The sequence below is a fragment of the Cryptomeria japonica genome, chromosome 5 (genome assembly GCF_030272615.1).
Source record: "Cryptomeria japonica chromosome 5, Sugi_1.0, whole genome shotgun sequence".
NCBI lineage: Eukaryota > Viridiplantae > Streptophyta > Pinopsida > Cupressales > Cupressaceae > Cryptomeria > Cryptomeria japonica.
In genome coordinates this window covers 625,405,186-625,477,274 of record NC_081409.1, presented here as the reverse complement: position 1 = coordinate 625,477,274, position 72,089 = coordinate 625,405,186, and the positions used below count along the sequence as shown (strand labels likewise).

Genomic DNA, 72,089 nt, shown 5'->3' with positions numbered 1-72,089 from the left:
AGGGAAGGTATCTATCTCAATGGGTTCATCATTCTCCCAATCAATAAGTTTGAGATGCACCAAAGGTAAAGCATCGTCGGATTGTTGCATGTCAAGGGCATTGAAGGTCATAATGGAGATATCAAAGTCTTCAATGACATTTACCCAAAATCAATATATTGTGATTCTAAATCAAGTGGTTTGTACTCTGACATTTGTCCTTCATATGAGCAAACTACATTGAAGTCAACATCTTTTGCATAACATGAACCTTCAAAGGAATGTTTGGAATGATATGAATCTCATTCCCACTCATTGGAATCTATTTCACTAGAAGTTAGTAATCAAAAAATTTGTTCATATCATAAAGATTGTGAATAGCTTCTTCTCGCTTTTTTGCAAGTTCCTCTTGTCTTCTTTTCTCTGCTTCTTTTTGCTACCTATGAGCCACTTCTTCTTCTCGTTGATTACGAATGGCATCTTCTTGTTGTTTGCGGATAGCTTGCTCTTATTTCTTACGTGTGGCTTCTTCTTCGACTCTCTTAATGGCAAGTTCTTCTTATTGTTGTTCATATTCCTCTTCTTCTTGTAGGCGGGTTTCTTCTTCCAATTGTGGATCTGCATTGCTCTGCCCAAAACCTACTCCTAATTTATCCTTAGGATGTTGAGAAGGAGGTTGTATCGGTTCTGGGATACCTTCTTTTCTTTTTCCTATGAGACCACTACCACCATATCTCATTTTCCTCATGATATCATATCCTTTTCCATATTGCTCTATTGGGATACTGACATTATTAACTTCTAGTTAAGATTCTGCTTCATTTTTTAACATATTTGTCATTAGTTTCCACGGCTAGGATACCTGCTTTGACAAATGATCCATCAAGGATTTTAAGTGGCTTTGAGACAAGTGATTCTTTCGAATTTTTCAACTTCCCATATGATTTTGGAGAGAGTGGTAAATCTGGTAAAGAATATTCTCCTACGCCTTTGTCTTTCAGCTGCACCTTTTTCTCAAAACTTGACAAGATTGAGGTAAACATCTTCTCTTTGGGTGGTGTAGTAGAAGAAGTTGCTTCTCTGTTACATGGAACAATGACCTCTTGGACTAGTTTTAGGTTATTGCAATATTGAAACGGATTTGAGTCTACTAAAATGATGATCCCTTATCCATTATAGGGGAACTTGAGACACTGGTGATAAGTTGAAGGAAGAGCTTGCATGTCGTGGATCCATGGTCTACCTAGGAGTATATTGTAAAATAAATTTATGTCCAATACTTGACATATGATATCTTTTTGCATGGGTCCTACTCTGATTGGCAACACTACAATTCCTTTGGAGGAATGCTCTTCTCCATCATAAGCTTTAATTGTGATCTTTTTGAAAGGATCAACTGCATCTTTAGAATAGCCCAAGGCACAGACCAAGCTTAATGAGAAAATATTTAGGCCAACTCCTCCATCTATTAGGACATGTTTAACATGTGTTTTATGAATGAGAACTTCGATATGCAAAGGAGAGTTATGTGAATGTTGTAAATATGTGTCACTATCTTCAATGAAGGATACACAATGAGGCGTTGTTAGGTGTCCCACCATGGTTTGGAATTGGTAAACACCTAAATCTTTGGGGATGGTAGTATCTACTAGGGCTCTTTCTAATATTTCTTTATGCATGGGTAATATTTTCAAAAGTTCTAGTATTGATATTTGCATCGGGGTCTTTTGCAATTGGTTCACTGTGTTTTATTGATTAGAAGTGGATGTTGTGTTAGTTGTGGGACTCGATAAAGTGACCTTAGCTTTACCTCATGTGATGGTGTGTACTAGTTCTAGTTGTGATTTTTCTTTGACCGCATTATCATAGGTGTGAGCATAATTCACTTTCTCTTTGTCTTTGTTATTTGGTGATGTTGAGGTTTCCCCTTTTTCACAATTTGGTAATGGAGTTTTGAACATCATGTGTGATTCGTTTGTTGTGTGTCCATCTACAATTATAACCTCGTTATCTATCAAGCCTTGAATGACATGTTTCAATTGTTGGCAATCATTTGTTTGGTGTCCTTTACTCTGATAATAATTTTAGTAATGATTGTCATTCCACCAAGTAGGTTTAACTTTTAGTTCAAAATATCTTACTTCCAGTAGGGTAATTAATTTGTTTGCAATGAGTTTCTTCAATGTTGATTCGAGTGGTTCACCAATAGGTGTGAATTTTCTATGAAAGTTGGTGGAGGGTAATATTGGTTTGTTATTATCCCAATTGGTTGTTGAGGTATGACTTGATAGATTGAATATAGGTTGCTTTGGTTTCACATTGTTAGCATCCACTATTCCATCATTGACAATGTTTCTATTCCTATTCCAAAACTTGAATTTGTCTGTGTTATTATTGTTTGAGGAGTTATTTCCTTCTCTCGAAAGTTTCAATACTCCTTTCTTGACCAGTGCTTCCTCAATTTTGATCCCATTTTCAACCATCTTCTCAAAACTTGGGGGACATTGCAATTTAAGTGCATACCTCATTTCATCATTTAGGTTGTCAATGAAAATGTCCATCTTTTCATTATCTGGTATCGGATGAGGATATCTTTCAAACAATCTTCTCCATCTTTGTAAAAATATCATGAAGGGTTATCCATTCTTTTGTTTCATGTTACACGGGTCTAGCATGGTGATCTCATGTTGAATGTTGTATGAGTATTGTGATATGAATTTACTCACCAATTCTTCAAAAGTTCTGATGCTAGGTATGAGTTTAAAGAACCATTCCATGACTTGTCCACTTAAACTCTTTGGGAATAGTCTCATTAGATAAGTGTCTTTGTGTGTGAGTTCCATACTAATTGTGCAAAATTCCCTGACATGGTCTTGCAGATCAGTTCTACCATTATATTTTTATATTTACAGATTTCTCAATTTGGAGGGAATGGTATCATATTTAGATTTATGTCAAACGGATAAGGGAAGATGTCCTGTAGTGAGTATCTCTTTGTAGCTCCCCTTTGCATGTCTTGAAGTCACATCTGAAGTGCTTGAATTTGTTGAGTAAGAGCCAAAAGGGGTTTGTCAATGTTATTCCTTGCTTCGCTATCTCGATTGTTTTGATTTCTTTCGTTATAAGTCTCACTAGCATCATTTCAAGTTTCACTCATTCTTTCACTTTGTCTCAGTCTTGCAATATCAAAATCATGAGGTAATTTGGCATCTTTACATGCTAACATGAGCAAATACTTCTCTTTATCCATTTCAAGGACTTTTTCTATGAATTTACTAAACTTTGGATCTTGTTGAGCTTGTTTGATGGTTTCTTCCATTATTTCTTCATCATCATCATTTTGGCTATGAGATCCATATTGATGAAAGAAAGGATTCTCTTCCACCATCGTTGATTTTTGTTTTTGTTTCTATTGTTTCAATTTCTTCTTTTGATTTCTAGTCAAAACTAGCATACAAGTGATTGAAAAGGTTTAAGCTTTGATCTTTGTTTGAAGTGATAGTTTGGATGATTCAACTAAGTCAAATAGGAGAGGTCCTATTGATATGACTAAGTTGATCAGACTTTAGAGCCCTTGTTTCTTGATTGAGAATGATAAAACTAGATAAATGAAACTGTGCTCAAAATCAAATAACGAAGATAGATAACTAAGCACTTATGATGTTTGATCTAAGCTTTCAGAACGAAGACACTTGTGAAACCTTTTTTTACTAGTGCTAGAATGATTTGACAGTGATGCAGAAACAATATATTCTGAAATGGGTTTCCAAAACTATGATTAAATCTCTAAAAAAACAAATGAATTCACTCTCTATCCTAAGTTCCAAATTATCAAAGCACTAAAACAAAGACCCAAAGTGCTAAATTGTTTACCCAAAATGCTATTCTGGACTCTCAGAATGCTAGGCTACCCCCAATGAAATGCTAATCTTATCCAGTAAACACTAAACTGAGTCTTTTAGATGTTATATCTCAATGATATTTTATGTTGAAATGATGCACCGATCTATCTTAAGCACTAACCTAGTTTGGTGAAATGCTATATTGAGCTACCAGAGCACTAAATTATTTGTTCAGAGGGCTAACTTGTATACCCAAAGCACTGAAATGTCTCTCTGGTGCACTAAAGTTTGTCTTCAATGTGCTAATATTAGGTATTAAAGTGTTAAATTGTAAAACTAGAATGTTTTTTTGAGACACTAAAATGCTACTCTACTCTGTGAAGTCTAATTTTTACAGTTTGACAGTGATGTTTAATTTTGGTTGAGTCTGAGTGTGTTCCAATGGATGATATGTTTGATATGTGATCTGAAAACATAGAAGACAAAATTTTCAAACAATTGTCTTTGTTTTGTCCTAGGATCTAAACATCAAGTGTATGTTTGGGGCTCAAACAAAGCCCAAATTTCCACAGGTTTTGCATAAGAAAACACTTCAGATAGATCTATCCTAAGGATTTGGATACAATGCGATAACTCAGTCGACAAACTAGAATATCTGTAGTGCAAGTGTAAACACCCTATGAGGGGATGTCCACTTTATTCATTGTCAAGAGGTGGTAGATAGGTGCCTCCTAGACTGGAAGGATAACATAATCACCCTCTCCTCGGAACACTACAAGTAGTCTATACAAAGCCAAGGATTTCTGCCTCTCCTCCAAGGAGCCAAATGGTGAGTGTCTTAGGGGAAAAACCTAATATCCCCTTGCACTGAAATTATCGCACCAAGGATAAAAAGGATGGCTTATAACTAACAAGGAACTAGTACAAGCATTTGTTTGGTACGTTGGGGTATAAACTCAATGAAGAGGTCTCCCAACCTTGAAAACCAAGGTTCAATATACCCGAAGGTACGAAGGAGAGCTATTCCCAAGCACTGTCATTGATTTTGATTTTCACCAAAATCACTTTTATTTTATAGTGGGTTAGATGAACTTGGCTTTAACCATTCCCACTTAGGTCATTCCCCTCTCACCCGACCTTATGGGCTACTCGGGAGGCCAGGCTCGCTAAAGATTATTGTACTACTTGAAAAAGAAAATGTGATGAGTCTGGCTTTCTGATCACCCAATGAAGGGAAGAGCATACTTGCCTACCATCGAAGACACACAAGACATATTTTTAATTAAGCTCCTAGTTAAACTATGTGCCTAAATAAAACAAAAGGTAATGCAATAATCCCTGTTGCTGCAAACAACATTAGTAGTTTATGATTTGGTCTTTGGATGTGAAAGGTTTTATAACTCTGGTCTTTGATAGCGTGAACAGTGCCTGCAAAAAAAAATAACAAAAAATAGTCTCTGGATATTATTATTTTTTAAACAAAACTGAAAATGCTAAAATGATTCATTAGAGCGCTATTCTGCGAAATGAAAAATGCTATTCTACAGAATTCAAATGCTAATTCCTAGAATGAAAACGCTAATTTAAAAACCCAAAATGTTATTTTAGGTGGCAGCTGCACTAAAATAACTCCTTTATGTGCTACTCTACAGGTCAATAACGTTGAGATTCCTCCTCAAAGTGCTAGACTGGTTCTCCCTACGTACCTGTCAAAGACAAATCTGCAATAAATTGTTAAAATTTGGGGCTAGGGCCCCACAGTGGGTGCCAAAAATTGATGTGTAAAATTAATGTAAATTCATTAAAATCAATTACACAAGCATCTAATTAAGCATTACATGGAAGAGTAAAAACACAAATAAAACAATTAAAACACTCCCTCAAATCGCATCATTGTTGTCTATTCTTGAGGACCTTGCATGTTCATATGATGGCTCTTAAATGCATGGTATTTGCAAAATGACAGCTCAAGAAATGAGAATGATATGATTCAATGCTAAGATCTACAATGATGAACAATGCAATTCTAAACTATCATGCAAAATGCAATCGAAGCCATATTTTAAATGCCACATGATACTATACTAAGCTAATTAAGATGCAAAAGCTAATTATGCTAAAGCTTATCCTAAGATTGTTGAAAATGCTCAAAGTGCTAAGAATGCTAAAGATGCCAAAGGGGGGGCTCTCATGTTTGAAACGAGGACCATTTATAGATATTTCAAGGTCAAGGCTAAGGCGGCATGAATCAACAATCATGATTCGATCTGGAGATATCAATGGTTCAGAATGAAGAAATTGGGGAAGAGGTTGAAGGTGAAGACACATGTCATTGCTGGAAAAACAAGTGTCAAAGGATTTTCACCAAGTACCCACAAAGAGGCAAGTGACAAGGATAGGAAGGACAAGTGGAAAAGGTGCCATGTGTCCTCAAGGAAGAATGCAAAACCCATAGGAAGTTAGGATGATATATTTAGAGAGGATAGGGTTGGTTAACCCATGGTTAGGCTAGGGGGTTGGTTAGAAGAAGATTAGGTTAGGAGGTGGTTAGGAGTTAGGATACATGTGTCCAATTTGAATAAAAAATTTAAATTTCATGAGGAGGGAATAATTAAATAAACAAATTCATTAAATTCATTTATTTAATTGGGAAATAGAAGAAATATAATTAAGGTGGGATGAATTAAGAAAAATAACTATATAAACGAATTATTCAATTTATTTATATAGTAGAAGAATTAAATACTTTAATTAATTAAATAACTTTGTATTTAATTAATTATCTCTTAATCAAATTTTTAGTGTATATAAGTAGAAACTTGAGAAACATGAGTGAAGTGGAGATGACGTGAGATGGAAACAGAGAAATGGACTCCATGTGGAAATGGAGTCTTTATTATGTAATGGTAGCTCTTTCTAAGCTTGTGGTGGGTCTGGAGGACCACTGATAGTGGTTGCAAGAGAAGCGACAATTTTGAATTCATCAAATTGTTGCATTTAACTCTGCTATAGTGAGTGGCTTGTGATAGAGGCAGAGATAGTGCCCATTGACTAAGAGTTTAAATTTTTCATTATCAATAGTAGCTAGTTTGACTACGCCATTTGAATACACCTCAGTAATTTCATAAGGCCCGAGCCATCTAGTATGCAGTTTGCTAAGATTATCCTTACATCTGGAGTCATACAACAAGGCCCAAAATCCTGCATGAAATTTCTTTGACATGATATACTGATCATGCCACTTGGTTCATTGTTGTTGAATAAAAAATCTATGATGTAGAGCTAATTGTCTTAGTTAATCCAATGCATTGAGCTATAGTATCCTTTCTTGTTGTGTTGTTGATAAATCCAATCATAGGTCCAATAAAGTCCTGAGGGTCTTGTGCTCAAATTCTATAGGCATGGCTATTGCTTTTTCATAAACAAGTTCAAAAGGAATGAACCCAATAGTTGTTTTCCAAGAAGTTTTATAGACCCAAATAGCTTCCTGCAAGCAGTTTGCCTAATCTTTCTTATGAATTGCCATTGTTTTTGTCAGAATAGATTCAACTTCCCTCTTGGTGACCTCAACTTGCCCATTGGCTTGTGGGTGGTAAGGTATATACTTCTTGTGATGAATATTATACTCTTCCACCAATGTTGTTATCAAATTAGATGTGAACTATGCACCTTGATCTATAACAATTTCTCTAGGGACTCCATACCTGGTGAAAATTTCTTCATATAGAAATTTTGCAACTTCATTATCTCTTGCATGCTTCATGGCTCTTACTTCTACCCACTTTATAATATAGTTAGTGCACACCAATATATATGATTTTCCATTTGAAGGTGGATTAGTTGGGCCTATAAAATCAATTCCCCATTTATCAAAATGTGTAACAACAACTTGTGGATGCAAGGGCATTTCATCAGACCTAGTTGGTTGGCCCATTCTCTGACATTTGTCACATTTTCTAGTGTACTTTACCATATTTTTATAAAGAGTAGGCCAATAATAGCCTGTATTAAGAATTTTCATGGCAGACATGAAGAATATCATAGGTCTTGTCTTCTTTGATCCATCTCGTCATGACATTATCTGGTCATGTGTAAAACAAACATCCAATGACCCAAGTGAATGGGAAAAAATTTTCTATGAGGATCGTCTTTTCATTAGGTGAGAAATGTGAAGGTACTTTGCTAGTAACGAGATAATTTGCTATATCAACATACCAGGAAGTATGGACACTAATAGCAAATATATGTTCATTTGGGAAGGTATCATAAATAGCAGGTTCTTGAGGTTGATTTTGGAGCTTGGATAAGAAATCGACTACACATATGCTTTATCTGGTCTATCTATGATAGTGATATCAAATTCTTGCATGAGAAGGAGCCATCTAGCAAGCCTACCTAAAACAACTGGCTTATTCATGAGGTATTGGATTAATGTGTGGTCTATATAAATATATACTTAATACCCAGTAATGTAGTGTCTAAATTTGTTGAGAGCATAAATCACAACTAATATTTCTTTTTTTGTGATAGTATAATTCAATCATGCACATTAGAGGTTATTATTGATGTAGTAAATTGCATTTTCAATGCTACCATCCTTTTGTGCCAAGACTACTCCAATTGTATAATCAGAGGCATTAGTATAGATATAAAAATGGAAGGTTCCACTTAGACCCTTAAAGAATTGTTGCTTGGGTGAAAACAACCTTGAGATCTTGAAATGCCTTCTCACATGTTGGTGTCCATTGAAAATCCATATCTTTGAGTAGCAAGCCATTTAGGGGACTTGCTATGGTACTTAAATTCTTGACAAATCTTCTATAATAACCAACATGGCCTAGAAAACTGTGTACATCCTTCTACTTGGTGTTGGAAGATTTTTTATTACCTCAATCTTACCAGGATCCACTTGAATGCCTTGGGCTGAGATGTAGTGTCCTAAGACTACTCCCTCCTACATCATGAGAAAACATTTCTCACTGTTCAATGAGAGATTATGGTCTTGACATCTTTGTAAAACTTTGGATAGGTTATCAAGTGCTTCTCGGAAGTCATCTCCATAAGTAGTGAAGTCATCCATGTAGATCTCCATGCAATTATTTGAAATATATGAGAAGATGCTCACAACTGTTATTTGGAAAGTTGTTGGAGTGTTACACAATCCAAATAGAAGAACAAAGGATGCATAGGTTCCCCATGGGCAGGTAAATATGGTCTTGTCTTGATATTTTAGTGCTATTTGAATATGATTGTAGCCACTAAAACCATCAAGAAATGAAAAAAACTTTTTACTTGCTAGAAAGTCTAGAACTTGATCAATGAAGGGTAGTGGAAAGTGATCCTTCTTTGTAGCCTTATTTAATTCCTTGTAATCTACACAAACCCTTTATTTCCCCCCCTTCTTTGGAATAATTACCAAGGGTGATACCCATTCACTATCTGGGGTGGGGTAGATAAAACTTGCATCTAACAACTTTTGCAACTCAGTCCTTACGATCTCCCTAAGTGCAGGTTTTACTCTTTGTTGTGCCTACCTAATTGGCTTAGTATTCTCATGAATGTATATTCTATGGGTACAAAGCTCGAGATCCAAACCTACAATATCAGTATAGTCCCAAGCAAATGCATTTTTGTTTTCCTACAACAATTTCTCCAAAGAATTCCCTTGTTTTACAGAAAGATTGCAATTAATAATGAGTTTCTTCTCAGGGGCTACTTCTATCTACTTAGTGACCTCCTTCATAGATACCTCATTGATACCTGGTAGCTTTATCTCATGGGGTAATAATGTATGCAACATTGCAGGTGTGATCAAGTCAGATTTAGGCAATAACATATGTAGCAGACATGGAAAATTGTTTGAAGTGTTTCCTTTTGTATTATCTAACCCACATTCATTATTTAACACTTGTGTCAAAATTTGATTGTCATCCTGTAGTTATAAAAGAGGACTTCTTTCAAGCATCATTAGTTTCACCACAGAACTAACATATTCCTCTTTCTCATCACCTAGATCAGGCGAAATGAATTTATCTTATTCTTCATGTGGTTGAGTCAGTGTGTAGAGAGTTAATCTCTTAGCACTATCTCCATTGGAGATAGTCATATCTCTTGATTTGCATCCTATATAAGCATTTATTGTGGCCAACTGTGGCCTCCCCAAGATTATGGGATAACCCCCCTAAGGTGACTTTAGGGGACAAAATCATGAAATTAGCTAGATATTCCCAGGAGTCAAGAGTCACTACAATGTCTTTCATTATCCCATCTGGCTTGACAGTTGAACTATCTCCCAATTGAAGTGCAACGAGTGTAGGCCTCATGTTGGTCAGATTAAGATACTGCATGATATCTTTAGTCATGACATTGATGGCAACTCCTAAATCAATAAGGGTATTCTAAACTGGGACTCCATTTATTATAACTACAACTACTAGACTACTAGGGTATGAGTATGATAATATGATGAAACTATAAGATTCGGTCAACTACTGTGAGGGGGGGTGAATCAATAGTTTGAAAATCAACCGAATTTTCACCAAACTTATTTTCAACTTAGAATCAACTCACAAAGTTTATCGATTTAGTCACTTTAACAAATCTGAAGCTACTTTGTTAAACCTTACCAGTTGACGTAATACTTCAGTGATATAATGCAACAGATCTAAAACTTAAATATCCTTTGATCAAAAACTTTAAGTCACTTCACTAATACTATTAATAACATATTTCAAATCATTTACAATCATTTAAATATATCTATGTAGATTTACCAATAATTTATATCAACCATACCAAAAATGTATCCATAAAATCATTCACCACTTGACACAATGATTTTTCACATGGAAACCCAAATAGGAAAAACCATGGTGGGGATGAATACCCACAAGTATTCTTTGAACTCTTCTAAAGTTCGCCCTATTAGGAGCCAAGCATGTTAGATCTTATAAAAATATGTTCAGTTAGGAACAGATCAGGTTAAGGACCACTTGGTTAAGGGATTGACTACAAATACCCTATTAAAGGTAACCTCAGTGGAGGATAATCCAAGCTAATGGATCACTTGGTTAGAGGATTTCAACAACAATCTTGTTAAAGCTTACCCTCTGAGCGGATTTCAAAACCGTTGTAATGGCTAGAGAACAACAGGTTCTTTGACCAATCTGGAAATAACACTTCCTTGATAAATCAGATCCTTTACCACTACTATCTGCCTTCACATTCTGCAGACACACCTTCTGGTTTGGCAACAATCACTTCCACACTTTACCAGATTTGCCAACCACTCATTCAATCAATTCATCGACCTTATAATCAAATACATTAGGCCGGTAACACAACACAAACACTAAAATTCTCATAGAGATTACAAACACATCGGTTCAATCTTGACCGTTATATTACATTGCAAAAACTTTATATTCTTCTAGGAATCTACAACCACTCTTGGATCATCGCACTTTGAATCTTGTAACACAACACATGTTTGTCACTTCATACTATGAATTTGATCATTCCCAAGATAAACGGTTATCTTTACGTGTAAAATCCTTCTAGAAACTCATCACATGCAACACGCTTTTGTGGCATCTTCATCACCGATCATAAATCATCACAATCGATCTCCAAGATTCATCAGTTAGGGTTCTACTTCTCAACTGGATAGGGTTACCAGTTGATCTTTACTGAGACTCAAAAAGTAATATGTACTTCACACTAACATTTACGATCATGAATATGAAACAAATAATCACTTGTAACTGCATTACTTGAATTTTTGTCGATCTCACATATCTCATAAACTCATCATGAAATATACCAGTTTGATCATAACCATTCCTGCTTCTTCATTACCAGTTGCCTGTATTTCTTCATTACTGGTTTCTATTGACATCAATGACAACACTTCCTAATATACTTCTTCAATGCAATCTTCATTCAATGCCATCATTCTCTCTCTTTGGCATTGATGGCAACACAAATATCAATACCAATTGATTGTCATGATTGAGAGTAAAACATATACTATCCAACAAATGATTCAAGTATAGGAATCCTGGTTTACATTTTTTAACATATACTATCCTTCAACTGTATCTTCATATCTTCAGCTGGTAACTGGTATGCAATTTGTCTTTGCAATCTGTCTTCTCTCCTTAACATATAAGGCTATCAATCATATACTTTTCCTTTGTGTCCCTCAATCATATACTTTTCCCCCCCTTTGATAGCAATGACAAAGTGAAGGTAAACCATTATGTTTCTTATCCATGCTTCATCGATTTGCAATTAGTTTCTCCCCCTTTGGAGTAGCTCCATTCTTCACCAATCCTCCTTCAAGATTTTCAATAGGCTATGGGATTGATGTCTTCCATATCTACTTAATTGACTTCATATAGGGGTACAACCCCTAATTCACCTCTAAGATATGCAAATGTAGCCTTAGGTAGAGGTTTAGTAAAAATATTTGCTAGTTGTTCTTTAGTGGAAACATGCTCCAGTGATACATCTTTTCTTTGAAATTTCTCTCTTAGGAAATGATACTTCAGCTATATATGATTTATCCTAGTATGCAACACCGGGTTCTTAGATATATTTATAGCACTTGTGTTATCACAGAAAATTCTTACCGGTTATGATATCTTCAGCTTGAAACCTTCCAATATGTGTTTCATCCAAATTGCTTGGGTAAAATTCTTGTAAGTTGCAACATGCTCAGCTTTTGTTGTTGATTGAGAGATACAACTTTGTTTCTTGCTGCTCCATGACACTAATCTGTCTCCCAGAAAAAATGCTCCTCCGGTTGTACTTTTCCTGTCATCAACATTGCCTACCCAATCTGCATCAGTCTAGACCTTTAAGTCAAAGTTTCCTGCATATGGATACCATAATCCATAATCTATTGTGCCTTTCAAGTATCTGAAAATTCTTTTGGTTGCAACCATGTGTGACTCCTTCAGATTTTTCTGAAATCTAGCAACCAATCCTACTACATGAGCAATGTCCGGTATGTTGTAGATAACATAATGTAGCTTACCTATCATGGATCTGTATTCTTTTTAATCAACTGGTGCAAAATCATCTTCCTTTGACAATTTATAGGTTGTAACCATTGGTGTTCCAACTGGTTTACAATCTCCCATTCCAAAAGTTTTCAACACTTCCTTCACATACTTGGATTGTGTGATAAAAATTCCTTCCTTCATCTATTGGATTTGCAAACCTATTAATTTTTTTACCTCACCTACTAGTGACATCTCAAATTCATTCTTCATTTCATTAGCAAAATCATGACACATATCATCATTACCTCCAAAAATGATATCATCAACAAATACCTCACTTACCAGTATTTTATCTCCTTCTGTTTTGAGATATATGTTACTATCTTCACTGGTTCTTTGAAAACCTATCTTTACTAAGTGAGAGTGCAATCTTTCATACCATGCTCTTGGTGCTTGTTTCAATCCATATAGTGCCTTATGTAGCTTGCACACCATATCCTTTTTTTTAGTTAATGCATAACCATTTGGTTGTTCTATGTAGACTTCTTCTTCCAATATTCCATTTAAGAATGTTGATTTAATATCCATCCGATATACCTTAAATCCTTTGTATGCTACAAATACAAGTAGAATCCTTACTCCTTCCAATCTTGCTACTGGTGCAAATGTCTCACCATAATCTTCACCTTCCTCTTGTGCATATCCTTTGCATACCAGTCTGGCTTTATTCCTAACCACTACTCCATCTTCATTCAATTTGTTTCTAAATACCCATTTTGTGCCTATTACATTCTTGTTTTCCAGTCTGGGTACCAGTGACCATGTATTATTCTTCTCTATCTGATCAAGTTCTTCTTCCATTGCCTTGATCCAGTCTTCATCTACAAAGGCTTCTTTTGTTGTTCTAGGATTAATTGTGGAGATCATACAAGAGTTTTCTCTTAGCCTTCTTCTAGGTAACACACCTGCATTCTTGTCTCCAATAATCTGATTGGGGCTATGATTGAGACTGACATACCTTGGAATATCATGATCTTGGTTTTCAGGTTCTTCTTCTTCACTTTCTTCCTCTGTTGATGGACCTTCCTACTTTGGTTGACCCAGGGATTCTTTGTTTAGTCCTCCAACTTCTGGCTTTACTGGTTCCAATTCCAGAAATAGTGTGTTTGGTTCTTCTTCTTCTTTCTCTTTGCTGGTTTTTTCAGATTTTTCAGGAAATTCATCTACTCAGACATTGACACTTTCAATGATCTTCTTAGTCTGATTATTATAGCACTTATAAGCTTTTCTCTTGGTGGAGTAACCAAGAAATATGTCTTCATCACTTTTGGCATCAAACTTTCCAATATAATAACTTCTTTTAATAAAACATTCGCTGCCAAAAAAATTGAAGTAACTGACATTTGGTGATCTACCATACTATTATTCATAGGGTGTTTTTTCATTACCTCTTTTGACCAGTATCTAGTTCATTGTATAAATAATTGTGTTGACATCTTCTCTTCAAAATGTCTTAGCTACACCTCCTTGGATTGACACACTCCTAGCAATTTCAACCACTATTTGGTTGTTCCTTTCTGCAATACCGTTTTATTGTGGTGTCCTTGGTGCAGATACCTACCCCTTGATCCCATTATTTTCACTATATCTAGTGAATTCCTCTAAAGTAAATTCACCACCTTGATCAGTCCTTAAACATTTTGGCTTCCCTCCACTTTCATTCTCAACCAAGGCTTTGGATGCTTTAAATTTGATGAATGCTTATGTCTTGTCTTTCAAGAATGTGATCCACATCATCCTTGAGCAGTCATTGGTAAATATCATGAAGTACCGATCTCCTTGAATACTCCTAGTCTTCATTGGTCCACATAGGTCAATATAAACTAAATCTAGCAAATGTTCAGCTGAGAAAGATTTTCTCTTGAAGGTTGAGGATGTCATTTTTCCTAACTAACATTCCTTGCACAAAGTATTCACCGGTTTGTCTAACTATGGCAATCCTCTTACCGATTTTGACTTGCTAACTCTTACAATGTTATCAAAATTCACATGGCAAAACCTCCAATGCCAAAGCCATCTATCTTCTACTTTTTCAATCAAACAACTGTTGACTTTAGAGTTTAAGTGAAATAGGTTATCTTTGATTTGTTTTCTAGTTGCAATGAGTTCACCTCTGCTTCCAAAGATCTTGCAAACTCCATTCTTGAATTATAATGGGTAACCTATATCATTGAGTTGAGAAACACTCAAAAGATTGTGTTTTAGACCTTCAACCCAGTAGACATCATATGCACCACTCTTACCATTAAGGGAAATGGATCCTTTGCCTTTCACCATGTAGGGAGAGTTATTCCCAAATCTGAAAAAACCTCCATCAAATTCCTCCAATGTTAGAAACTTACTCTGATCACGAGTCATGTGGTGTGAACAACCACTATCTATAATCCAATCATTTGAGTTATCCAAGTGAGAGACCAATGCCTTCTAATCTGATACGTCTTCTTTGATAGCAACAAAGACAATGTCCTCATTTATATCTACCTCAGATTCTTCATCTGTAATACCTTCATCCACTGCAATGAGACAAAAAAAATTATTTTCCTTTAAACTTCCTATATTTCTCTTGTTTTTCTTTGTTATCTCCATTAGTACAGTTAGCAGCAATATGTCCTATCTGATTATATGCAAAACATTTTAGTGGTAATTTACCTTTATAATTACCGATACCTTTGCGTAACTGCTTGGCCAACAATGCTCCAAGTTCCATCAGGCTATCTTCATCATCTACCTCTCTATTGGATCTAGATTCATGACTGTAACTTACTTCTCTAATTTTCCTTATTGGTGGGGTTGAGTCTAAGGCTTTAAATGTAGATTATGACCTTTGAACACTTCCATCAAAACTATTTAATTCGAATGCAGTCAATTTACCAATGATAGAGTCAAGAGTTACCTTTATCTTAGATTTGAGTTCTTGAATGGCTGCAACTCTGATAGCATAGACTAGTAGAAGGGTTCGCAATACCTTGCTAACCACAGTAGCATAATCCACTATACCTCCAACAATTTTGATTTCTTTGATTATCTACTTGATTCTCTGACCATACTGTTGAATGTTTTCTCCTTCAGTCATTCTCATATCATCAAATTTTCCTCTGAGACTCTCTTCCTTGGCTATCTTTACATGCTCATCACTGCCATAGATTTATTCCATTTTCTTCCAAACTTCATGTGCAGTCTCCAATCCATGAGCATCAACATATTCTAAATCTAACAAGGTACCGATGATGGCTTCCAATGCTTAGTTGTTCTCCTGTTGCTCCTTCTTCTGATCATCTATCAGAGTTCCACTAGGCAATTTATACTTATTAACAACATGATCCCTATACCAAATTCCTAAGCTCTTGATGTAAATCTGCATCCTATCACTCCAGATTCTATAGTTATCTCTATTGAACTTTGGACCCTCTCTCTTCATCATTTTCTCCTGGATCTTTTCCTCAAGCTATTAGGCTTATAATCAAGAGGACCTGGAATGCTCTGATACCAATTGATAATATGATGAAACTATAAGATCCGGTCAACTACTGAGAGGGGGGTGAATCAGTAGTTGGAAAATCAACTAAATTTTCACCAAACTTATTTTCAACTTAGAATCAACTCACAAAGTTTATCGGTTTAGTCACTTTAACAAATCTGCAACTGATTTGTTAAACCTTACTAGTTGACGTAATACTTCAATGATATAATGCAACAGATCTGAAACTTAAATATCCTTTGATCAAAAACTTTAAGTCACTTCACTAATACTAATAATAGCATATTTCAGATCATTTCCAATAATTTAAATATATCTATGTAGATTTACCAATCATTCATATCAACCATACCAAAAACACACCCATAAAATCATTCACCACTTGACACAATGATTTTTTACGTGGAAACCCAAATGGGAAAAACCGCGGTGGAGATGAATACCCACAACTATTCTTTGAACTCTTTTGAAGTTCACCCTATTAGGAGCCAAGCCTATTAGACCTTATACAAAAATGTTTTGTTAGGAACAGATCCAGTTAAGGACCACCCGGTTAAGGGTGAGACTACAAATACCCTGTTAAAGGTAACCTTAGTGGAGGATTTCAAATCCAAGCTAATGGATCACCTAGCTAGAGGATTTCAACAACAAGCTTGTTAAAGCTTACCCTGTGAGGGGATTTCAAAACTATTGTAATGGTTAGAGAACAATAGGTTCTTTGACCGATCTGGAAATAGCACCTCCTTGCTAAATCAGATCCTTTACTGCTCCTATTTGCCTTCACATCATTTTGTAGACACACCTTCTAGTTCGGAAACAATCACTTCCACACTTTACCAAATTTTCCAACCACTCATTCAATCAATCCATCGACCTTATAAACAAATACATTAGGTTGGTAACACAACACAAACACTAAAATTCTCATAGAGATTACAAACACACCGGTTCAATCTTGACCATTAGATTACATTGTAGCAAATTTACATTCTTCTAGGCATCTACAACCACTCCTAGATCATCGCACTTTGAATCTTGTAACACAACACACGTTTGTCACTTCATAATATGAATTTGATCATTCCTAAGGTAAATGATTATCTTTACGCACCAAAAAATTCTATAAACTCATCACGTGCATCATGCTTTCGTGGCATCTTCATCATCGATCATCATCCGATCATAAATCATCACAACCAATCTCCAAGCTTCATTGGTGAGGGCTCTGCTTCTCAACTGGATAGGGTTACTAGTTGATCTTTATTGAGACTCAAAAAGTAATTTGTACTTCACATTAACATTTGCGATCATGAATATGAAACAAATCATCACTTGTAACCGCATTACTTGAATGTTTGTCAATCTCACATATCCCATAAACTCATCATGAAATATACTGGTTTGATCATAACCATTCCTGCTTCTTCATTACCAGTTGCCTGTACTGCTTCATTACTAGTTTCTATTGACATCAATGATAACACTTCCTAATATACTTCTTCAATGAAATATTCATGCAATGCCAACCAAGTATTTAGGCATTATGACATTTCCCAACATTATATCAGCTAATTTGCCCATCACATGGACTATTGTGGGATCTTTCTTTTTCATTCCTAACTTCTTTAGGCATGCATTTCTAATAGTTTTACTATATATGGGAACATCTTTAATTTCTTATAATAGAGGTATCTTAACACATACATGCTTAAGTTGATCCAAGAAATCAAAGGCTAGCTTAGATATTGGTTCTAATTGAACTAGTCTTGTAGGAAATCGGGCTCACTAAGTAAATGAGGGCTGGTATCAACCTGATCCTCCTCCTCACTTGATAATTTTGTTATAACTAGAGTGGAAGGAGAAGGCACAATATTTCCTGACCAAAGGTGTACATCACTTATTCTGACTGCATATGCAGGGTATTGATTAAAATCAATAGAATAAATTGGTTGTTGTTGTTGTGGTGGTGGTTTATAATTGGGATTAGGAGTAGTTTGAGCATGCAATTGAGTAGGTCTTGATGGAGGTACATTTGTGGGTGCATGTGGCATAATGGATGGTTGGTTGGTGTTGATCCCCAAAATTGGCTTTTGCCAACTTTCAAGGGTAGTTTGGGAAGTTCATAGGTGTGGGATCAGATGCGACCTATGAAACGACCTCTAGGATTTTATAATTCGACTCTTCAAATTTTAGAGGGAATGAAAAAGGGAAGGAGGAAATAAACATAAGAAAACCTAATTCTAAGGCAATGTGCCAAACCTTTTACAACACTTCAAATCCCCTTTAGAAATAACAGGAACAAGCGACCCCAAAAGATGAGCACATAATGCCACAGACTCTTCATTGGTGGAAAGAGAACAAAATTCACAAAGTGACATAGACATAGGGCAAAATATTTAGATTTTTCCATGAGAGTCACCCACTAAGGCTCACAGGAGACATTCCTATTATCTCGCTAAAACTATTATTCTTTATGGATTTTGCTTACCAAATGGCATAGTATAACTCCAAACCACAAATTACTATAAATGATTTAAAGAGTAGAGCATGATTCAACTACCCATGCATTTGTCATGAAACTATAAAAATTTAAAAAAACATAAAAATTAAAAGCTGCATTCATTTGAGATGACACATAGCTACAAATTCATTCATAAAACAAAAATAAACATACAACAGAGGCAAACTAGGCACAATCTGATATGTTTTTCTTTCTATCAATTGACTAATTACAATGCTAAGGTTTGAACTAAATTCATAGCTATTTTCTAAGTGCTCTTCTTCCTTAAAAAATGGTAAACAATTGGGAACCCCTTTTACAATATGCCTGTAGGCTTATATAGTGAAAATATCTTTGATCTGAAATAGTGATTGCAACCAAACAGGCTTCTGCATACTTGTCATGTGTCCACCATCATCATGGAGTTTGTTGCAACTATCGTGAGCTTGATCTTCACATCATTATTTTCCTCCATGAATGTGACATGGTTGCCACCTGGTAATTATCTCTTTTTTGTTGTAATTGCCTGATCACACAGATCTCTACTTGTGCCCCTTTTCAAGCTCTCTGGTTTCGCCACACGATGCCCCCTACGACCTTCCACCTTTGAAAGAAGCATTAATGTTCTCTTGAAAACTCCTCAGGATCAAAACATCTTTTGGCTCACACTTTGTCGACATGTGACATGTTGGTGGGGCTTTTAGAGCCTTCTTCTCCATTCATTGTTGAGAACCCTATGATGCCAACACGTGGCACCCCCACGTGCCTTCAGGAGGGTGAGAAGATGCAGTCTCACTAGAAATCACGCCATGCTGACACGTGGCGTGCTTTTATCTACTTTTTTCTAGAGGAAACTAATGGGTCTCAACTTGGCGAGATCATAACTTTCCGCTCGACGCTTGAAATTTGAAACTGCTTACACCATCGGAAAGGTCTTGGAAAGATCTAGTTTTAGTCCCTAAACACCATGCCTTCGGCTATCGAGTTAAGGGACCAGAGACAGTTTCAACCCTGAATTTTGCTTCGAGGGCCTCCAAAAATTCAAATCACTAAAACATGGGAGAAATACTGAAAAATTGGATTTTCGGTTTCCTCACGTTTGATCGGTCCATCATCTCTGCATGGCTCCAGATATCTTTTAGACTGATTTTGACATGCCTAGACCAATGCCTCCAAGCATAGTTCCCTGAAGATGTAGATTTTATCTATAGTTGGTCGATTGGTTGGGTTGGAGGTAACTAGCTGGCTGGTTAGACCATTATTGTGGTTGATGTCAATTTGTTGGTTGTGGCTACCAATTTCTTAGTGGAGGTTGTGAATGGGGTTGAGGGTTAGTCCAAGAACTAGTGCAGTGCAGAATACTTCAAGGTGGAAGGAAATAACTTGAGTCTATGTGCGTCTATGGTATAATCATAGCTTCTACATAGCATATCAAACTCAAAAAGGAAGGTGTCTAGATCTTTTGTCACAAGGCCATAAAAATAAGGAAGACAAGCATGGGGAATATTCTTCAAGTTAGAATTAGCTCTTTGTGCTAGAATAGGGACCTTGAAAGTCAAGTCAAGAGGTGGGGGTGGATTATTACCACCACCACCAAGGCCTGCCATATTGCCCCGATAAACTACATTTGTAGCAAAAGGATTCTCCACTAAAGGTGGTTCTAGTGGAGGAATGAGACTTCCTATAGTGTTATTATTTAGGTATGCAAAGAGTTGTGCAAAAGGGTTGACATCTTGCTCAATATCTTGGTCCACAACTGGATGTTCCTCAGGGTGATTTTGATTAGGAAGGAATCTCCCAAGGGGATCTCTTCTTCTATCCATACATGTATATTTCTATTGTCATTAGACCTGCATGGTTGAAAATGATGTTGGGATAACTAAATCTACTTGAAAAAGAAAATTATGTTCTAACTATTGCTAACAAACAAAACCCTATACTCCTATAAACCCTTAATTTGACACCATCCTCGACAACAACGCCAAAAATGTTGGTCCAAAACAATGGATGATTAGCTAGGCACTAAACCTAAACTCAGAGACAATAATTCTTAATTGAGTAACCAATTGACACCATCATTTTGGTTCATTTACTTTATCAACTCGAGGATGTACATCTTGAAATGGGATAATACAGTATGTGCACTAAGAGTTCTAGAAGACAATCCTATCCCAAGCTTAGATAAATAAAATATTGTACATAAATAAATAACTTCTTCCTCTGTTTTGATATAAAAAATTCTACCAACTTTTACTGTCAAAGCATAAAATTTCTAACTACATAGAAACAACTACTCTGCTATGTTGTGGTTGCAAGAACAATCACAAAATTACAGTTCAGTGGCTGCAAGAGAAAACAATGAGTAGTTTACTAAAACAAAAATGAAACAAATTTAAGAAATAAAAGTGCATAAAGAAAATGTACATAATACTCACCAAGTGGGCCCCCTTGAGTGAGTCTCCTAGACTACAAGCTACAATAGAGATTGGCTACAAAGCCCTCATAATCATAACAACACCATATGTTGCTCAAAGATGAAAAGTATGCTTCTTTATTCTTAGAATTATCTTAACAGTACAACAAAACTTAGCATAATAATAATAATAACTAACTTTATTCAAAAATCTGAAGATGATTTATAACAATTATCCTCTTAATAGTTTACTAAAATAGCTGCTCCACTCCATGTATGTAGGAGGAGGCTTTTATTTAAAAAAACAAACATAAGAAAGTTGAAAAGAACAAAAGTCTGTTTTGACGTAGAACACTTTGCATCTTTCCCTAGATTTTCTCTAACATGAAACATGATCATTAATAAGAGATAATAGTATCTCATGACCGGTCTTGAAGGTTCTTAAATAACTCGAATAACTAGTATTTGAGTAGTAACAATTTGGACCCTTTCCTACCTTGCTATCTAGTCCTCTTCAAAATGTTGTCATGTCTCTGCTAACGGTATTTAAGTCCTGATTCAATGTAGGATTCCTTATATGCAGCTGCATCACCAAGATTAGCACACATGCATCTAACACATTTATCATTTTATAATGCAACACATTTATTAATATTCAAAGATAAAGTTATATCTATATTGCATTCATAAAAATTACTATATCATCGCAACAAAGGTCTTGGAATAAGGACAACATATTCAACATATAGGCTAGAAAAGGACATTAAAGCATAACATATGTCCCTAAGAGTAAGTATATGAAAGTCTGAAACACTATAAAATGTCTTGCAATAAAAGGTATAAACTACCGACTCATCAGTGCCTTCATTTGAAGTTATCTTCAAATTAAGACTCAAACTTTGCATAGGGAAAATGGCTAATAGTCACCTTCGAACAAAGGTCTCCCAGTTAAAAAATATTAAAATTTTTAATGGCTAACCTTTGTTCGAAGACCTAGCCAACCTAGCCAACCTTTTTTCAAAGGCCTAGCCAACCTTTTTTTAAATTTCCTAATGTATATAAATAAGAAGTTATTTTTTTCATTTTTTTTAAATCAATATAGCAAGATAATTTTTTGCTTTTTTGTTCTACAATGGCAGATTTTGGAAAAGAAAATCTTTGAGAGAGTAATTGTCAAGTCATATTTTACAAAGGAGATGGGAAATATAAGGAAAAGACAAAATAAGAGTACATGAGAGCATTTAGTAGAAAAGACACAAAGATTACATGAAGAAAGAATGCAAATATGTTATAGACAAAAACAAGGTATGCATCTTTTCTTTTCTATTCAATATTGTTCAAAAAACATAAATTTTTGGTGGAAACAATATTGTCATTTAATCTAGGTCAAGTTTTATGCTTAAATATATATATATATATATATACATTGATTTCATGTAATAGGATGTCATTTAGTTTATCATTTCTCATTTTTGGCTACAATCTAATGGTATGATGAATCAATAAGGATCCGGATAACTACTAAGAGGGAGGGGGGGGGGGTGAATCAGTAGATAGAAAACTAACTAGACTTTCACCAAACAAAAAAACAACCTTGCAAGTCAAACTCACAACTGACTGGTTCAAACACTAAACTAACAAATGCAATATCACTGTCAAGTATACCGGTTGACTATCACAACAGAATAACAGTAAAACAACTCTGAAACTCACAAACCATTTAATAGAAATATTCAAATACTTTACTAACAATATTAAAAGCTCTTTTCAGATTGTTGTTGGTCGTCATATCATATCTAAGTGGATTTAGCAGTTAAACAAATTAACCATAGAAAACATAAACACAAAAGCATTCACCACTAGACATAATGATTTTGACGTGGAAACCCAAATGGGAAAAACCACGGTGGGGATGAATACCCACAAGTATTATGAACTCTTCTGAAGTTTGGCCTATTAGGAGCCAAGCCTGTTAAAGCTTTTACAAAAGTCTTGTTAAGAATAGATCTTACAAGGGACCACCTGGTTTAAGGGATTGACTATAATGTCCTATTAGAAGAAATACCCTATTAGGAGTAACCTCGGTAGAGGATTTGAAATCCAAGCTAATGGATCACCCAGTTAGAGGATTTAGATAGTACTTAATCCTGTTAGAGCTTACCCAGTTAAGGGATTTGACTGTTGTAATTGTTTGAGAACAACAGGGGTTTGTTGATATGGTGAATAACACTACTCTACTTGATTAGATCCTTTTCATGCTTCTATTTGCCTTCACTCATAATGTAGATACACCTTTTGGTTTGGCAACCAACTACTCTTACACTTAATCAAAAATTGCCAACACTACAACAAAACAACTCATCGACCTTATAAACAAAATAATAGGTTGGTAACACATCACAAGCCTAAGATCTCATAGAGATTACAAACAAATCGGTTCAAGTATGACCGTTGGATTACATAGCAATCATTGCACATCATTCAAGACAACCTCGATCTCTCCTTCATCACTGCTTCATCGATCCTTGTATCTCATCACGCAATTTCCACTTCATGCAATGTAATCTCTCATTCCCAAGATAAAACCGTTATCTCTACATGCCAAAAACCATTTGAAACTCTTCTCGTACAACATGCATACGTGGCATAATCATTACCATTCATCTTTTGATCATAAACCAATACAACCGATTCACCAAGCTCCATCGGTTAGGGTTTAACACATCAACAAGTAGGGTTACCGGTTGATCTCACTTCTCCTTGAGTAATACTAGTTTCCATCACTAGCTCTCCTACCAGTTGCAAAACAACATCATTACCGGTTATAATTGACATCAATGACAACATAATAGTTCATCAATGCAATCTTCATTCAAATGCCAACACAATCCCCACCCCTCTACCTAGAGATCACTACCATCCTCTTCATCTTTCTCCACCTCTCTCTCTTTCACATCCACTCTACCTCCATCTCACTCTCCCTCCCTCCCTCTCTCCCTCCATATCTCTCTCCCTATCTCTCTCCCTCTCTAAATCTCTCTATCTCTCTCCCTTTCTCCAACCTCCTCTCTCTCCTTCCTTTTATACTCTTTTTCTCACCTCTATCTTTATCTCTCTCTCTCTCTCTCTCTCTCTCTCTCTCTCTTTCTAGTTAACTCTATTTCTCTCTTTCTCTCTATGTCTCTTACCAAACCCTCTCTATCTCCTCTACCTCTCTCCATACTAAAATCTCTCTCTAACTAGATCTTTACCTCTCCATCTCTCTTAATATGTCTCTCTCCCTCTATCTAGTTATCTACCTCTTTGTCTCTCTTAATATGTATCTCTCTCTATCTAAATATTTATCTCTCTAGAAGGTCAAACTCTAATTACCTAGGTCTCTCCCTCCTCCTCTTTAGCCTCCCCCCCTCTCTAAATTAAACATCTCTATCCCTCTCTAGGTTTTCTCTCCTTCCCCCTCGCATCTTAAATTCCCACCTCTCTAGATCACTACCTACCTATCATCTCTCTAACTAACTCTCTCTCTCACCCACTCTCTTTACCTCTACCTCTCCTTCTCTCTCTTTCCTTTTCTACTCTTTTTTGAGCGCCTCTCTCTCTCTCTCTCTCTCTCTCTCTCTCTCTCTCTCTCTCTCTCTCTCTCTCTCTCTTTCTCTATATATATATATATATATATTGTTGGTTGCAAATTTTGCAAACTAGAGAAGTTTACAAAATTGTAGTTTCAACCACAGTGTGTGAGATTGAATCTCTCCTAATTTCTAAGGGAAGGCTCCCCCTTTAATTGACTACTCTATCTATATAAAATAAAATAAAACTTCTAATTTCTAATCTAAACTTGGGTGGTACATCATCTTATCCTCTTTTTTTAGAATAAATGTTATCCTCTCCTCTTTATTCAAGAAAGAATTGACAATATAGAGCAACAATAATTCTTACAATTTCAATGTTACAAATTAACTTGAAATTTGCGAATGAAAAAATTACAAACAAATAAAGAAGCAAAGTTTCTATAAAGGCCCAAAGTCCTTCGTTGCTTCTCTGAGACGAGAAAGAGTGCTTAAGCTCAAAGTCTTAAAAATCGCCGTTTTCCTATCAACCTTCCTTCAAATAACTTTCTTTGTAACCCACAGTATTGAATTAAGATAATAAAATTAAAGCTCAAAGTCTTTATTTTGCTATCTTGTTACAACTTTTGATAATATTTTTCAAATGATAAAATGAAGCTCAAATTCTTCAAATTAAATTTCTTTTCCAAGATGACACAACAAAGCACAAAGTCTTCAAGATGCTATCTTATAATATTTCAGCTAACTTTAACCTTAAAAATATAAGCTCAAAGTCTTCATAATGATATCACATTCACCAATTTCTAATTCTATTAACAAGAGCTGAAATATGGCACAATGTCCACAAACCAACAATTGCCTCTACTCTTTAACAATATTTCCTCAACCACACCTTTACTTGAGAAAAAAAAGAATTTGCAACAAGAATGACATAAGAACAATCTCACCATAAACCAAAAATGAATCCAACACAAAGTTTGGATGCCAAAGATTTCTTCTTATTTGATTGAGTTTATAAAATTACAATAGGAACACAAAGTTTCACTTTTTCTCTTCACTTTGGTAGAGTTTTGGCATATAGATTAAAGAGTCTAGATCCAAAAAGATCAAAAAGATCCCTATTACAATGAGAATCCTCATATATATAGAGGAGAGGTGTAGCATGAAACTAGGAAAGTTACAACTTATTTGTGACCAAGTCAAAGGTAGAGTTTGATTTGAATTAGGACATGTGCAAGTTCTAGATGCAAAAACTTGAATACAAAACGACACTTGAGGTGTCAATTGAGATAACAAAATGACACTAGGCTAGAGATGGATAAAAAAGATTACGTGTCTGGATCCTCACCTTATTTCCAACATTGTCTCCATTTTTCTTCAAGAAATATTCATATTGTCGCAAGGTAGCTTGTATTTCACAGTCATCTAGTCCCAATGTGTTGAATCTGACATCTGGAGTGGAGTTGCATAAATGGATTTGAAGAATTCCTAGAGTCGGACAAAAAAGACCAAAGATGTGGTTCATGCAGTGCATTTTGAAATTATAAGTCTGATTTGCATTTGGGAAGGATCAACAATCATATAGGTGCATATCGAACTTATAAGTCTGAAATGCACTTATGCAAAAGACAAACGAAAGAAATACTATCTTTGGTACGAATTGGAGTTATAACCTTGATTTACACATAAGAAAGAATCATGGTGCAAGTCGGAGTTACAACCCCAATTCGCACCAACACTTAACAAAATGCAAAGGAAATGGTGTAGGTTGGGGTTTATAACCTCAACTTGCACCATTTGGTAAGGCCTCAATGTAGATCGAGGTTATAGCCTTGATCTACACCGTTTTTAGTGGTCTCGGTGTAGGTCGGGGTTACGACCTCGATCTACATTAGAATGGGCAGACTTGGTGCAAGTCGAGGTTATAACCTCACCGTGCACTAGAAAGGGAGAACTTAGTGTAAGTTGGGGTTGTAACTCCAACTTGCACCAAAAATAGGACTTTGTTATGAAGTGGTGCAAATCGGGGTTATAGACCCAATTTGCACTAGACTAAAGTTTTTTGAAAGAGTGTAATTTGGGTTTGTAACCTCGATTTACACCAAAACACAAAAACTAACTTAAAAGACCCCAAAAAGGACTAGAACCTCCAAATCAAGAATCAAGGATCCTAAATCATGCATGAAAGGGAATGAAGACTACCTTGAATCTTAGAGTGCATGGACAAAATTTGTAGGAGTTATCTTGTTTTTTGTGACAACTAACAATGAGGACAACACACACACACACACACACACACACACACACACACACACACACACACACATATATATACATATACATATACATATACATATACACACACACATATATATATATATACATATGTACACACACACACACATATATGTATGTATGTATGTATGTTTGTATACACATATATGTATGTGTATATATACATATATATTTATATACACACACACACATATATGTATACATACACACACACACATATATATACATATATGTGTATATATACATATATATTTATATACACACACACACATATATATATGTATACATACACACACACACACATATATATACATATATATGTGTATATGTATATGTGTATGTGTATGTGTGTGTATGTGTGTATGCATATGTATATATGTATGTATATGTGTATATATGTATGTATGTATGTATGTATGTATGTATGTATGTATGCATATATGTATGTATATACATAAATAGATACATATACATGCATACATACACATACACATACACATACACATATACATTTACATTTACATTTACATATATATATATATGTATGTATATATATATATATATATGTATGTATGTATGTATGTATGTATGTATATACATACATAGATACATATACACATACACATATACATATACATATACATATACATACATATGTATGTATGTATATATATGTGTATATATACATAGATACATATATATATGTATGTATGTATGTATGTATGTATGCATGTATATATACACATATATGCATGTATGTATATATGTATGTATGTATGTATATATATGAATGTCATATATATACATACATACATACATATATACATACATGCATATATGTGTATATATTCATGCATACATACATATATATGTATGTATGTATGTATGTATGTATACACACACATATATATACATACACGCATATATGTGTATATATACATACATATATACATATATATTTATGTATGTATATATTGTGTATATATATATACACACACACACATATATATACATAGACATACATACATACATACATATATATATATACATACATACATACATACATACATACATATGTGTCTATACATACATACACACACACACATACACATATATATGTATGTATACACATATATATATGTGTATATATATGTATGTATATATATGTGTATATATATGTATGTATACACATATATATACATACATACATATATGTGTATACATACATACATACATATGTATGTATGTATATATACATATATATACATACATACATATATGTGTATATATACACATACATATATGTGTATATATATACATATATGTATGTATGTACACACACACACACACATATATATATATGTACACACACACACACACATATGTATGTATGTATGTATGTATGTATATATATATATATATATATAGATATGTGTGTGTGTGTGTGTGTGTGTGTGTGTGTGTGTGTGTATACATACATACATACATACATGTGTGTGTGTGTGTGTGTGTGTGTGCGTGTTTATGTATATACACACACACACACAGACATATATACACACACACACATATGTATATATATATATATACACACACATACATACATATATGTGTGTGTGTGTGTGTGTTTACATATATCTATACACACACACACACACACACACATATATATATATATGATATATACATATATACATACACACATATATGTATACATATATATGTATATATATACATATATATGTGTGTATACACACACACATATATCTTATCAACCCCTCTCTAGGTCCTCCCTCGCTCCCTTCCTCCCTATCTCTCTCCCTCTCTTTCCTTCCTTTTCTACTATTTTTCGAGCACCTCTATCTTTGTCTCTCTCTCCACCTAACTCTCTCTATTTCTTATCAACCCCTCCCCCTCTCTCTCTCTCTCTCTATATATATATATATATATATATATATTACCAAACTCTTTCTATCCCTCTCTACTTCTCTCTCCCTCTCAAGCTCCCTCTAAACTAGATCTCTACCTACCTATCTCTCTTAATATGTTTATCTCCCTCTTTTAGGATCTCTCTCTCTCTCTCTCAAACCCCTCTCTATCACTCTCTGAGTCCTCTCTCCCTATCTCTTTCCCTCTCCCTCCTTCCTTTTCTTCTGTTTTTAAGCATCTCTCTCTCTCTCTCTCTCTCTCTCTCTCTCTCTCTCTCTCTCTCTCTCTCTCCATTTCTCTATCTTTTACCAACCCCTCTTTGTATCCCTATCTAGGTCTTCCCTCCCTCCCTCTCTCCGTACCTATTTCTCTCCATATCTCTCCTTCCTTTTCTACTCTTTTTCAAGCATCTCTTATCTTTTTCTACTCCTTTTGAAGAAAGGATTGATCATTATAGTGCAATAGTTTGAAAGGTTGTTGACATTGCCACTTTCAAGCAAGGGGATGATGCCACTAGTCATCCAATTTGCTAAAAAATCATTTTCAATGACCCCATTACATATTCTTTTGATGTGTGGTGCGAGAGCTTCAATACTCCACTTTATGTATTTTGTTTGTAAGCCATCTCTGTCCCACAGTTTACCTAGTACAAGATTTTTAATTACCTTTTTTATGTCTTTTATGGAGAAAAGTTTAGCCATTGAATTGCTTATTGGGGGGATGTCTTTATCTTGAACTCCCCCTTACAACAATTTTACATATTCTAGCCTTTGTAAATTTATGATAGTATTATCTTTAATTGCATTTTTTTGTTGCAATCCTTTCCAAAATCCTCTTGAATTCTATCTCCTAAGAAAAATTGACTCTTTTTGTCTTGTTTACATTTAATCCTCTTTTTTTCAATCTCACCATTTTTAATATTTTTTTTTTTTTTTTTCAAATTTTAACCGTTCTCTTGTACTCTTCATCATACCACATAATCATTAAAAACTGAATACCTTGTGAATCAGTTGAAATCAACTCCTTGCTGTCTATTATTCCCATGTTTATATGAGAACGTCTATGCAATATATAAAATATATCTGATTAAACAGTTTTCTTTCATTTATTAATTAAATGGAAAATCATAATACAACTGTGTTGTGATTTTCAATTTATATCTTCGTTTATATCTTTTATTTCTTGCAGCCGTTTTCCGAGCGTTGATTGTCTTCAAAGATTCCGTTAAATCCTTAAAGCTTATTGAAATCACATTTTGCATGCACATATCAAATCTAAACTCGAACAACGTCGTTTCTCTTTAGATAAAGGATCTCCCACCCCCCGCAAAAAAAAAAAAGAGTCACCCACAATTTCATAACCTCGTACTTCTGTTTCATATCCTAGTTTAATTTTAAAATCCTTTTGTTGTAAATCGATGAGAGACAAATTTTTTCAAAGCTGCTCATGTTACATTCAAATACAACTTGGATTTACACAGGTTTTGAACCGGAGACAGCCAAGGGTGCAGGTCTATCTAACAAACTGTTCAAGCAATAGTGGGAAAATTCACACAAACTTTAGAACGTATGCTCATCTGTTGCAGAATTCTATCCCTTCAAGATCTTTGGGAAGCCATACCCATTTCAATGCTAATAGTTATATGAGCTACCTGAAACGTTTGATCCACTATAATGGTCATGCTACGGATGCGCGCCATATGTTTGACAAAACTCCCCAACGAGATGAAGTATCTTACTGGAATCGATTAATCCAATCATGTGCCAAAAGTGGAAATTTAAAGACTGCTCATCAATTGTTTGACAAAATGCCCACTCGAAATGTGGTATCTTGGAACGCTATGATTTCTGGGTATGATCAATATGGGTTAAAGGAGAAGGTCCTGAATTTATTCTGCCAGATGGTACATTCTGGCGTTAAGCCGGATCAATTTACATTTCCTAGTACTCTTCGCTCTTGCGGCTTCCTCTCTGCCTTGAATCCAGGAAAACAGTTGCATGGATACATTATTAGAACTGGTTTTGAATCTAATGCCTTTGTTGGTAGTGCACTTATAGATCTATATGCAAAATGTGAAAAAACAGGAGATGCGCGCCGAGTGTTTGACGAAATGCCTGAGCGAGATACAGTCTTGTGGACTACAATGATTGGAGTATATGCGCAAAATCAATTTGCCGAGGAGTCCCTGAAACTGTTTTGTAAAATGCAGAAAGAAGATATGAAGCAAGATAGCATTATCCTATTGACAGTCTTGATTGCCTGTGGGAGTTTGGCAGCTTTGGCACAGGGTAAAATGGTGCATGCTCAAGTTATCAAGGCTGGATTTCATACAAATTACATTGTTGGGAATGCCATCGTAGATATGTACGCGAAATGTGCAGCCATGAAAGATGCTCATCGAATGTTTGATAGAATGTCTGAAAGGGATGTTGTGTCATGGACTGCGATGATTGTGGGGTATATTCAGAATGGTTATTGTGAGGAAGCTCTAAAATTATTCCAGAAATTGCTGTGGACAGACGTTAAGCCCAATAGATTCACTTTTGCAAGTACCTTAAGTGCTTGCGCGAACTTAGCAATGTTAGAATTGGGAAAGCAGCTGCATGCCCATATCGTTGGAGTTGGATATGAGTCAGTTTTGAGCGTGGAAAGCTCTCTCATCAGTATGTATGCCAAATGTGGAAGTATAGATGATGCAGCTCTTGTCTTCAATCAAATAGCTTCTAAAGATTTGATCTCATGGAATGCTATGATTGCTGGTTATGCCATTAATGGGAATGGCAAGGAGGCTTTCCAACTCTTTAAATTGATGATAGAGGCAGACATGAATCCAGACCGAATCACTTTCTTAAATGTTCTCTCTGCATGCAGCCATGCAGGACTAGTGAATGAGGGATGTCTTTGTTTTGAGTTAATGAGAAGGGAATATATTAATTTAGTAACAACTAATCACTATGCGTGTATGATTGACCTTCTGGGCCGTGCTGGACAACTAAGTGAAGCTGAAAACATTGTCAACAACATGCATATTAAACCTGACGCTTTGGTGTGGAAAGCATTACTTCATGCCTGCAGAATTCATGCCAATGTGGAGCTGGGAGAACGTGCAGCGGAACACCTTCTTCAATGTGAACCGGAGGAACCCTCAAACTATGTGCTGTTGTCAAACGTATATGCTGCAGCCAATAGGTGGCCAGATGCAGCAAAGGCAAGGAAACTGATGAAGGACAGGGGACTGAAAACGCAGCGAGGGTGCAGTTGGATTCATGTGAAAAACAGGCTCTATGCATTTGTTGCTGAAAACACATCGCACCCATTATCAGAGGAAATCTATGCAATGGTATAGAGAGCAGGCTTTGTGCTTGGCACATGTTTTGTTACGTGATGTTGAGGAAAAAGTCAAGGAATAGAGATTTTGCTATCACAGTGAAATGTAGCCTCTGCATTTGGGCTTATCAGTATACTTCCTGGAATGCTCATTAATTTTTTCATAAGCCTGAGTGAGTACGTCTATTGTCACACAGCTATCAATTTCACCTACAAAATTAGTTGTCGACAAATTATTGTAAGGGACAGCAAACACATTCATCGTTTCAATTACAGGTATTGTTCCTTTAGGAATCATTGGTAGATTTCAAATAAAAGAAAAGAGCTAACCAATTTATTGTTTGGCCTTTTTGCTTTATGAAGGATTTGATTATTTTTCTCAACCAAACCATGGTTTCTATCGTGGAAACCATGTTCTGGAGGAGTATAAAACAGAACAAATACTAGGGTAAAATTCTGCAGGAATATAAAACAGAACTGTTGCTATGATAAAATAGTTTTGTCCCAAATGCTGAAATCTCAATGGTTGTGTGAGAGAGTGAAGCTGTAGAAAAACAGATATGAAATTAAAAGTAGAAAAGTGGCATGATAGGGAAACAAAAAGCATAGGCCTTCTTACTGTAAAAATATTCCAATTGCTAGAATTCAAGGGTTCATGCCCAGATTCATTACATCATGTTAATCCATGACAACTTGTGAACACAATGATTCCACACAACCCCCATCTTTCCTCCCCTTCATGATCATCCTCTCTCCCCTGACCCATCCATTCGATTTCTGTGTGACAGAGCTAAGATTTGACAGACTTCCAAGGGTTAGCTGAGCAATGCAAGATGGAATTTTGAATGGCTTTTTGCAAAGAGTTTTACCCATGATTCAAAGAACTAAGCTGAAGCTTTTGGGCTGGTGTTAGGGTCTCAGATATGCCTAGAGCAAAAATCTGAAGGTCTTGGAAGTAGAAAATGATTTTATGCTTATCATCTTAGTCATTGAAGAACCAAGACATTTGCAACTGGCACTTACATTCTACTCTGGAGGAAACCTTCCACCTCCCTAAATTTGATTTCTGTTGGTTTAATCACATTTACATAAAACTAAATGAGCCTGCTGATTGGCTCGAAATAATTGGTTGTGAAGTGCCCATCTCAATTCTGAGTCTTTACTTGGGCAAGTACTTGAATAGTTGGTAGGGTTCAGGACCATTACTTGCAAATGATTTGCCCAAAGAGTCTTAAGTTATTTGGTCAAAACCATTGTTCCAGAGATGATCACTGATGCCTAAAATAACTCTGGGAATGTGTCTTGTCCCCTTTTTTTGGATTTAAATAATTAATGATATTTTTTCAACTTGAATAACATTTTTTTTAATAAATTAAAAAGTGTTTTTTATACACTTAAATATAACAATTTTTTTTAATACTTGACGGAAAATAACTTTAAAAGTAAATAATTAAATAAATGCAGGGCTGGAAAGACAACTATAAAAGGAACTATTTTCTTCATTGCATGATCATTCAATTTATCCTTTTGCATCCAATTTTCAGATTTGAGCAATTTGTTCAAATTAGGGCATCCAAGGGTGAAAACCCTTGGTTTGTTTGGGGTTTGAGAGGACGCAAAATAACTTTAAAAGTAAATGATTAAATAAATGCAGGGCTGGAAAGACAACTATAAAAGGAACTATTTTCTTCATTGCATGATCATTCAGTTTATCCTTTTGCATCCAATTTTCAGATTTGAGCAATTTGTTCAAATTAGGCATCCAAGGGTGAAAACCCTTTTCACCCTTGGTTTGTTTGGGGTTGGAGAGGACGCAAACCCTTTTGAATTCCACATTTGAGATCATGGACAAAAAGCCTTGCTTCCAATCTTGGGTGATTCTATCTGGGAATCATAATTGTGCCAGTTTGTGGAGGATTTGAAGATATATTCAGTTTGCTGCAGAGGCCCTACAGTGTTTGTTGCTGATTCGTGAGATTCACACAAGATTCCAGTGATAGGGTGATTTAGTTTGCAAATAAATATTTGCTATTTTGTTGACACATCATTTTGGGAGGTTTCTACTGCAATTTCAGAATTTTTTATGAGCAAATTTGTATAACTATTTGTTGGATCTGAGGAGTTTACACCATTTTGACAAACCCTAGCTGCTGCTCCATCAATCTTTAGAGGGTTTGGATCAGATTTGACATTATTTGCAGGTTTCCAGCTCCATGAAGAATTTGTTGCTGTACCAACATCAGAAGTCTAATTTTCAGTCATACAACTTGAGTGACACTTTGGAAAAGCAAAACCTATCATTTCCAACCTTGTGATGGTCATATCAGCTGCTGATTTACATCATTTGGGCCCTTGTACATCATGACCAATTTAGCACCATTATTTGGAGGATTAATAGTGATCAAATATTGTTTTTGATTACGGGAAAAGCGGGTTTTGAAGGGATCCCGAAACCCTTTACAAAAGTTCCTTAAAAGATAATAGCATAAAGCAACAAGAAAAGACAAATTGTCAAAAAACCAACACAGTTATGGGCAAAAATCAGCAAAAAAACCCAACAAAACCAGCCACATCCAACCATAACAGAAAAGAGACAGAAAACAAATTACTTAATGTTTTTTAGGGCATTAGCCAAATTTCCGCTAATCCCTTGCAAATCTTTAATATTATCCCTAAGCTTAGGGATATCCTTGGAAGAGGCCACAATAGCTTTTTTCATGCTTGCCCTTGTTCTTTTCGCCGCACCACCAGGAGCACTTTCCACCAGTGATCAAATATTGTTGTTCCAGCTGCCAAACATCATTATCAGCTTTATTTTCCGGCCATACAACATTAATTACAAACCCAGTCATATTTGCAGATCCTGGAAGCCGTTCAGGTTTGCAACAGTCAATAAGGGAGTTGTACTATCATTTTGGGAGGGTGATTTGCATTTCTTTATCCATATATTTGCTAACTTTGCAGAAGACCCTACACAATTTTATTTGGCTGTTTGAAGGTCTGTAGCAGCTGTAGACTATTCATTTTGTTGCTGCACTAGGTCATAGAGGCCTAAAAATTGCATTATATCAGTTTTACCATCCAAAAGTATCATTCAAGAGAGGGTTTTTGAGTTAAAATGATCAAAGTTGCATGGACACGGATACAAATACAAATACAGATACGGATACGATCATTTTTTAAGACTCCCAATATGGATACAGCCAGATACAACATTAATAAAAAACACATAGACATATATTTAACACAATTTTCTAAGTTGTTAGAGGGCATTTTGATGCAGGGCATCCACGTTGAAGAAGAACCAAATTTGAAATATCCAGTTGTCATTCAGCAGGAGTCAGAATTGTTGCCAGCTCTTTAAGGCCTTTTCTTTAATTTGTTAGTAGTGGGGAGTATTTTTAGAATAAGCCTGACATCCTCAGAGTAGTGGAGCCTACTGTAAGACTCTAAATTAGCAAATGTGATTCTTGGGGAGGAGTGTGGGGGTTAGTTTTTGTTTTAGAGAGTTTTGAGTGGATTTTGGGAGGTGGGGTAGTGGTAGCATTTTGGGAGGAAGGCAGTATCAGTATTGGGAGTTTTTGTTTTGGTTTGTTTATGGGCAATGTTTTCTGTGATGGTATGATGAAAGAATAAGTATCCGGTCAACTACTGAGAGGGGGGGTTGAATCAGTAGATAGAAAAACTGATACAAACTTCACCAATCTCAAAAATCAATCTCTCAAAGTAAACTTAGAACTATCAATGAAATACCACTATCAAGATAAAAACTCATAAGATAAACTGGTTGACTGTTACAACAAATTAACATTAAACAACTTCAAACTCATAAACATCCAAATGCTTTTTCATATGCCAACAAACTTCATTTCTCAATGCTTCCGGTTATCATAACTTATCAAAGTAGTTAAGTAAATCAACCATAAGAACATAACCACAAAAACATTCACCACTTGACACAAATATTTTTGACGTGGAAACCCAAATGGGAAAAACCACAGTGAGATGAGACTCACAAGATAGAAGTTTGCCCTGTTAGGAGCCTAGCTTGTTAAAGCTTTACAAAAGTCCTGTTAAGAACTGATCCTGTTAGGAACCACCCGGTTAAGGGATTGACTACAATGCCTTGTTAGAAGCAATACCTTGTAAGGAGTAACCTCGGTAGAGGATTTGAAAATCCAAGCTAATGGATCACCTTGTTAGAGGATTTGAATAGTACGAAGCTTGTTAGAGCTTACCCGGTTTGGGGATTTCAATTCTGTTGTAATTGTTAGAAAACAACAGGAGTTTGCTAATCTGTCTGAATAGCACTACACTTGCTTGATCAGATCCTTTTCATGCTCCTATCTACCTTTACTCAAACTGCAGATACATCATCTGGTTCGGCAACCACACACTCAACTGATCTTTGCCAACTCTTTGCCAACTCTTAAACTAAACAACTTCATCGACCTTATAAACAAATCAATTAGGTCGGTAACACAATAAAAACCTAATTCTCATAGAGATTACAAACAAGTCGGTTCAAGTATGACCGTTAGATTACATAGCAATCTCTCCACATCAATCAAGAAAACCTTGATCGCTCCTTGATCACCGCTTTATCGAACTTAGTAAGGATAGCAATCTCTCCACATCAATCAAGAAAACCTTGATCGCTCCTTGATCACCGCTTTATCGAACTTAGTAACTCATCACGGGCTTTGCATTATATGCAATATACTTGCTCATTCCCTAGACAAAAAACCGTTACAATAGCTCGCCAAAATCACTTGAAATTGTCTTCATACAATAATTATACGTGTCATAAGCATTTTCGCTCATCATTAGATCATAAACCAATATAACCAATTCACCAAACTTAATCGGTTAGGGTTTATCAAAAACAACAGGTAGGGTTTACCGGTTACCGGTTCAACTCTCCAATATATAGCAATACCGGTTCACTCCACAAATTCTTCCTACCGGTTACAAAACAATATTACAACAATATCAACAATATCATTACCGGTTAATTGACATCAGTGACAACATAACATATCATTAATGCAATCTTCATGCAAATGCCAACATTCTGAAACAAGGAGAACTTCAGATTTTAGGAATAAGGATAGAGAGCTGGGTGTAGTTTTGGTGTGGAAAGTTAATTATTGGTTTTTGGTATGTGAGATTTTTGAGAGAAACCATTAGGAAGGCTTTCAAGAAGCCATTGCTGTTGTTAATACATTTTGTTGCAGGTCTATATGTAGACACATATCAGATTGGGATAATGAAATTTGAAGCCAATAGGCTCAAGTTTATGTAATGAAAAGTTGATTAAAGTTTTAATATAAAAATCTCAAGTTTTTGTTTACTCAAATTTGGTGTTTGTTTCTTAATATTTGCTGTTTCAAATCAGATTTGCATAGTTCTAGAAGTGTGTTTCAGGTGGTTGTTGAGTGGGTTTGTTTTACCACTGCATCAGATTTTCTTTACTTAAAAAGCAATATAGATACATAATTGCTACATAAATAATTATAAGTTGATTTAACAATTTACAATATGCAAAAATGGTAAGAGTTGCATCAGAAGATAACCCCAAAAAATGGGTCGCTGAAATAGAAAAACATTTCATTTACCTTTCTCATTTGGTGTAGGTTTTGTTTATACCAATTTTTTTAAAAAAAAGGCATGAACAAAGTTTTTTTAAGATTAAATTTAGAAAGATTTGCATCAAATTTTTATAAAATCAAATCACATAGTACCTGGCATGGTTGGAAAATCAAGGTTTTTTGGCCACACATGGGTACAATATTTGACATGTATCCGGGCCATATCAGATACATATCCATTTCAGATATGGAGATACGCACGCCCAAGGAAGGACAAAGGAGTATTGTGCTACTTTGACTCCCTTTTCACTTTCTAGACATGAACATCTTATAGGTCCATGAAAACCTTTTTATTAAGATGCTTGCTTGTTAACATTCTACTCTAAACTCTTATCCAAAGAAACACCATTGTTTTGCCTTAAACTCTTATCCAAAGAAGAACCATTCTTTTGGGCCAAGGCTTGGAATGACTAATTAAGAAAGCATGAGATATCCATCCTTGACAATTTAATCCCTTAATCCTTTGAATCCCCATATAAGTTTATATGCAAATTGGAGCGAGAGGTAGTTAGAGATAATTTGCCAAATGAGGGTTGTGGTTGTGTTGAAGTGGCTTCAAGTCCTTCCACATCCCTTTAGATGTATTTCTTTAGCATATGTTAGTCTTTTATCTTTATCCCCATTTCATATTGGCCTTGGATCTTTTAGTGTGGGAGTATTGAAGTTGCAAAAGCAACCAAAGCTATCTAGCTCAAGCATCTTCCCAAGAATGGGTATTCTTCCCATAACTCGACTTATATAAAGTACCTTCTAAATAATCACACTAACATGCATATATTGTCCCAAATAGTTGATACAAGTGCGAGAGATGGTTCAGTAAAGAGTTTGTAAGGATGCACATTATCTAGGTACTTTTTTTAACAAAACATGACTTCAACCTATTGAAGGATTAGCGTAACACCAGGCCAGTTTAGCCCTTAATGTCATGTTGGCAAAGTTATTCTTCCTAATACTCAAGACTCCTAGAGCTTTGAGTAGGCAAATTTTTTTTTAGGCCACAAGGAAAATTTTCTTTCATCAACTTTTCCCTTGCCAAAGAATTTTTCACATCCATCTAAAAATTTCCCTTAAAATTCTATTTTGCCACCTTAGAATAAAGAAATAATTTGGGCTTGAGTAGATAATAATAAATATATTGGATAAAGGTTACTTTCCTTGCAAAAGAATTTTCAAGAGTTAGTCCACCTTGTTGTCTTTCTCTTGTTCTGGGAAATAAGTAATCATAAGGTGGCCTCTTCCTTTTCTTTGAATGATGAAATCCCCAAATATGTATCTGGAAAAAATGCACACTCAGAACTGAATTCAATAGGAAAAATCATATTGACTTGCTAGCATGATCACAAAAAAATCATTATATTTATCTTTGTTCATTTTTTGGCCTAAAACAGATTCATAAGTCCTAAGAATTTTCTTGATCTTGTTACATGTCTTAGGTTGGGTTCTAGGGTTAGCATAATGTTCACAAATTTCATAGGAGCTACTACCTCCTCCACAAGGATGGATAATCTCCCCTCAACTTTTACTTCTATCTCTTGACTTGAATGGTGCACTCCAAAGCTTTTACCATGAAATGCATAACTTGGTAGAAAGGAGATTCCATTTCCTTAATATTCATGTAGAATTAGAAAATCTTGAGGAGATTCATTAACTAGAATGAAGTAGAGAGTAAAATAGAAAGCATGAGCTCAATTCCTTACGTCAATAGAGAAACTAAACTTTTTCCATGACTTGATCTAAGAAGTCCTAATTGACTTTATCATAGGCCTTTGAGATATCGAGGCTAAGGAGCATTACTCTTTTCCCACTAAGACCAAAGAATGGATTACCTTGTGAATAATCATAATCATGTCCAATAATTGATGACCTTTGACTAAGCCTCCTTATTGTTGAGAAATAATTCGAAGCAATGAAGTTCTAATCTTGATCACTAGAATCGTGGAAATGATTTGTATATACCATTTACATATATTGGTCAAAATTTTTCTAGAGGCTTTGCATCTAAGGATATTGGGATCAAATAGATAAAAGGTTAAGTTCTTCAATATTTGTTGAAATATTCTAGACTTCTCCACTACATCAAGAACCAAAAGTCTTGTAAGAAAGTTGTGGGAATCCATCTAGTCCTAGAGCAATACTCCCTTTCAAATTGAAGAGTGATTTCTAACCTCTTCCTCCAAATATGGATTACACCTTTGATTACTTTGGACGATGAACAAATTATGAATATTTTTTTACAAGGATTTTTTACAAGGATCTCTTCCCTATGATCTCTTTTTTGCCTCTTGTAGAAGAGCGAATTTGAAAAAAATCCTAGCTATCTTCTTCTATTTCAAGGGGATGTAAAAATATCTTCTCATTATCCTTATAATTGAAGAGTCTTGTTCTTTTGGTGCCATGCTAGCATAGTATTATGAAAGAAATTTGTTTTCAGATCTCATTCATAAAGCCATTTCAGACTTAAACATCGCCACCAAAAGGTCTCCTTGTGTTTATAAAGCTCATACATTCTACCAAAGCCTCATCTTTTTCTATCAACCCACTATTAATTCATGTCTATCGAACTCTTTGTTGGATATCCGAAATCTTACCCATTGGCATTGCTTTGATTGTGATGATTGTTTAGAAGACATTATAGATTTTAAATCTGTTCTTCAGCACCTTTAACTTTGCTGTTAAAAAAGATGACATTCATAATAGGAATGACTAGTCCATGTCTTCTCAAATGTGAAACTCGCCATGGTAGTGTCTTCTTAGATTCACAATAAAAAGAGGCCAATGATATGGGATTCCACTCTAGATGAATTTAGTTTTCAATACAAAACTATCATCAATCCAGCTTGTTGAATCTAATAAATGATCTACCTCTTTTGCTATGTGATCCTTCCTAAGTCTTTATTGTTCCACATGAAGAATCCTTAAGAATTTTTTATATCCAAGAACCCAAGTGCTAAAACAAACGTCTAGAGGCCCTAGTAGTTCTCCAATCTAATGGGGTACCCTCCATTGTTGTCTTCTACTTTCAAGAGGGTGTTGAAATACTCTCCAAGAATCCATTTTCTCTCCAAATTGTAGATGTTTGAATCCACAAAGCTTTAAGGATTGACATTCGTTGATCCATCTTAATAAGGAAATCTGTGAGGATATAATCCGTTTAAGAGATTTTCTCATCAATTTGCAAGTTTCATATGAGTATTTGTTTCAACTCACCATATCACATTTGACTTATTTAAGATTTCAAAGATATAAGAGACCTTATGGTTGGATCTCAACCTCCACACTTTCAAAGTTAGTCACATTGCAACAAATATTTCATTGGAGATCTCTTCATAACCTTTTCTTGTATCAATGAAATACTAGGTCACTTTGTTTGCCAAACCTTTTATTTAGTGAATAGTGGTTGGGAAATACAAACCCCTAAAATTCCATGAGATGGTTCTTGTTAATGGGATCTATGTTTTTTGTTTTGCTCAAGCACCTCTCTAGAAGTGATCAGGAGCCATTTGCCAATGTGTTATTGCTTCATTCTAAAGATTGACCATAGTCTCTTCCCTTCTTTTAATTTGCTCAACATGTAGGCCTTTTTCTTGCTTGAGAATGGATTATTTTGTTCATTTTTCCTTCTTGGTTGTGATGCACTCCTTAAACTAAATATTTATCTTCTATGACATCTCTTTCTCCTCTTATTGAGTACTCCTCTCTATATGGGAAGCAACTATTATCTATAGAAATTGCACCTATGATCATCCCTTACACATGCATTTTTACATGCTTAGGCCTAGACTTAAGTCCCACACATATAAAATAATTAAGAATATTTTTGAAGTGTTTTGATTATGCAATGTAGCTGTGATTGAACCTGTGATCTGCATTTTATTAGCACATGACTCAACCAACTTTGTTGCTTGGGCAGTGCTGCTACTTGATGAAGTGGCTCAGATCTACTTGCAAGTAAATGATATTTTGACGTTTTTTGACTGACCATGCATGGTATGAATGCATGTATCATGGTCATAGGTGCATTTTTTTGTTGAGAGAATAGCCAATCCCCTCTATGGATTCCCTTTTGTGGCGTGCATGAGGTTCATTCTCCTCACGCATTGGAAACCAAGGCAACTCTTCTAGGCACTGGCATGGTCACTCCATTGGGATCCTTGAGAGGAGCATCCCCTTTTTGTATTTTTTCTATTACTTATCTCACAACATTTCATTATCTCTTATTCCTTGCTTGAATCTTCATCTAGGGCCTAAAACATGGGTTTCTCTCAAGCTATTACATATACTCATTTTGAGCTTTCAGCCTTTCTTCTCCTTTTATCTTGTTTTCTTTGTCCCACTTCAACCCATTTTCTCTTGAGCATATGCTTTTTCTTGGGTTTTTGTAAGCCATCTTTAGTTTCCTTCTCAATTTCCACCTTGTGCTACATGGCATTGTCCTTTCTTGGCAATAGACATTCTTTGGCTAGGTGACCATAATCATGGCAACATCTACAACAAAGAATGTTCATTAGAGTTGACTCTGGGATTGTCTGATCTACCCTAACTCTACTGAAAGTCTAGTATAATTTGCTCAATTTGGAAACATATTCTAATTTCTGACTTTTTTTTGTGAGGTAGGGCATAAAGTCTTATTCATGTTAATACCTTGGATGACATTTCTTCTTGTGGTTTGAATCCAGTATGCCAACATTTCAGTCATACGTTTTGTAAGAACAAGGCCCTCCCTGTAAATATTCTTTTGCAGTATGCTTCATTGGCAAAAGCAATGATGAAGTATCCCTTGGGCCTGACTTGATTTCATATTCACTAAATATCCTCCAATGATATTTAGCCCATGCATGGCGTTTGTTGATTTTGCCAATAGCTCATTATTAAGTGAACTTTTTAAAGTAAATTCGTTGTCTACATTTCTATACATTCATGCATTATACTTGAAAAATAAAAATAAAACATGCAAAACTAGTGAATTTTAAAGTGACATTGCCACAAGCTCATTTAATTTTGTCTCACTTTCTTTTGTAACTGTCTGATTTAAATTTTTTCAACCAGGTACAGAATTTTACTGCATTATTTAAAAAGAACCTGTCAATTGCATGGTTGGGATTCATAACAAATGTCATTTCATGCCAATGCAGGCCAAGTTTTTTTGGATTGCAGCTCGAATCAGCCACCAGGTTCAGGATTTTTACAGAGCATTCATGTATCTTGCTTTTGTCAGTGCTTTTAATGGGCTTCAAATTAAAATCTTGAGCACTGCTTGTTTCGTTTTATCACTTAAAAATTTGCAAAGGTCAGTTCTGAGTTCATCTTCGTTGTGAGGCATGGTTTGGGCATGCTTTTCTATTATCTAAGTCAAAGCTTGAAGATAAATTTAGGGTTCCTTTTTTTCTTTTATTTAGTATTTTTTGTTTCAGGATGGAAATGGCTGTTAAGCCTCCATTGCTTTTACCAGTGATGTTGGAGAAAGTTTGCATTTTAAGTAAATGTCGCTTTCCAAGGTATATTCATTTACGCCAACTCTTTAGGATTTTATTTCTCAAGTATAATACTTGTGCCAGAGGCTTTTTTTTTGTCTCACCAGTATTAACTTTTTGTTTGAATTTTGTGAATTTTTTTTACTTAACAATTATAATTAATAATTGTATGATTTTTATTACAATTTTGGCTTTTTATTCCATAGAATCCAACTTAAAGGGGCCAGATTTTCAACATTATTTTCTTGTTGTTAGATGGTGATGTTAAGATTAGGAACTCTAAAAGACCATGGTTGGCACATCCCACCTAAGTTGTAAGGTAAGGATTTTTAAGTCCTTGCTTAAGCTATGAAGCTTGTCACTGTCTAAATAAATTCATCCACTTTGCCACTCATTATTCATGCCAAAGTTTTATTGTAATTCGTATTCTTAATACATCTCTTGATTGTAATAAGGATTGCATTGTATTTTTGCACTTGATTTCATGATAAGTTGAAGCACACTAATGGGTGAAAAAATTATATTTTCTTGTAATTAGCAGACATTAATATCTAAATCAAATTAAAATTGAAATGCCTTAGCAAGTTTAGGCGTCACCACCTTCCCATGTCTTTGTTGTTTCCCGGTCCCCATTCACAAGTTGCCTCTCCTTTCATTCCACAATTCCATTTCTGGAATATGTAGGCAATATTGTTATATATCTTAATGGGCTCTTTTTGACTTTTAATTGAATAGCTTCATATAAAATGTTAAAAAATTAAATTCAGTGGTTAAAAATATTTTCAAATAGTGGCCTATAAAGTTGTTATGTTTGATAGAAAATTCATTCTGTAATATTAAATCTTGTTTTTGATTTTTTTAGTCCCTGGCTTAGGCTGTAAAATAACAATATATGTTTGTTAATAGAAAGCATTTAGTTATGGCGAATGAAGGTGGGAGTGCACAAGCAAGGGTCGGAGTTTGTGCAGGTGCTAGGGCTGTTGGTTGCCCTTGCTTCAGCGATGGTAAGGGTAGTTCTGACGATGAAGACCTAAGAGGTGGTGTTGGCAGTCCATTTGCTAGTGTCTATGCTGCTAATGAGAGCTCCTCTGGTTTGTCTGGTAGGCATGGTTGCGTTGCAGGGGATCTTGTTTGGCCCAGCTCTTCCTCGTTTTCTTAGAGGGGTCTACGCCCATTCTTGGGTGTGCAAAGATGTTGTTCATGCAGATGCCTTGGTTCAGGGCTTGGTTGAGGAGGTTCCCCAGGGTTTTGTGGCAGACCCGATCGTTGGCTCCTCTTTTTTTGAGGGTCTTTTTGAAGATTTGGAGGCCTTGTGGGATTCTTCTTGGAGCAAGGAGGTTCTTGATTCAGTGGAAGAAGAAGATCTATCTTCCCCTTCGTCTGTTCTTGGTTTCTCCCCTTTTGATGGGGTTGATGTGTCCAATGAGGAGGATGAGCTCCTTTTGGAAGCCCTATAGTAATCCCCTTTGCAGAAAAAGAGGGTTTTGAGTTTAGTTCTCAAAACCTTTGATGGTTGTAAGTTTTTGGGGTTGAAAAGGGTTTCTCGCACTCTCCTTGGGAGTTACTCCAAATCAAATCATAGTTTTGTGGATAGGTCTAATCCCTGCCCTTTTTCTATGGAAGAAAATGAGTGTGTCTGAGATAGTGGAGGATGAAGCAGTTTGTTGTCCTCCTTAAACCCCAAATTTTTTGGAGAATGCTTGGAAGAACAGTGTGGGGGCTGATTATGGGGTTGCCTCTTCTCATGGCAGAGATGAGCTGAATATTGCTGGTCTTTTGCTCCTCCTTTTGCTTTGGAGCAAGTTTCTAGTCTTGAAGATGGAGGGATGGTGGCTGCTTCCCCTCTTGTTGTTGTTGTTGTCCCTTCCCCAAAGAGTTGGAAGGAACCCTGTGTTATGGTGATTGAGGCAACTACTATGAATGCTCTGTCCCCCAAGTTTTCTTTGGGACAAAGGTTTTGCTCTTGTTTCAGTGAGCCTTCTATGGTTATGAAGGAAGGACAAATTGAATTCATTATTCTTGATGCTCTTCTGGATGAGTCAGTGACTTGGTTGAGGAGCTCGCTTGTAGGGAGATTTTGTGGTAATCGCCCCAATATCCATACGATGCGAAGATGGATCCTTCGGATATGGAAGCATAGTGGACAGGTTGAGGTAATTGCAATGTTGAATGGTTTCTTTCTTTTTTCCTTTTCCTGTGTGGACTGTTTTAGGATTTTGGATGATTGGTTTTTGGCATGAATGGTCTTTATATTCGAAGTTGGTGTCCTGGTTTTAACCCTCTAAAGGAAACTCTCAAGTTTCCTGTCTGGGTTTGTTTGATAGGGCTGCCTTTGGAGTTTTGCAATGAAAACATTTTTATGATTATTGCCAACTCTTTTGGGCAATATTGCATTACAAATAATGTCTGCAAACTCATGAAGTGGTTGTTGTTTGCTAGATTTTGTGTTTATGTGGAGAAAAACCAAGTGCTCTCTACTCATATTACCATAGCCTCTAAATTTGGTAACTGGGTGCAGCAGATTGAGTTTGAGGTTTCTCCAATTATTTGTCGTTCTTGTGGTAAAGTGGGGCATACCTCCACCACTTGCTTGAAAAATAAGAAACAACACTTTGTCTGGAAAATGAAGGATCAAATCCCTGCTTCTATGGAGTCTTCTTTTCCCTTTGTTTAGGAGGTTCAAAAAATTGATATTAAAAGGAAACCTGCTATGGATTGTTCTATGAAGGAGTTGGAGGAAGGTCCTGCCAATGATTTTATGACGCCTCTTTGTCTCAAGAAGTTTAGACTTGGGGAGAAGGAACCTAGTTCTGAGTTAAAGAAAAGCTCCTTGGAGCATTTTTTTCAAACCACCTTGACTTTGGGTGGGTCTACCCTATCTTTGGGCAGGGCTGCTGTAAGTTTTTGTTTTGCCTTGCTTCTAGTTGCCTTGTTATTTTGTAACTGATGTTTGGTGTTTTGCTGGGCTTAATGCTTCATCTTTATCCTTGTACAAGGGATCAGGGCACTTTCAAAATCCCTTCTTATCTAATAAAAAACTTATTAAAATTTTTCCCTGATGCAGTAGTTGTAATTCCCAAGCTGGCTGTTGGATGTTTAGGTGAAGTTTTAACCAAAAATTGCATAAACCATCCAACTGTCAGTCTTGCAACTAGGAAAAATATTCGGTGATTATTAAAGTAAGTCTTTCTGCCAAACTAGGAAAAATATTCGGTGATTATTAAAATAAGTCTTTCTGCCAAAATTTAACTACCAGTCATTGCAAATGGGAGAAAGATTAGGTGATGGCTCAAATAATAAAATAACACACTCCTCCCCTCACACAGGAACACACGCATATATCCAAATTTCTCTTTTTACAAATATAGCAGCCTGGGCCAATTTTATGATGGCAATATGTTTGTGTGCTTGCAAAAAATACTAACTAAAATTTGCTTGAATTCTTCAACTATCAGTCTTGCAAGTGGGAAAAATATTAAGTGGCAGTCCAAATAGTAAATTAATAGTCTGTCCTCCAAAGTTTAACTGTCAGTCTTGCAAATGGGAGAAATATTAGGTGACAACTCAAATAATAAAATAAGATTCTTATTTGCACAAAAATGAAAAAACACACACCTCAGTCTTGCTATTGAAACTCAACATTAAGTTATCATAGATTAATTAGTTGGTATTCTGTGGGCATGTGTAATTCTGAATTCAATGCTAAAGTAAGGAAAGAAAATGGAAGGGATAAGGGTACTTAGCATGGGACCAGAGAATTAACGATACTGATGAATTCTTTGGATCTTGATTGTCACTTTGAGAAATAATGGCTCTTTGTCAGTATAATGCCTCATATTCTGTGCAGGACCTGTGCTCTTTCCTTGGTTGAGTCCACACCTCCAGGTCATGTGGATCTGATTCTACTCACAGTGTACCTCTGCTCTTTGGATTACTTGATTTATCTTTGTCTGCTTTGTTCTCTGCTCTGAACTGAAAAGTGGAGGTTTTTAGAAAGCCTTTTAGGGGACTGCTGTTATGTCACTAGGAGAGATGTTCTCCTAGGTTAAAACCCACAAAACTTGTGTAAAGGATAAAAAACAGCAAGCTTAAGCTGTTCAAATGCTCCTTGGATGAATGTGCAGATCTAGTTTCTTTTTACTGCACCAAACCCAAATGTTGTTCTGTGATATGCTCCTTAGGATGAGAGGATGTGAAATGGATACTAATGAATGCCTTAGTAATGAGCATATAGAATCAAATTGTGCAAAGGCTTGTTTAGTTGGCTCAAACGGCTAGTAGAATGGGTGGGAATCAACCAAATACAAAGTTGAACTGTGAATTTTCAGGGGTGAAATCTGTGGATGGAAGTTAACCTCATGTCTATGGAAATGACCCAAAACATGAAAATGTTATATCCAGATGGGTAACAGATGTATAGGGATTGGTGCAGGAATAGACATAATTAGTGTATAAATGGAATAATGTATTGGACTATGTATGGATAAGCTGGGGATAAATGTTTGGGGATGTGTGTGTATGAGAAATTGTAAAAGCTATTTGAATAAAGCCAACTTTGCAAAGGTTGTGCCATTTGTCAATATGTACATGTATCAATACATTCACTCAAAATGGATGCAAAACTTAATGGCAAAAGGCATGGATATGCAAATTCCACTATTAATTAGCAAAGTTTGCGTGAACATTGGGCCATGAGCCAAACTTAGCACAAGAGTGTGCTACTTGTCGATATGTAATTGTATTAAGACATTCCATCAAAATGGGCCCAAAACTAAATTGGAATTGGCATGAGAATGCAAATTTTTCCATTACAATCATATGTGTGTGCGCGCACACATACATAACATCGGATCATGAGCCAAACTTGGCACAAGAGTGTGGTACTTGTCGATATGGAATTTAACAAGTTATTCCATCAAAATGGGACCAAAACTAAATGGGAATTAGCATGGGAATGCAAATATGACCATTGCAATCATACATATATGTGTGTGTGTACATACATGATATATATATATATATATATAATCACATAAAATGGCACAAATTTCCCATCAAATACATTGTATGGGATAGTTTGCATGCACTCCAAGCTCTATGAATGCAACCCAAGCTTTTTGAAATGAATCTGTGTGCGAGAATTTGCCAATAACAACCAAGATCTAGAGGCCAATGAATAACACAACACGAGAGACAAAGATAGATAAGAACAAATTGCATTCTCATCAAGATGCAAAAATTGATCTACTATACAATGAAGATGAGTTTGCTTATAAAGGAAAGGCCATAGGGAAATGAGAGCACATAATCATGACATGTGGTCCAATGAGATACAATGGTAGGTAGGAGAAATAATAGATAATTCCACTAAAGGTGGAATGTGATAACAAGATAACACCACAAAAGGTGGAATTTCTCCTACAACCATCTTCCCTAGATGCACAATTCCCTAAGTGTCTCATATGCAAATTACTTTATCCTAAGTCAACTTAAGTGTAATTATTAGACATAATTTGCATCAACACCCACCCTTAAGTGCAACTTAGGGGAATGTAGACTCAAGATAACAATGCAAGATGGGTCCTGGCTACTAGGCCATGTTAGGTACACAAGTACAAATGCAATGCAATATCTCACAAACGAACAAAGAGAGAAACCCAATGGGAGAAAACACCCCCCCAAAAGAGAGATGAACACAAAATGCTCTTAATGAGAAGAACAAAACCTCATGTGAGGCAAAAGTCCCCCCCATAAGAGAAGAAGAGAGACAATGTAGCCCCCCCTTAATGTAGAATCTCCTGCAAAGATGGTCCAATGATGTTGACCAAAATTCCTCCCCATTAGGAAGAAATAGAATCAATGTTGCACCAAGAATGTCAAAGTGTGACAAAACAAGGTATCGATGTTGATGAAGAACTGATGATGAATCTCTCACTGCAATATGATGAAGATCAGGCATGGAGACACCTGCTTTAGCATCATCTAGATGCTCATCAATGACAAGGTACAAAGAAGAATGACACTTTATATTAGTGCATGTACAACATAGCTCATGCAAGAGAATACAACATCATAAAGTGCAAATCTGGAAACATGAAGATGATGCCACCAAAAAGATGCCCTGTAAAAGATTGTAGATGAAGATGCCTCTGATTGGTATGTTGCCAAGAAAAATGTAGGAGCAAACTAACCCCCTCGGCTGCCAGTTGGAAGATGCTACAATACAGGTTTATAGGTGGACAAGAAAAAAAATTGCTCCCAATTTTGCTATTTTATGAAAATTTGTTTTTAAAAAGCTTAATAAAAACATTTATTAAAAGCATAAAATTTTTTTATTGACAACAATAAAGAAAAAAATATTTTTTCTTTAAATTTTTGGAGAAAAACTCCATTATAAAGAAGAAAAAACACAATCATTTTTTTAAAAGTTTTTTTGATTAAAAAACTTTATTATAAATAATAAAGAATTTTTGAAAATTTTTACCGTTTTTTATAAAATTTTTACCATTTTTTAAAACCATTAAACTTTTTTTATTAAAAAAACATTTAAAAATTAATTAAAGATTTTTTATTAAAATTAAAAAGTTTATTTATAAACTTTAATATAAAAAAAGTTTTAAAAATATATAAGGGCTGACAGGGTCCCTGTCCCTATCACGATCAAAGACCATGGCAATACGTGGGTACACCTTGCGGCCTGCTTTTGGGCTATGTATTGTAGCAGGGCCCGACATGGGCTTGCCGTGGCAGGGCACCTTGTTGGGTACCTGCTACATTTTGATGTGTCTTTTATGCACATGCGAACACAAAATAAAATACCAAGGTATCTTATCCTCTCTTGAACAAAGTCTCTCATATGCTATGCTTTGCGATCAAATGAGACAACTCCAAGGTTACAAAATGTCAAGTCTTGACTTGTGGATAATTTCAGTGGTTTGATGTGATAATGCTGAAATCACAAGGGGACTTACGTTGTACATGAATGCTCGATCTTATCATGGATCAGGATAGGTATGCCGATAACTTAGGATTTGGCAATGAAGCTTCAGACTTAATTCTAACAAGACTTATTTAAAAAAAGGCAAAAGGAATAAGGTTCAAGAAATCTATTCTAAGCCTAGGAATGTAGGAAATGATGAATGGATCTAGTGGAGTCAAACTAGGTGAGGTCTCACAAACAGGTATTGACACAAGCTTAGTGCAATTGTCTAAGGTATACTTAAAGATTTTCAGTCTATCACCATCAAACGTTGACACCATCCAAGTTGATGCTTGTTGACGGATGCGTAATAGTTGAAGTTAAGCTTACTCAAATTTCCAGTTGACCACACAAGGCGCACTTACCAGCGGCAAGAGGCTAGTGGTATGGATTAAGGATTCCACACAAATAAATTCAACAAATCTTTCACTCAATCTAACATACATGAAAATAAATTCTAAACTAAAATTCTAATCTAACTTGGAGGAATTGAGAACCATGAATGCAAATACAACACTTGAAGAGCAAAATCACCAACAATTGAACAATGATTATGATTCAAATCAAAGTTACCTCGAGTTTCCGAGACGGGGACGGCGGATTGTGTTTCTGGGACGACAAATTTTTTTGCCAAATTTGGGGACGGTGGGGGATGGCAATATAAAATATAGGAAAAATTTAAAATATATAGGAAAATTTCAAAATTCTAAATGTTCATATGAAAACATGGATAAAGCATGCATACATACATTATATTCATATGAAAACAATAAAACATGGATATAGCATGTGTATGATACTATGAAAAGTTGAAAACATTTTAGAATGTAAATTCTGAACACACAACATTGTTAATATTCAATAGACAATATGCAATTATTCATTCATAAATCAGAATTTCAATTCATTCACATTGTCAATATGCATATCAATAGACTCGGAGGTTAATTTTCCCTACTTCTATCGATGCAGTTTCCCCCCATATTTTTCAATGGGGGTTTGGGGGCAGCGCCCCCAAGGTGGGGTCAAGGGGCATTTTAATAAAGGTGTTGGGTGTTATTTTTCTATTGACTCGCCGAGTTTGGAGATTTTCTAATCTTTGTGTCAAAATGCCCAAAGGCTATATTGCTGCCATATAGTTTCATTGTCAAAATTATGAATTAAATTAATAATTTAAAATTTAATTAATGTTATCTTTTAATTTTTTTTATTTTTAATAACAATTTGAATTAATAAGGGGCCTTTATTAGAAAATTTAAATAAAAAATTAAAAATACAACTTTTAAATTTTTTTAATATTTTTTAAGGGCCTTAGAATGGGGGACATTTGGCCATCCTCAGGACGGATTGGGGACGTCCCAGCTGTCCCCAGCCGTCCCCGGGACGTACGGATGTCCCCCAAAGCTAGGGTAGGTGTCCCCCCGTTTCGGGGATGTCCCCTCAAAAAACAGGGCAATTTGGGGATGGGGGGAAACGTCCCCTGGCCGTCCCCAAGTCCCCGAAACGTCCCTGGGACGGGGACGGGGGTTTTTCAGGTCGGGGACGCGTCCCCAGGTAACTCTGATTCAAATAGCTGCAGCATATACCAACAATTCTACAAAAACTCTCCCTCACAAATGAGAGACAAGGAGGCATATATAGAGCCTCCAAAGAAATGAATGGCTCAGATTGATTTGAGATCAACGGCCAAGATTACAAGATAAAACCCTAATTAGGGTTTGTACAACCACCATTACATTGGCCAATAAGAAACGAGGGTAGGTAAGATAAATAATATTTGATGTAGCGCCATGTGTCACCTATTCCCTCCTTGAATGAATGTTGACTTGGCACCCTTTGATTGAACAGATGGTGACTAGGATGCCACCTCAGCTTGCCTTGCACACTTAATCAATTTGCTTTGTACATTCTTCATCTTCACAATGTTTGGAATCCTTTATGATACTTTGCATTCCATCCTTATGTTAAGGAATTCTATGAACTGTTCCCTCCTTATGTTTGGGAAATTTCCCAATTTTGGAATCCTGAAATATTTCCTTCCTTGACGCACTTTGATATTGGAATTCCCTGATGTAGTTTTGGATTTCTTGATGTAAAATCCTTTCTATTCATTTCTTGAACTTTCTTTCCTTCATTTGTTCACCATCAAAGTGAAGTCTTCTTCATGATTGATCTAGTCCTCATCTTCACCTTCTGGAATCTCTATCCGGAAATCCTCATCCAATCTTTGAAGTATTGATCTTCCTTATCCGCATTGCGTGCATTCTCCTTCACCTCAAGCCTTGATCATCATGCTTCCTTTCCTCATAACAGTCCTACAAAACAAATAAGCATTGAATCAAACACTAGTATGATAAACTTAACCTCAACCTTGGTGGGAAATTCATCCACATATGGACTGATCATTCCTCAAAACCATCCGCATTATCCTTGTCCATTCTTCACTTGGTGGAAATTTGATGTCTATCTGGACAACTTCCTTCCTTTGTAATTCCGCCCTGAAGTGGAAATCCGACCCTTATCCGGACTCATTGTCCTTGAAAATCTTGTGTTGACTGGATCACCATTCCATTGAGTGGAAATCTGGACACCATCAGGACTTTGTTTTTGACATTTGTCCCAACATGTGATAGGTAGTCTTAGAAAATTGTAACACCAATTCTGGATCCGGATTAAAGTCTGGAAGATTTTCCTTAAGAAAAACCAATTTTCAGACTTAGGATAAGTCTGATCATCATTGCTAAGTTTGAAGACACCTATGTAAACTCAAAAAATCAAGTATTTGGAGCCCAAAAATGAATTTCCAGGTCTGGAAATCTCGCTTGGAGGTCTGAAAACACTCAGAAAGTGACTGATTTTTTATATCAAAGTTGTAATAAAAGTCTGATTTTTTTAGGACAAAGTCTGAATACACCCTCCAATGCCTGAAAATACTCAGAAAATGGTGTATTGAAGTCCAATTTTTTGATTCATAATTCTGTGTACACCCTCTGAAAGTCTGAAAATGGCTCCAAAAAGTCTGAAGACACTCTGAAAATGATGAATATCAATGGCTGGAAGTGGTCACAGCCATGTCACATGCTTGCATTTGAACTATTTTGACCTTCAAAACTCAGAAATGGTCACATCTGGGCACAACTATGTGGCTGTAAATGAAGTTTCAATCTGAAGACAACCTAGTATACTCAGAAAAATGTCAAAAATGGTGCCCGGAAGTATACCACAATTCTGAAAATGCTTGGAAAAGGGTGTGGAAAAGTCTGATTTTTAGTTCTTAAAGTCTGAAGACACCCTTCCAAGGTCCAACAATGGCTGCCCAAAGTCTAAAGACAACCTGCAACTTCAATAAATCAGTCATTTAAACTTGTCGCAGTCATAGGAAACACCTGTATTTGATGAATTTCACCTTCCCAAAGTGAAGTTTGTCAAATTTGGACACAAACAAAGGGCTGGTAAACATAATATCTAAGTCTGAAGACAAATCTGAAAATGGAGTTTCAGACTTAGATCAGCAATGGAAGCTCCACCAAATGCCCAAAAAACTCATAAGAAATGACACCCAAGTAAAATTTTCCAAGTTGGCAAGTAGCTGGAAATGAAAATTAGTCTGAAGACAACCTGCAGCTATGGAGTTTCAGATTGTAACAACAATGGCAGCCCCTGAAAATGCACTGAAAAATCCTCCAAACAACCCTTAACCAAAATCGCCTTAGTGTGGATGAGCTGGGCAATGAAGAATAATTCTGAAAATGTGTTCCCAGCCAACAATGGAGGTCAAATCATTCCCAGCAATGGCGCCCAACAAGGTCTGAAAATAATGGCAGCCCCCCTAACACTAAAAACATATCACCAAAATTCATCAAGATATGGAGGAATCAGCCTCCCAAATAAAATTGCCCAACTTCAGCCATGGCGCCACCTCCCAAATCTGAAAATTTCTCTAAAAAACTTGTTCCAATGGCTGCCAAGAAATATCGCCCAGCTAGGAATAGGCAGGAAATGAACAACAAAAATAACTTTCAGCTCCAAATGTGTCAAGTACACACTTCACCAAAATCGCCCAGCTAGAGAAAATCACCCAAATCAGCAACTTAGCAATCACACTCAACAAATATAATGATATTTTAATGTTGGTCATCTCTCTTTAAACATGTTTTCACCTTGAGTTTTCATCACACAAACAATGTGGGATAAAACATTTGCACTTTTACACTTGTGTTGGAAAAATCAACTTGCCTGGGAAATAATATTTTTTAATTTTTTAAAACATTGCAAGTCATTAAATAATTGTTTTTAATTTTTAAATAATTGTCAACACTTGTAAAAACAATTAAATTTGGAGTCAACTTATTTAAAATATTTCAAAATTTAGATCAAAATTAACCCTTGGGGGAAAATCGCCCCATGTTGGGATAAAAATCCCAATAAAAATTCATTAAAAATCATTAAAATGCTCTTGGGGGAAATTCGTCCCATGTTGGGATAAAAATCTCGACAAAATTTCATCAAACTTGCACATAAAATAGGCCAGGGGAAAATCGACTAGGGCATGGATAAAGAATCCACACAAAAATTCACTTCATTTGCAAAAAACACTCCCTAGTGGAATTTCGACCTCAGCCTGGATGAAAATCCAGACTCAAAACTCATCATATTGCTCTCAGTGGAAAATCGACTTGGGTATGGACTGAGAGTTTGCACAAAAATCCGTATTAACTTGTCACAAAACAGCCTGGTGGAAAATCGACCTAGGCGTGGAATCATTCTCAACGTTGTCCGCATTATAGTCCGCACTCCTGGTGGAAAATTGATGGTAGTTTGGAAAATTCCTGACACTTAGCCAAATTTTAGCACTTCCACGGGAAAATCGATTCAGGCATGGATAAACAGTGGTAGAAAATCATAGCTAGTATGGATTTAAGGGGAAACCCATGTGTAGTTTGGATTTTGAGTGGGGGAAAAGGGTGGGTAGTCTGGAATATGAGGGGAAAAACACCTCTAGCATGGAATTTGACCTCCTAACCCTTGGAATTTGGCATTTTAACCACTCAAAATCACTTAGAAACTTCAAAATTAGATTGGACTTCAGCAAATTTTCCAAAAAATGAGCGAAACACTAGGAAATTATCGGGATAAAGTGCAAAATCAACTTGAATAATACCTAGGAGCGAGAAAACAACTCCAAAAGGTCTGAAAATATGTTGGCACTTTAAAATTACCGATATGCGTGTTTAAAACACGTTAACGCTCAAGAAGGTCAACACTTAGCAAGAATAAATCAAAACCCTAAGGCAACACCTAGACTTAGGCAAAGCTCAGGATGACTCTAACATTTTGACATTTTAAACACATGATCCTATTCAAAATTCAAAAAACCCTCTCATCGGCAAAGGCAAACACTAGGAAACTAGGCAAAACTTATACTCTAAAAAGCGAAAAGTGGGGGTCCCCATTTGCAATGGGGCGATGTGTGAAGACGTCACAACACTACAATACACAACATCGTAAGCAAACCAAATGCCCGCAAAAAAACTTATTTTTGAAACAATAAAAATCCAAAAACGAAAAGAAATGTCCCCCCTTAATTAATATTTCTCGATTTTATTTGTTTTAATTGCAAGTTAATAAAAAACATTTTTTTAAAGAATCGTACCAGTCTGCAATAGCAATCGTACTGCTAAGGGGGGGGCGGATTTTTTCTCAGCTCTAGATCAATTGCTCTAATTTGGGTGAATGAACAGGCAAACTTTAGGTTTTTGGGCCTTTTGAGCATGATGGTGATATCAAATTTTGGCCAAAGTGCTCCAAAATTGCAGAGCGCTCTTGGGACAAGTAACTACCCTCCACCTTCAAATGGCTGTAGATTTGGCCTCCGGTGTCGGATTTCGACGAAACAAAAGGCAATTCTGACTTTCTCGAACCTCAATCCAATGGTTACCTCAGATTTGACCCAACAAGCTCCAATATTAACTTGCAATAGAAAACCCCAATATACAAAAACCCAAATTGCATCAAAATTTTCTCAAATTGCAAACCAATGGCACTCTAATGGCTCTGATACCATGTGAAATTTTGCCAATAACAACCAAGATCTAGAGGCCAATGAATAGCACAACACAAGAGAGACAAAGATTGACAAGAACAAACTGTATTCTCATCAAGATGCAAAAATCGATCTACTATACAATGAAGATGAGCCTGCTTATAAAGGCAAGGCCATAGGGAAATGAGAGCACACAATTATGACATGTGGCCTAATGAGATACAAGGGTAGGTAGGGGTAGGTAGAAGAAATAATAGATAATTCCACTAAAGGTGGATCACCCACCGAAGGTGGAATGTGATAACAAGTTACACCACAAAAGGTGGAATTTCTCCTACACCCATCTTCCCTAGATGCACAATTCCCTAAGTGTCTCATATGCAAATTACTATGAAATGCATTATCCTTAGTCAACTTAAGTAAAGTGTAATTATGAAACATAATTTACACCAACAGTGAGAAAAACACACACACACATCTATTTATGTACACACATGTCTATGCTTTTGCTAAGCTTAGTTCAAGCTAATCCAATAAGATGCATACACATAAGAATAAATCAAGCTAGATTATTTATTTTTAGGTGTGGGAATGGACGATTGAATGCTATTTTAGGAAAGTTATTGTGAATGAGTGTACTTAGCTCTAGGAATGATGTTGGCATTTCTAATGCAGATGCCAAAATCTGTTTTACAGGATGGTGTAGATGCACTCCAAGCTGTTTAGAATGAATTTATACCTTATATTGCCTAGTGATTGGCACAACATAGTTGAATATATGTATATGTTTGTGTGTGTGTATTCGTATACACATATGCATATGTATATACATTTATCTGTGTAAGAGAGAGATAGAGAAAAGGGGAGACGGTTGGGCAGAAAGAGGTACACACGTAAATGGAGACATGCATGAAAAATGTGGAATCATAGACAAGGCATGTAAACTGTTTGTCAAAATGCCTTAGAGAATGTGGTTTTATGATGCCCTATATATGTACATTTATGGTAGACACATGGAAAATGTGGAAGCACAGGCATGTGAACTGTTTGGTAAAATGCCTAAATGAATGTGTGTGTGTAGAGAAAGACAAGGATGCATATGCTATCACTCTCTACACACACACACATATGGTAGACCTGTATGCAAGAGTGGAAGCGTAGACAAGGCACGTGAGCTGTTTGAAAAAATGACTAAAAGAAATGTGGCCTCTTGGAATGCCATGATTGCAGGATATGTTTAAAATGGGTTTGATGAGAGTGCCTTAGAAACTTGTAAGCAAATACAAACCAGCATCCTGCCTGCCTCTGCTCAAATTGGAGCTTTGGAAGAGGTTATGGACAAACATCAAAGTATAATTGAAATTGGATTTTCGTCAGATTTTGTAATTGCAAATGTTTCTTTCTATCATCACAGCCAAAAGACTTATACACAAATTCTCTCATGAATGATTTCAAATTTGTAGCTTATATTGTGTGAGTGAGACTTGAAGTTCCTATCACATCATGTTATGAGGTACACGTGAATCTACCAACTTACCGACGTCCATTCAGATTCATCTTCATTGATCATTGATAAAAATTATGTTGAAGTGTTGATACAAAATGAATGTCTTATTCTATGTTCTTTTTCTTCTTAAGAGTTAGCTTCTATGTAAGAATTGAATGCTTCATTTCAATTGTACATTGAATGGTTTTCAGGAGGAAATTTTTTGTTTGAACAGTCAAAGTGAGCTTAACTATCTTATCATTTTATCATGTTTTGCAGGTTGCTTTACCTTATGAAGCAAATTGTCCTTGGTACCTTACCTTACGAAGAAAATTGGTCTATCTGTTGTTTTGAACTGCTCACATTGTCAAAGTGAGCCTAGCACCTTATCATTTTATCATATTTTGCAGGTTACTTTACCTTAGGAAGCAAATTGGCCTAGGTACCTTACCTAATGAAGAAAATTGGTCTAGCTACTTTATTGAATTGTTTACATTTAGGGTTCAGCCTTACACTGTTGTATTTTGCAGGTTCCTTCATCTTCTGAAAAAACTGTTCCAGGCACCTTTAATTTTGAAGAAAATTGTTTGAGCTGTTGCATTGGGTTGTATTCATTTTGGTTTTTGCTGAATCAATTGCTGTATGATAGAGTATGCATATTTCTGTACACTTGACCATTGGAGTGAATGGCCCTGCTTTTCACAATGCTTGCAGCTGCATTTCTCAGTTTTAGTTCCACTATATTGTAATGTGTGTTTGTTGTCATGGTATTGGTTATAATTGGAGGGAGATGCTGTACTGCTGTGGGTCATTACAAAAGATGGCAATCTAAACCCTGGCATGAAGGATTGTGGATGGACGATTTTTGGATGAGGTACATTACTAAGCTACTGCAGTTCCATGAACCTCAGCTGCCCCAAGCCAAAAGGCTGGATGAGAAAATTAAAGAGCTCATTGCTAGCTAGATTGTCAAAGTAGAATTGCCACATATATTACTATGGCACTGAGGCTATACTGTCTCATGGCATTATTTAGCAAAGCATGTTGGTTCCTTTCTACTGGCATCTTTCACAAAAATGTATCAATAAATTAATTTCCAAGATGTTAGCAAAGCACTTAAAAGATTTAGCTAAAGAGTGTTTAAAATATCAAAAAGTTTTCGATGGCTTAAAGATGTTGAGGGAGACTCCAGAAAGTCTGTGGGTAGATAAGAAGGAATCCATTGCAAAAGAAAAAGAACTAATCGTGCAAGGCATCCAAGATGGGGAAATAGTAGCTGTCAAGACTTGATTCAATTTTTGGTGAGGACAAAGATGCCTGAGTGTGTAAGTGTGAATTGTTTGGACCCTGAAAAGCATTGCAAGATGTTGGAAAATGACAGCAGTGTCACTCATCAGTATCTTGATCCACCTCTCTTTGACTTGCGCTGAACAAAATGACAAAGCTTGCATTTCTGATGATTTTTTTTTCTCCTCAAAGAGTGAAAGATTCCTTCGAGGTGTACTCTCAAGCAAGGAAAATCATTTATATTGTTGACGATTCCAAAACAGGCCCGATCCTGAGCCAAGCAACCAATAAAATTTTCTATTCTCTCAAAACTAAATTGGAAAACAGTCTTTTTACCAACGAAACTTCTAAATCTGTAGCTCAGCAATAAATGAGCTTGCAAAAAAAAGAAAAGAAAAAAAGAACAAACGCCACCTGTAATCTACGAAAGGAAGGCTGAAGAAACTGAGGATTTGGAGACAACTGTAGTCTGTTGGGTCAGAGCAAGAGGCAATGATTTCATAGATTGGAAAGCAGCAGCAACAGTTAATACCATCTATAGATTATGCAACTCAGGTAAAGCAATTATCTTTTTTATTGTCCCTTTTTCCCTTAATCTTGCCTCAATCTTCTCATGCTTGGAAATTGTATCCGTTTGTATATATTCTTGATTCTTAATCTCGTATTTCTGATTGAATATTGCAGAATGATTAAATAAATAATAATTTATTTTGTTAAATTATTAATATCTTAATTAATAAAGTTTTAGTATTGACTCATTATTTGTATTTCAAACCATCCTACTTTGAATGTCAAAAAATAAGTTTTTTTTTTTTCTTGTATATACAAAACTTAATGTTATTCAATTGTAAAGTGATCATATTCCTTAATGGGTATTTCAGAATGGGAAGTGGGTTGATGTGCTTGCTTTGGAGAAGGAGTGGCATAGGGATAATGGGTGGCCAAGGTCTAAATACTTCAAGGGCTTTTTTCGTCTGCAGAAGAAGAAAGTAGAGATGCCTAACCAGAAAGCCTCTCAGGATTCATCTGCAAATTTTCAGAGAAATGGGGGGTCTGGAAATAACCCTAGAATCATTGTAGGTTATGGCAAGGTGGTTGTTGAAAATTCCGCAGGGGTTTTACGGCCATCTTTGGCAACTCCAGCCGTTCTTGATAAGGACAAGCCTTTGGGTAAGGAGAACTCGGTGGATAAGGTATGGTTGCCGATACCTTCTATTTCTGCGGTTGAAGCCCCATTTGACAAAAAAACTAGGGATTTGTATTCTTTGGCCGTATTAATTCAGGTTTGGGTTGATAATATTTTGCTCTCAAAGCTTCATCATAAGATTCATTCGCTCTGGTATGGTACGCTTTACTTTCAAGTTCTTTCTTCGAGCTCTTTCACTATTATCTTTGATTTTGAGGATGCTAAACAACAGGCTCTGGCAAAGCTGTTCTTTTGGTTTGGTTGTAATTTATTTTTTGTTGAAAAATGGAAACCTCTTTTTTCTGCTTCTCAGGATATTGTTAAAACTATCCCTACTTGGTTTTTGCTACCTGGGCTTCCATATGAATTTTCTGACCCTGATATTTTACAAAGAATTGGGGATTCCTTTGGAAAGTTTATTCATTCGCATTCGGCATTTGAGGATGGGGTTTTTAGGGTTAAGATTTGTGTGTTACTTACCTCATCCTCTGTGGTTCCTTGCAATTGTAATTTAAAATCTATTGATGGGATTTGGTGGTAGAGCATCGTTCATGATTCTGAATGGTTTGTTAAGTGCTCTGTGGTTATGGATTCTTCTTTATTTACTACCCTTAAAGGATTGTTGTTTGGTGATAAGGTGGTTTGGCCCTCAAAGTCTGCTAATATAAATGTTGATAACCTAGATTCTTCTGTCAGACATGAAAATTGAAGGCACATTGTTTCTCACCTTATGTGTCTGTCAAAGTCAAATAATCCTATTGGGGTTTCTAATATGGAGAATGTTGTCCCTCTTGGGGATGCATCTCTCCTTGTGGAGGATGTGCAGAAAGATAAGAGTCTTATGGGAATAGATTCTCCTTTAGGGCTTCATAATGAGGGGGGTTTGGTTATGAATTCTGCTAAATTTGTTCAAGGGCTTGAGGGTGGATTGCCTCAGGGGGAGTTACACCCTTTGGTTCATGGGTTTGACTTGCCTTCTTTCATTCCTGATGAGAGTTTAATTTCTCAAGTCTAGAGGCTGGTTTTTGAGCATAATATTACTTTGAATAATGATGTTACTGATAAGGTGGTAGATGCGATTGATCAGGACTTGGTTAATTTGAATTCCTCCTTAGTTATCCCTTCGACTTGAAATCCTTTTGAAATTTTCTCTCCAGATAAAGCTCTGGATTGTGAGAATGCCTTGTGTTTTGTTAATAAAGTTGAATTTGATCCTGCAATTAACAAACCTTTGGTTCAAATTCCTTTGTCTCCCTTCTCCCCATTACCCTCTCCTGTGCAACGAGGTAGGAAGCCAAAGGCGTTTCATACGCAATTGGAAATAGATGCTGGCATTCAGTCTACGCTTTTGAGCCCAGGCTCTGGTTCTATGAAAAGGAAAATAAAGTTTAGTCCTCCTTTTACAAGGTCGGTTGCTTCCAAACATATTCTTCAGGCATCTTTTGGGGTGGACATAGTTGGTTTTGGTGATTCTATTGAAAAGAGGGGAGAGAATGCCTCCTCTCGACGACAATGAAGGTCGTTTCTTGGAATGTTAGGGGCTTAAACGCCCCTAACAAGAGACGCTTGATTAAGTCGCAGTTGGACTTAATGAAGTGCGATGTGCTTATGTTGCAAGAAACTAAATTAAGTCTGTATGGTGCTGAATTTTTGTTTCCTAATTGGAAAACTTGGAAATTTTGTGTTTCCCCCTCTGCGGAGGCTTTTGAGGTTTAGCTTTTCTTTGGAATGATGTTTCTACTGAATTATCTCTAGTTGTCTCTGCCCCTTTCTGGATGTTGGCGTTGGTAAAAAGAAGGGTTTCTAATATTAAATTCTGGTTATTTAATGTTAATGGTCCAATGTCTATCTTGGGGAAAAGAGCCCTCTGGGATTCTTTAACTGTTGCTTCTTCCCTCCTTCAGGGACAACTTGGTGGAGATTTTAATGCTATTTCTTGTGAGGATGATAAAATTGGGGGCATTTTACCAAATAAACGTGTTGTGGTTGATTTTACTACTTTCATTCAAAATAATGGTTTGTTGGATTGTCAAACTTTGAATGGTCTTTTTACTTGGATAAATATGAGGAAAGTTTTTTCACAGATTGCTGAAAGACTTGATTGGTCTTTTATTTCCGATAATTGGATCTCTTCAGATGTGGATGTTGTTGCTATGGTTTTGCCCAATTCAGACTCTGATCATTTTCCAATCTTGTTGTCTTTTTTGGATGATAGGGCTTCTGGAAAATCTTCGTTTAAATTTGAGCCTATGTGGTTTAGAGATCCTTCTTTTCTGATGCTCTTGGAATCGTGGTGGGCCTCGGCCCCTTTTATGTCTGAAACTAGAATGTTTCGCTTCGTCAAAAAACTTTCCTTTATTAAAGAAAAGATTTAAGTCCTGGGATGTCTTGCATTTAAATTTTTTTTTTTTTTTTTTTTTTTTTCTGAAAAATCTAGAATCCAAGAAAAGCTTGAAGCTTTAAATTATGTGATTATGAATATTGGGATGGATTTTGCTGCCTTTGCTAAGCATAAATTGTTAAATTCTCATCTTGAGGAAGTTCTTTCTCGTGAGGAAATCTATTGGCGGCAGAAATCTAGGGATCTATGGCTTGTTGAAGGAGATAGGAACACTAAATTTTTTCATTCATCCACTATAATAAAATGTCAAAGGAGTAGGATTTCTTGTATTCAAGATTTTGATGGGGTATTTCTTTCTGAGGAGAAAGATATTGTTGCTAAGGCTGTCAGGTTTTTTTAATTTTTGTTGACTGAGGAAACTTTTGCTTTTGATGATAGCTTTGCTTCGACTATCCCTCAACTTATTTCTATAGAAGATAATAAGATGCTAATGGCTCCTTTTTTTGCTCATGAAGTGAGGGAGGTTGCCTTCTCTATGGCACCTGACAAGGCTCCTAGATCGGATGGTTTTATTGCTCTATTTTTTCAAAAGTGTTGGTCTTTTCTTGGGGAGGAGCTCCTTCTTGTCTTAGAGGAGGCTAGGTGTAACAGATCCATTCTGAAAGAGTTAAACACAACCCTTATTTCCATTATTCCAAAAACAGAGGATCCTAAGTCCTTTGTTGATTTTCGACCAATTGCGTTATGTAATACATTATATAAGATTATAACTAAGGCAATCTTTGTGCGGCTTACCAAGCTTATTCCCAAGATTGTTTTGGGTGAGTAGGGTGGTTTTGTTTTGGGTAGGGAGAGGGCTGAAGGTGCCATTGTGGCCCATGAGATTTTGCATTCTATCTCTCATCTTTCTATTCCTGCTATTATTCTTAAATTAGATATGATGAAAGCTTATGATAGGGTTAGCTGGCAGGTTCTCTCATATGTTTTTAAAAAGTTTGGGTTTGGGGTCAAGTGGGTGAGATGGATTTATGCATGTATTTCTACTACTAGGTTTTCTGTGATTTTAAATGGCTCCTCGTGTGGTTTTTTCGCTTGTTCCAGAGGCCTTAGGCAAGGTGACCCTTTGTCTCCTTTCTTGTTTATTATCTTAGCTGAAGCTTTTAGCAGAGCTATTTTGGTTGCAAGGGAGAGTGGTCTTTGGAAGGGTATTAGTATTCCAAATATGGCTGTTAGACACTTTCATTGCCTTTTTGCTGATGATACTTTATTGTTTGGACGTGCCACTATGAATGAGGCAAAAGTTATTAGTAGGATTATAAAAAATTATTTTGCTTTCTCTGGTTAGAAGGTGAATAGTGCTAAATCTAAGATTTTATTTCTTAATGTGTCTCCCTTGGTGCAATCAAGGCTGATTAACTTTTGGGGTTTTAATGTTGGTCAATTTCCTTGTAAGTATTTAGGGACTCCTTTTTTTACTGGATCTGAGAAACATAACTTTTGGGAAAGAATCTCTTCTTTTGTTTCATTAAGGATTCTCTCTTAAGACTCATAAATGGCTTACCTTTCTAGGGAAGATAGTGCTTATTAAGGATGTTTTAAATGCGGTTCCTGTTTATTTGATGTCCGTTTTAAAGGCTCCCAAGAAATCAGTTACTAATTTGCAGTCAACTCTGAGGTCTTTTTTGTGGAATGATAATATGAATAATAGGCCTCGAATTCTTTTGTTGGCTTGGGATAAGGTTTGCTCTCTGAAGGATAGGGGTGGTGCAGGGTAAGCATAATTTGGCTTTAGGTGCTAAGTCAGTGTGGAAATTATATAAACAACCCTCTTCTAAGTGGGCATCTATTTTATTTGCAAAATACTTAAGAGATTGTCCCAGGGAGGCTATTTTTACTGCCTCCTCACTTCCTAAGGGCTCTGCAATTTGGAATTTCATGTCTGAATGTAGATCTGTAATTCTTCCCATTTTATCTTGGCTTGTGCACAATGGTCGAAAAGCTAGATTTTGGGAGGAAGTTTGGAATGGTTTTTCTGCTCTGACTAGTCTTAGAGATTGGTCGTCTCTTATGTCTCATTTGAAATCTTCTTAGGGACGTTTTGTGGCTGATTATTTTTATGTGGATTTCTCTGGTTCTGTGCTGGTTGCCAGATGGAAATCAATAGTCTTTCCCAGTTGATCAAGAGTTCAAATTTGCATATGTTGAGGAGTTAAGTAAGCATCAACTTGTCTATTCTAAGACTGATGATGAGCTAATTTGGGTTCATTCTAAGTCTGGGGAGTATTTGGTTAAAGATGGATACAAGTATTTATCTGCTAATTGTAGGGGGGATGTATGGCCCTCTAGGCTGTTTTGGCATATTGCTTGCCGCTTTTGCATGGCTGGCTGTCCAAGGTAGATTTCGGTAGATTTCTCACGGGTATGCGGTTGGATAGATTGGGCATCACTATTGTCTTTCCATTTGTTTTGTGTGGTTGTTCCTTGGAATCAGTTGCATCTTTTTCTTCATTGTCCTTTAGCTTCAGAATGTTGGTATTGGCTTTTTAATAAATTAAATTGGTCTGTGACATTATGTGGGGATCTTCGGTCTCACTTTAGGGGTTGGCCGTTTTTATGTTCATCTTCTTTTTATGCTTGTTTGTGGATTATTGCCCCTTCTACTCTGATTTGGAAGATTCGACTAGAAAGGAATAATATAATTTTTAGGAAGCAGTTTTCCTCATTGTCAGATGTTTTCTTCTGTGTTGAGAAATCCATCTCGGAATCTGCCTTGGCTTTTATTTACAAAGGTTTGAGTCCTAAATGCACTTTCACTTCTTGGGACAATTGGATCATAAGGCATTGGCCGACTTTACATTTACTTCCTTCTCAAGGGGCTATTCCTAAGAAAAGGTTTTCCTCAATTAATAGAAAAGAGGTGGTTTGGTTACACCCTCTCCCCCCCCCCAAATCCAAATTTAAGTTAAATTTTGATGGTGCTTCTCGGGGCAACCCAAGGAAGTCTGCTATTGGGGTTGTGGTTACTGATGAAACTTCCAAAGTTATTAAAGCTAGATGTCAGTGTATTCTTGATGGGACAAATAACGTGGCTGAAATTCATGCACTATCTGTTGGGCTTGATTTGCTAATTTCATTAAATCTTAAAGATGTTGTGATTGAAAGAGATTCTTTAGTTATCTTTTATGCAGTTACTAATTGAACTTGTAATTCATGGCACCTACAATACTGGTTGGATAAGGTTTTGTTGCAGATTAAGTTCTTTAACTCTTTTTCTATCTCTCATTGTTACAAAGAGGTTAATTATGTTGCTGATTTTTTGGCAAATAAGGCTTTAAATGAGAATATCCAAAATTTGGTTGATGTTGATGAGAGTTGTTTGCCTCCTTTGCCTTTGAAGTCTTAAGATCTCCTTTCGGTCATACTCTTTTGCTTTGCCTCGACCTTGCATTTTGTTTGGAATTGTTAACATGTATGCAGTTTAGTGTGATGGTGTATGGGGCCTTTTTGGTTACTTTACTTCACCACATTAAATTTGCGTGCTTGTTCATAATTTCAAAAGATGTGCTGGCCGGTGTCTAGCTCTTGAGTTGATTCGATTTGGGGTATCGTTCTGATCCTCTTTTCTTATTTGCATTACCATAAAGTTTGTATTGGAATGCTTTCACGACATCTTTGCTAATATGTATGGTTTAATGATTATAGTCCTCAATAGTGGCGGCTTGCACGTCTGTTATTTGGCATTGCTTATGTTTATTGTCCACTGATGTGGCGGCTTGTGTGTGCTTGTTGGCATGGTGTTGGGGATATGGCTCGTGCGAATATCTTTCAATGGATGCGGGACTTATGCTTGCTCATTAATGATGCTTATTGATTGTTTTCCTCTAAGGTGGTTGCCTGTGTATGCTTGTTGGTACGGTGTTCTGTGATTTAGCTCGTGCAGATCTCTGATCTTATATCATTTTTATTACACTTGGGTCATTCCCCAGTCACTTTTGTGATAAGCTTTCTTATTAATGATGTGTCAATTCTTTTTAATATGCTCATGACATTCTGCTGTGTCTTATTTTTCATTGTGGTTTTCTTGTGATGGAGGCTACTGGTTATAGAATTTCTTTGCATGTTAAGCAGTGTGATTTTCAGGATCCTCGTGCTTTTGACGATGAGAAGCTTGGCAGATTGTTTAAAATTCATTCTTCGGAGTTTTCTCTTGCTTTTCGTAAGGTGGGCAAACGGTGGTTGGTGGAGAATACTAATATTTTCCTTGCTGAAGTTGCTTCTTGTTTTATTATTGCATGTATGGATATGCTCTTGGATGCTTCTTTGGTTCAGGCATTATTGGATGCATACTTTCATCCCTCTCTTTATTTTGCTTCTGATTTGGATAATGCTTTGTCTTCTTATCATTTTGAGCTTGGTGCTTTTCCTTATCGTGGTTTTGTATCTCGGTCTAAACTACTATCTAGTGGATGGCACTGTGAATTACTTTCACTTTTAAGAGGTGGTTTGATTTCTAACCTATATGATGACATTATGTTTGCTCTTGTAGTTTTTTTAGATCATGTTTCTCCAAATATTTTGGCTGTGGCTGTTAATGTGTTTTAAGGTATACATTTTCTTCTTGATTCGATGAAGGCAGTTATGTCTCTTCCGAGTGTAGTTGTGTCTCTACAGGTGGTTGCTCCGAATAATCAGAATGAAGTTGCTTCCCAGCCTTTGTCCCCTCCAGATGAGGGTTCTAGTACTTGGTTTCTGCACTCCTGATGCTCGTTTGTTTGGATTCTTCTTTGACAGTTTTGTATCTGCTAAACACAATTTGGGGGGTTGGGTACTATCTTTGTAACATGCTTTGTTGGCCTTTATGGTTTTTGGGGATGGATTGGGGCTGGTTTGGATTTTTCACTTCTCTACTTCAAATGTAATCGACTATATTATCTTCCCATTGGGACTTTTTATGAGCAAGACCAGAGGTTTTCTTTGCCTGGTTTTTTTCTACCGGAGCTCTTTGAACCAAGATTGTATAAAAATTATAATTAATAAAGTTAGTGGTCTTCCACTTTTATTGAGAGAAAAAAAATTGTAAAAAATGTGATCATAATTTCAGCTAGTAAAGCTAAATGATATTTGAAAACATTTACACTTAAAATACGCTTATGCTAAACAAAATTACACAAGAAAGACTGAAGCATAAAAATGATTCTATAACACAATGTGTGAACCATAAAAAACACTTCAACCATTACCATTTATTTTCAATATAATTTACAACCAATTACAATGTTATAGTTTGATTATACAATTAGAATTTTTATTTGCAATCTATAAGAAGTAAACATTCAAAGAATTTATATATTTTAGTTTTTTTTAATCTCCTATTTAGTGTTTTAGAATTTATTGTGTTTATTTGAACTTATAAACTTCAAATACTATTTTCATCTTCTTAAACCTATATCTTTTTGGGTGTAAGAAAATGTGAAATTTATGAAATGAGATCTATCAATCTTGATGGAAGTGATGGATGTGGCTAATTTTTCTTTCTAAATAGAATCCAATTTAAAGTCACATGATGAACTCCCACAAAATATTTTAATTTTGTTTCTACAATAGAAAAATCAAAAGAACTTCAATATGGTATTTCAATACAAATTATGTAGACCTCTTATATATTCTACATTAAAGAGGTACCGACTTCCATTTAAAAAAAAAGACTTGATGAAATATTTGTTTTAAGATGGATGCATCTTAAACTTAAAGAGAGGCAAAAATTTATTCAATCACAAGAAGAAATACAAAGCAAGAGTATTGCACAACCCTGTCATTCTCCACTAATTGGTCTAACTTACTAGTATACTTATATTCTATTAAAAATATACGTAAAATAATGCCGAGAGATATCACATAATTGTCTTGCATGTTTATTAGTTGTCAAGGACATGGAGCTGAATAATGTTGCACTCTTTCTCTCATTAAAGATGTAACAATTTCATGTACTTGGAGACAAGTGACAATGATTCTATTTTATTCAAAGTAATAAAATAATACTTATAGAGAAACTCAAACATGCATGCATTTACCTATCATCTACATGTCAAATTTATTTAAAATCAATTTTTTGTTTATGAATATTTGTATGTCGTTGTAGATGCCTCTCGACATAACAAAAAGGACATGGAGCTGAATAATGTTGCACTCTTTTACTCTCATTAAAGATGTAATACTTTCATATACTTAGAGACAAGTGGCAATGATTCTATTTTATTCAGAGCAATAAAACAATACTTATAGAGAAACTCAAACATGCACGCATTTACTTGTCATCTACATGCCAAATTTATTCAGAATCAATTTTTTGTTTACGGATATTTGTGTGTCACTGGAGATGCCTCTCGACATAAAGAGCAAATCTTGGGGTAATTGTCTCCTATCCATAATGTTCCAATTTTGCATATGATCAAAAGCCCATTTGGTCAAACAATCCGCAACACCATTCCATTCCCTTGGAACATGACAAAAAGTTACAGAGTCCAAGGAAGCACACAATTGAAGAATTTGATTAATAATCATTACCAAATGCCAGTTGACATCTTCTAACCATTGCCTATTCAACAAAGTCAGCACCACGTGAGAATCCGACTGACAAATGATCCTTCTCCACCCAAGTTCAGAACTACGCTCCACAACATACAAAATGGCAAGAGCCTGCATCAAATTGTTAGTATGCATACCCTTATAGATAGAAAAGATAAATTGAATAGTACTAGAATTATCACACGCCACTCTACCAATCCCACCAGGACCAAGATTTCCTCGAGGAGAACCATTAGTGTTGATTTTCATAACTTTCAAAGACGAGGGCCCCAACGTAACAACAAAGTTATAACCCATTTACAAAATCTTTGTTAACAATGCTAATGGAAGTTTAAAATATTCCAAATAATGCATATAGAGAGATTCTTATTCTTTTTCACTATATTAGAAATGCCAATAGAATATTTATATAAAAAAATGATAGAATTATACCTTTATTTTGTATAAATAAAGTTTAAAAGTTAAATAATGAATTATCCAAATTCTTAAGATTAATCACATTTAATTGACAAATAATTTTGTATAGAAAATAAGCTTCAATTCTCTAAAATCTTATCAAAATAATTTGATCCCCTTTTTTCAACAATGCATAAATAAAAAATTACTTTAAAAATTACCAATAAGACAAAACCCATCAAACGAAACAGAAGTAGACACCAAGAACTAAACCAACTTAATTTAATTGTCAACATATGAACATATAATAGGAGATCCAAGAAAAGAATCCTTAGATAAATTAAGGATGGATTTTATAGACTATTTAATCTCGTAGAGGTCATTTAAATGATTCAGCCTCTAGGCATCCGTTACTCAGGTTTTGGGTTTACTATATACTTTTCTTGCCTTCACCTGTACATCAATGTACATAAGCAGTCGTACAATCAGAATGCATTCCAATACAGGGGGAAAATTCAACTTCAACTTGATGTTAGGCAAACGGATACCCATTCGATTTCCAGTACCACTATTGAGGGTTTATTTTGTTGGGAGTAAGCGCTTCCTCAATAACTACGTCAAGTATGAGAGTATTGCAGATGAAGCCCACGATCAATAAAAAAATCTATCATCCTGCAATAAATTAATAACAGAATATACCAAATCTGGAAATTTACAGAATGCACGCGAATTGTTTGACAAAATGCTTGTGCAAAATGTAGTAACTTGGAGTGCAGTGATTTCAGGGTATGAGCAGCATGGGAGGAGCAGGGAATCCCTGCGATTATTCTTCCAGATGGTCAAATATGGCGTAAAACCCAATCAGTTTACATTACCGTCCGCTCTCAATTTGTGTGCCAACGTTTTAGCTTTACACCCAGGGAAACAGATGCGTGGGTGAATTATTAAAACCGGATTCGAGTCAAATATCTTTGTTGGTAGTGCACTTGTTGATTTATATGCAAAAGGCTGAAGTCTAGGAGATGCACGCCAAGTGTTCGATAAAATGCCTAACCGAAACGCTATCTCATGGAATGCCATGATGGGGTGATATGCCAAAAATCAGTTTGGTGAGGAGGCCTTGAAATTACTTTGTCAAATGTAGCAGGGCAATATTAAGCAAGATAGTATTGTTCTAGTAACTGTTCTAGTTGCTTGTGGGAGTTCGGCAGCTTTGTTGGATGGAAAAATGATCCATGCTTAGGTTCTGAGGGCTGAATTTTATACAAATTTCTTTGTTGGGAATGCCATGGTTGATATTTATGCCAAATGTGGAGCCATGAGAGATGCTCATCGAGTGTTTGACAAAATGTCTGAAAGGGATGTGGTGTCATGGACGGCTATGATTGCGGGTTATGTCCAGAATGGTTATAACAAAGCAGCTCTAAAACTATTTCAGTAGTTGTTATGGACAGACGTTAAGCCTGATCCATTCACCTTCGCAAGTATTCAAAGTGCATGTGCCAACCTAGCACTGTTGAAACTGTGTAAGCAACTCCACACCAATATTATTAGAAGTGGGTGTGAGTCATCTGAAAGCGCAGCAAGCTCTCTTCTCGGTATGTATGCCAAATGTGGGAGCACGGATGATGCAGCTCAAGTGTTTGAAAGCATACCTTCTAAAGATTTGACCTCATGGAATGCCATGGTTGATATGTACACCAAATGTGGAGTCATGAAAGCTGCTCATCAGGTGTTTGACAAAATGCCTGAAAGGGATGATGTGTCATGGACTGCCATGATTGCGGGTTATGTTCGGAACGGTTATATTAAAGAAGCTCTTAAACTATATCAGGAGTTGATATGAACAGATGTTAAACCTGATGCGTTCTCTTTGCAAGTATTCAAAATGCATGTGCCAACCTGGCACTGTTGAAACTGGGTAAGCAGCTCCACACCCATATTATTGGAAGGGGGTGTGAGTCATCCGAAAGCGCAGGAAGCTTTCTTGTCCATATGTATATCAAATGTGGGAGTATAGATGATGCAGCTCAAGTGTTTGAAAGAATGCCTTCTAAAAATTTGACCTCATGGAACACCATGATTGCCGGAAAGGTACAATGCGCTAACTGACAGAAGAAATTACTGTTATTTGTTGAGATTGGCAAGAAAGATGAAGGAATCAGGCTATGTGCCTAAAACAAGTTTAGTACAGTGCTGAGGATAAATTGTAAGGAATTAAGGCTTTTTCTATCTGTGGATTGCTATTCACGGCAATTGGATTT

At 35.9% G+C, this 72,089-nt stretch overlaps 1 protein-coding gene across 7 annotated transcripts; it reads left to right on the top strand.

The window, feature by feature from the left end:
- Nucleotides 1-30,213: 30,213 nt before the first annotated feature.
- On the top strand, nt 30,214-62,881 carry LOC131055065 (pentatricopeptide repeat-containing protein At2g13600). 7 transcript variants are annotated; one of them, XM_057989697.2, is made up of 7 exons: nt 30,214-32,676; nt 43,184-43,338; nt 43,463-43,546; nt 43,778-43,841; nt 58,310-58,402; nt 58,561-59,872; nt 60,199-62,881. In XM_057989697.2, exon 1 carries the CDS (start codon nt 30,491-30,493, stop codon nt 32,417-32,419), a length of 1,929 nt encoding a protein of 642 aa, XP_057845680.1. In that variant the 5' UTR covers nt 30,214-30,490; the 3' UTR covers nt 32,420-32,676; nt 43,184-43,338; nt 43,463-43,546; nt 43,778-43,841; nt 58,310-58,402; nt 58,561-59,872; nt 60,199-62,881. The 7 variants fall into 7 exon arrangements, with proteins under 7 accessions (XP_057845680.1, XP_057845677.1, XP_057845679.1 ...); XM_057989694.2 differs by lacking the exon at nt 43,778-43,841; XM_057989696.2 differs by having other exon boundaries at nt 43,184-43,546.
- Nucleotides 62,882-72,089: the final 9,208 nt, after the last annotated feature.

Coding starts and splice junctions, on each gene's coding strand:
- LOC131055065 (XM_057989698.2), top strand. CDS start 30,491: ATGAGAGACAAATTTTTTCAAAGCTGCTCATGTTACATTCAAATACAA.